Below are 71,600 nucleotides of genomic sequence, written 5' to 3' on the forward strand. Positions count from 1 at the left end.
TGACCAGCTTCATGTGTTGACCTAGACCATTTCAGAGACAYGGTTGAGTTTTCCTTCAAAATTAAGAACTGAATGGATGTGGCAGTTGATCTAGGACCAGTTCCATTCTGTCTTCTGTTAAAATCTAGAYATTTTGTTCACAGTATTACTTGACATCTGATAAAGTTTGCCTTGGTGGAAACCTTTGCACTGTAGAAGTCCTTCGGAACAGAAGCTTTGTGCTGGCTATCTAAATAGGGCTGAACTGGCTAAATAAATCTGGGACTGCTATTTACTTATTTCATTTCTCAGACCAGGCTTTCTTGTGTTAAACTGTCTCCCTGTACCGCTTTTGACTTTATTGCTCAGTATGCTAGGCTTCTCTATGTGTCCTCAAAGACAGATATCTTCTCTCAGTTTATCACTCTCACCAACTGGAATGAGAGGCAAGCATGCATAACTATGGGTAGAGCATGGCCCCTGAACTTTACATAACAGTAGAGTATATATGTTATATATACCTCAGAAAAGCATTTGGATATTCTTGTCCCTCAYCATCAAATTCTCTTCTTGGCTGTGTCTCTCTTGCTGCATCTTGGTCCAGGCTGTGACCTAGTTCATTCTGTAATCTGACAGGAAACCAAAAATGATGAATGTCTGTGAAAATTAGCCTCTGGGAGTCAAAATCCCATCATCACTCGTTAGCTCCACTCTTCATTGGTACTGTCTATCAACTGGTAAAATACATTGTTCTTTTATGCCTGGTGCCAGGGCAACACCTTTCTGACCATTTCTCCCGCTCTATCTATCCCCCTAACAGTATGTACACTGTTTATGATTAAATTTGTCTTATTTATTAGCTGTGTCCTGGTCTGTTTTTCCTGTCTCCAAGAATAGCAAAGAAAGTCCTAATTTTTTTTTGCTGCTGTTGTAGGGGTTCTCAGTTGAGAGCTCTGACAGGAAGTTCTGGAGTATTTTATGTCTTCTAGAACCCAGAGTCTTGACATTGGCCTTGCTGGGACAGAAATATATCTATATATTTATCTACATCTGTATCAACATATATATATCTCTCTCCATATATTATATGTTATATATGTGTGTGTATGTATATATGTGTATATGTATGTTTATATATACACACACATGTTATATATATACATCAACATATGTATGCAGATATTCTCCCAAGCAGAAACATAAAGCTCCTCCTCCCAAGCTGCATCTGGCACAAGGGCACAACTCTTTCTTCYCACACAGGGCCATTGCATGCATTCCTGCTAGGATTTAATGCAGTCTCTGTAGAGACATCACCATTGCTGTCATCAGTCTTTCAATCTCACCTTCTGTGTCTCTCAGCTGTGTGAATCTTGGTTGCACAAAGCATTTGAAAGGTATTTACCTGGCCTTTGCTTTTCAATGAGTTGGGAGCTGGAAGACAGATTACCTTGTTCAAGCTAAAATGGAACAGAAGTGCTGACAGAAGACACAGCGCAGATGACAAGGCACTTTTGCAGCAATAGACATAGCATGAGACTAACGTGGCTAGTAATCACAGAACAGTTGAAGTTGAAAGGGACCTCTGGAGACCATCTGATCCAAATACTGTGCTGAAGCAGGCTCACCTACAGTAGGTTGTCCATAACCATGCTGTGGGTTGGCATGGCGTTTGAATATCTCCAAGACTAAATGTTCCCACATCCCCTCCGGGCAAACTCTTCCAGTACTYAACAAGCATCACAGAAAATGTGTCATGTTCAGACAGAGTTTTTGGTGTTTCAGTATGTGCCCAGTGCTTCTCATTTTGTCGCTGGACAGCCAGGAGGGTAATTTGCTGTACTTCTTTTATTATGGTTATTTTGTCCATTTCTGTTAAACTTGGCTACCCTTTCCAAAAAGTCTGTCTCTTGTTGCTCACCTTCCCGGCTTTGGATCATGCAGCAGCTTAACAATGCACTTCTTGCCTTTTCTCTGTGTCCTCTGTGTCCAAAAGAGAAAGAATGAATCTTCCTGAGGTAGTTCATAAGAAGAAGACCTGAGTCTTGGCCCTGGTGAAGAATCTTTGGAGGAGGCAGGAATACCACACCCACATTTATTAGGAGAGCAGAGGTGAAAGAGAGTAGCATCAGGGATCAATTCAGTATGCACAGTCAGTGCAAAGTAGTGCATCTTGACACSGATGCCTTGCAGTCTACTGTTCATTTATCTACCAAGTAATTCCCTCTCCAGCCAGCTTGCCAAGTAGGAGAAATAAAATTTTTAAACAGGTATAAAAATCTAAATCCAATTGTGTAGATCAAACAGCATTCCAAGAAAACAAGCACAAGATGCTGATGTAACATTCTGCATCCCTACCATTCCCCTGAGCACATGTCCTCCTCCCTACTTACTTTCCACCCAAGGATATGACTACTGAATGTACCTGTGGTTGAGCAGAGACTTATGTGCCACAGAAACCCAGACCAGAGGCTGTGAAAAGGGAGAGAGAAGGGCATGAGCACTGGCCACCACTTGGGTTAATGGGCTACTGGAAGTTAGAGGACAATTCCTTGTATTACTCCTAATGCGCTGTATTACTGAGCCTAGATCTGGATAAACCTAAGTTTCCCAAGTGCTTACATAATCACTAAAATTCTGCCCTGATTTTACAACACTGACCTTACAATTACTTTCCCCCTTGTCTTTTGATCTCCATAAASACATGAGCTTTCCTCGCACCTCCACGTCCTCTTGTTCTTGTCTTTTCCATGTGTCACACTGAGCACAAAACACACTAAGCACTCCATGAGGGGAGGGAGAGGGAGGCAAGGGTTGGATTGTTCAAAAGGCAAGATTAGACTCTAATGGTGAGGTACCTGATCTGCGGGAAGGGCTGTGAGGCCTACGCTCAGCRTCCTTCCCAGGCCCTGCATTGGCCTGTCACATATTCAGAGGGAGAAGCACCTGAGAAACTGGTTGTGAGTGAGATGAAGCAGCATTACTGTCACTCACAGGAAAAAAAAAATTAAAAGCAGCAAGTAATCTTATTAAAGTAATACTGCCTTTTGTCTGCATTTTGTTACTGATGATAATTGCTTTTTAAGTTAGATTATCATTCTCCTGAGGACAAAAACTCTCGCATTTATTGTTTTCCTTTTATTATATAATTACAGTTATTTTATTAATATTCATATATTATTGGGGTCTAGAAGTTCTTACAGCCCCTGTAATAGATATTATGTGACTTTGTTGCTTATTCACAGCTAGTGACCATTAAAACCTATTAGCCAGTGAAAAAGGCTAGGTCTAGAAAACAAAGAGGGCTACCAGTATGTTTGTATGCTTGTACAARGTAGAGCAGCAGAGAAAAAGGAGAAGTGTTTCTTCCCTGCTAAACACTGARCATATCTGTTTGTACGATTGAGTAGAGAAAAGCTTTATATACATTCTATAGTATGTGCCAAGTTTGGGAGACCTTGAAAGGAGCAAAAAGCAGACACATAGCCAGGCCAAAGAAGCAATGGGAAAAGAGAGAGATCTTACCTTACCGAGGTAAGATCTTGGTGAAAGATGGAGCAGTGAAGTCTGGCAATCAGCTGGAGATATAAAACAATAGGTGCCTTTCGTCTCCTTAAGCATTTTGGGATGTCATAGGCACTCTGCATGGTTCAGAGACCTTCCAGTGGTACCCACATRTGCAGCATGTGCCAGACGACATTCTGTGGTGGGATTCCTGCAGCATGGCAGTCTTAACTGAGCTGTATGCTATGGAATGTGCCCTTCTCACTTATTTCATTATTCTCTGCTCATAAATCAAATCTGATGACATTTTATTTAGCTGGTTTTGTCCTTCTTCAAGTATTAACCTCCATTTATCCCTGTGTAGGACTCATTCCCTCCCTCCAGTTAACTAGCTTAGTTTTATCACCCTTTTACACTCACAACGCCTTAGCCAGAGTAGAAGGTTATAGGCAGCAATGCTTTAGAAGTGATGATTATTTCATTTAATATCACTGTTACTGTTGTTTTTTTAATTGGCATTATTGTTTCGGTAAAAGTACATGGAGGTAGGCCCAGCTTAAAGAGTCTCCTTAGAAAAAGATATAAAACATGAAAGAAGGTGCATTTCCCCACTAGTCTCTATAGCAACAGTCTTTTCCTTGCAATCACAAAGAACAGAGAATTTGCGGGGGAAGGGAGAAACAGTGGATCTGCCCTAGATCTTTCACTATTGMGTCCTCTTGGAAAGTTCTCCACCTTCAGTCTCTGTCGCATGAACAGCCAGATGCATGTTGTAGACCACTCTCTCTGTCTGATAAAGCCATGGGATGGAAATGCTACCATAGATAAGAAAACAATTTCCATAGTTTGTAAACTGGGTCATTGCTTCTGGCATAGTAACTGATGAGGGGARTATACATCTTGACCTGCTACAATCCCAACTTTAGTACTCAGGTTTGACAAGAGCTGTAAGCTTTGCCTGATTTTTCTCTTTCCTTTGTCTTTACAGACCACCATTTGATTGCGTCAGAGCATAAAACATCCCAGAAAAACACTTCCTGTTGCTCTCGTGCAAATATTAGGCTAAGACCTTTCCTTGCCCCTATCATCATCAGCCATCCACAGTAAGCAGAACTGCCATAATTCCCAGGCATCACATTCCTCGAAAGTTATTGACATTTTGGAGAGAAGCCGAAGACCAGAGGGGGAAAAAAAATGATAAAGAGCCTTGAGTAACCTTTAAGAGAAGTCTAAAAAGGATAATTCTCAGCCATGTAAGTAAACAAAGCCTGAGAGAGGCTGTGGCCTGAAAACCCCTAGATATTTTCAAAAGATGGTGATGACAATGGAGACAACACAATGTTTAAAGATGGATAGTGAGAGTATCTCAGTAGGAACAAGAGTACTGAGAGGGAAACTGTAGGCAAAAGAACGGGGCAAACTTCAGAACAGCCCAATATATTAGCAAATTTTCTAAGAGTTGTCATGAAAGAGACATTTTCATTAGGAAAACACATTGCTGAGTCAATAGGCCATTTTGATGTCCGCACTTGTTTCTGTCATGCAGTTTGAACCAAAGTGTGTTTCAAAGAAATCTCTCCAGCTTGCCCTGTCCTCAGGGGTTGGTAGTTCTCTAATCCCCTCCAACCAGACCAGTAAAAATACAGAAAGAACTATATTATAAATACTAGGTCCTGCTTTTTAGGGAGCCATTCCATTTCCACAAAGATYCTCTGATTATTTTCAGCAAACAACTCCTTCAATGAATTATCCATCAATAGTTTCTTACATGTTTGTTTATTGTTCAGAAGTATTTGATGAATGATTCATGCAAACGTATCCCACGCTGTTGATTGGAATGGTTAGGTGAGACTAGTTCAGATTAAACATGAAGACAAGCAGGGATGATGTCACTGTGTTTAATGACATGTTTGTAGCAAAATAAAAGAATATGAATGAAACAAATTTGCAATTTGACTGTGTGTCTTCCCATTGCTCTGACCTGCAGCAGAGCAAGAGGCTACTCCCTCTCCCCAGCCCATTCTTCTTCCCCTCCAAGATCTTAGCGTTAGAGGATGGCATTGGGAAGATCAGTGGCTTTGCTTATGGCTGGACCAGGACAGAATATCTCATCCTTCCTGTCACAAGACAGCTTGTTCCTTGCTGGATGGCTTGCTGCCAAGCTAATAAATAAAGGTTTCTCAAAAGAAATAAAATAAAAAGGAAAAACAAACATAGAACAATGACATGTTCGGCAAATTGACAGGAGACTTGCCTGAGGCAATGGATAAGGGGTGAAAGGGATGAACAGCTCTCTTGAGGAGCCTTATTAGAGAGAAGACCAGAGCTCTTCACAGATACTCTTTATGAGATGCTGCCATCTGGGAGAAATCCAGATAGATTGGCAATTACCAGAGAGAACAATCCCAGCTGGTCACAACACTGCCAAAACAGAAATTATCCCCTTACACAATGGCACTGACTCAGACTGCATGCAACTTTTGTCGAGTTTAGGGCAGTTACACAAGGTCTGTCATTAGCCATGGTGGTATTTATTTGTATTTTGGAGCTCTACCCACAAAACAAGACCCAATTATACTAGACAATATACAAATGCACAACAAACAGACAGCTCCAATGTACACAAAGGCGAGGGCAGAATCTTCRTCATTAACTACAGCGGTCATATCCATCCTGTGCTTCACATCATTTGTGTTATCCTATAATGGCCATCTACCTGTTTCCTAACAGTGTCTTACCTTTAAGCTAAAGTGAAAAGGAGCTTTGGTTTGCAAAATTAATCAGTCACTTTCCTAATTGCATCTGAAAGATAAGTGTTTCTGTAAAGAACTTGTTACAACTACATTGTGACAATAGCAATGCCAAGACCTAGCATAATTTAGGAGTGTTYTTCTATTAGCTGGACTTGTTGAAACAAAAAGTGAATGTAACAGGTATGCAGAATCACAGAATCACAGAATGATTAAGGTGGGGAGGAAAGTCTAGAGCTCATCTAGTTCAACCCCCTGCTCCAGCAGGGACACCCAGAGCACAGGGCTCAGGGCGGCATCCAGGTGGGTTTGGAAGATCTCCAGAGAAGGAGACTCCACAACTTCCCTGGGCAGCCTGTTCCAGAGCTCTGTCACCCTCACAGGAAAGAAGTTCTTCCTCACATGCAGATGGAACTTCCTATRTTTCAACTTATACCCATTGCCCCTTGTTCCATCACTGGCCACCACTGAGAAGAGTTTGACCTCTTCCTCCCTACATCCACCCTTCAGTTATTTATACATATTGATCAGATCCCCTCTCAACTTTCTCTTCTCCAGGCTAATCAGGCCAAGCATACTTATATAAGAGATGCTCCAGTCCCTTATTCATCTTGGTTGCCCTCCACTGGACCCTCTCTAGAAGCTCCACATCCCTCTTATACTGGGGAGCCCAGGACTGCACACAATATTCCAGGTGCATCCTCACCAGAGCTGAGCAGAGGGATAGGATCCCCTCCATCGCCTTGCTGGCAACAYGCCTCCTGATGCAGCCTGGATCCCACTGGCCTTCTTGGCCATGAGGGCACAGTGTTGACTCATGGTTATCTTCTTGTCCACCRAGACTCCCAGATCATTCTCCACAGAGCTGCTTTCCAGCAGGTCAGCTCCTAATCTGTACTGGTGCCTGGGATTATTCCTCCCAACCCCTAATCTGTCCTGGTGCYGGGGGTTATTCTTTCCCAGGTGCAGGACCCTGCACTTGTCCTTGTTGAACCTCAGGAGGTTCCTCTCTGCCCAACTCCCCAGCCTGTCCAGGTCCCTTTGAATGGCAGYACAGCACTCTAGAGTGTTGGCCACTCCACTCAGTTTGGTATCATCTGCAAAATTGCTCAGGGTGCACTCCAAAGTGTWCACAGGATGTGTTCACAAACTCTTTCCAGTTTGTGCCCTAAGAAGTGACCTCTTTCATTTCTGTCAAGAAGAGGCGTCTTAGGCCAAGGTGTTTTCTTCATATCTACAAGGGTAGATGATTCCTGCAGTTATGTAAACCCTACACTGGCTGTGGCTCAGAGGCACCTCAGACCTGCTTCCCATCATTGGAACAAAATCTGGGCATGACAAGGAAGTGAGACAGTTGTACTGATATTGCCTAGTTATGGCAAATTGTGGAGTGCCCTGATCTTTAGGGACCAGCTAATGCTCCAGGACACCTTTACRCTTCTCCTGCCTGTGAGCTACTTCAGGACCTTCCAAAACTTTCATATAAGATAAATGCATATACTCCTAGGGCAGAATGTCTATCTACTTCTGAAATTCATACTGATCTACAGCCTGGGGAACAGGAGAGAATTCTCACAGAAACTAAAGTTGAAAACAGTGAAAAAAAAACATGGAGAGGATGGGGGATCTCCTCAGTTGCCCTTTTATAGTTCTATAGCCCATGCAAAAGCTCTTGTTTGCTCTTGACCTATCCAGAGAAACTCTCTGCTATAGGATTTGGCAAAACAGGTCACAGTATCTTAAAAAAACTTTTCATCCATTCATAGCATGATATGCCCTCAGGTCAGATCTCAGGTCAGGTAGAACCACTGCAGATGATAAAGGGAAGATGTTGGCAGCCAGCATCAGACTTTYCATTCACTGTGCAATGCAGGACCATTCAGTATGTTGGACAGTGAGCACATGCACGACAAGTGAACACTTCTGGTGGAGAGGTGGAGCCTTAGGGATGTTTTCCATCCCTTCTGCTTGGGACTTCAGACATCTTTCCCACTACATTTTTTCCTTTCAGAAAAGAATTCTGAAAAAGAAAAATTCTGAAAACACCTCATTGATTTAGTACCCTTTAGTTCTGCTGATACTGCATGAGTCTTTGGATTCTGAATAGGCTTTTGAGAATGAGATGAACTTAGGCTCACTYTAAGAACTTTCCCCAATTTATCCAAATTGCCTGCCTGAAGAGGAAGCATTTCATGGCTGATATTTATCAAGAAGAAATGTTGTTTTGAAGCAAATCTCCATTGAAAAAGAAAACTGAAAAGATTAGAGATTTTGCTTGAACAGAGAAGGTTTCCTCAAGAAAATAAGGACTGTCTGAAATAGTTCCTCCTGCTTTCCCACTTGTTTTCATTAGAAAATATAGAATCTTGAAGTTTCTTTGAGGAATGGGGAGGAAAAAAAAAAAAAAAAAAGGAATGTATTTCAGTGTGATATACTGGCACACAGTGATCTTTTTTTTTCTTACATGGTAACTTTTCATTAACCAGGCAAACATTAAAGAGGAAGTGACACTGGAGGCACAGCCATAATCTCTATTCTGCTCCCCAGCCTGGGTTTGGCAGGTTCCATGTCCCCTATCTCTATCTTTTCCTTCTTTAGCTAAAGAATAATCTGAAGCAAAAACAGAGAAAAGAGCTGGTTTGGTTTTGACTAGAGATATTTTGTAGGGGTCCAGACTTTTCAAGCAGTAGGAAGAACAGCATTAACAGTTAAGTGGGGAAAATTATCCAAGCTCTGAGTCCCATCTCAGCCTCTGGTCTTTTCTAGGGAGGTTTGTCCTCTGTTGCTTCCCTCTAGTCTTCTACAGGAAGTGTAGAGAGAAAAAGTAGAGAGCCTATTTCTATCTTTTCCACACTCAAGGGGAAAACTTGCTGTTTCTTGTCCTTAGGCAGAATCGAGAGGAAATCAAATGGCTCTGTTGAGATACGCCTGTACTGTCAGGTATTCCTCACTTCAACCTTAGYGCTCTGATTATCCTCACCACCTGCATATTAGTATATGCTGCAGTGACACATTAATACTTGCCTGCTGATCATCACAAAAACCTGAGCATGCTCTCAAGGACTTCCACCAGAAACCACACAGAGTAGTTTCCAGAGCTTACTCCTTTCAGCTCTTCTAAGGAGCTGGCTGGAGAGAAACTTTTCCCCTACACAGCAGATGCCACAATAATTGTTATTCTTCTACAGTCTGTTGTGACCTATCTCACAAAGCCRTCAAATATAATTTCATTCCATGACATTAGTGTGTATGGTGATAAATGTCTGCTAAAACTAAGGATCTTCCCTTAAGAATCTGTTTCTTCTTTACCGATATAAGTACTGGAGCCAGGAAAAGCATTAGGAATTGAACTGAAAAGATTAGGTCTAGTTTACAGAATTCTTTCTGAATTCCCATGTCAAGGTGCTCACATTTCCTGTTCTTCACACCACACATGTGCTAGTCACACACACTGAGAGTGCGGGCTACTGCAACAGATCATCCCYGGAATAAGTGCAGAGGCAGCCAAAATGGCTTAAACAGCAGAAACAAGGAGTCAAGAGGAGCCTGTGGAAGCTTCCACAGAAGAACAAGATCAGTTATGCAGGAATCACTGAATAAACTGTCACTTTCAAACAGCTTGACCCCAGGTGCTTACTAAAGAGAACAGCTGAGCCCCTAGCTTAGGGTCAGCAGTAGGGTCTGAAAGACCACAGTAGGTTGACATCAAATTAATAACCCTTAGTAACTTTAGGGACACACCTCTGGCTGTGTTGGCCCACTCAAGGAAGAGGTCCAGTGACCTTACACAGGCCTGGTCTTTAACTTCATGCCAGCTGGGCAGCAACCTTGCAAAGGCCTGATCAACTGGTCCAACAGTTGTCTGCTGTGACAGGAAGAGTCCTATGCCTTGATATGACCTCAGTTGAATATGGGCATTTATCCAGGAACTGCTCTTTGGTAAGCAGTGCCTGTCAGAGAGGGAGCAGCTGAGCACATAGAATAAAGTCAAGTCAAAAGGTGACAAGAGTGAATCTTCAGGTCCCACAAAATTCAGGTCCCTTTCTCAAGTCTTCTCAAGAGCAGAGAAGAGAAGGCACAGCCAGCTTGCAGAAGCCAGAAAAAGCAAAGTAGACAAAGCCACTGCAGGGTAGCTCTGTCCTGTGAACAGAAAATGTTTTTCTGAGATTGTTTTAAAAGCAGTATTTTCTGCTTCTGCTCCAGAGGCCTGAGACAAGGAGCTTGACTATTTTTAAAGATGTTGTTTTATGCATTGGGAAAGAGCTTTTGTGACATGATAGCATGCTACAGTTGTCAGGCACCCTGAACCAGGAAAAGCATTTCAGCGCTGTGCTCCTGAGCTTTGGTTTAGGCCACCTGCAAAGGTTCACTCTCTTTCTTGCGAGGAAGTAGGAAAATAAAAGAAAGGCTTTAATTTCAGCCTGGGCAGAGGTAATCCTGAAGGAGCAAGGAAGACTTTGGGAAGGAAACACAGATTGACACCTCCAGGTCTAGACTGGAATTAAATATGAGAAAGAAAGGTTATGAGGCATAGGCACTTAGGAAGAAGTAGAGACTCACAGCAAGCCACTTCTATGCTCATATTCAGCAAAGTCAAAGGACTCCCAAAATTCTGAACCTTATCTTTGGACAAGCAAGACAAAGTTATTTAGCCAGTGACAGCACATCCTCCCTCTCATCATTAAATCTGTTTAAGTGCCTTTATGTTTAACTGTACTGGGGTTCAAATTTCCTCAAAAAGTCCAAGGAGATAGCTATGTCAGATATCTATAACTAACTAACTAGTGATGATATTCTTCTATTCATTCCATTAGTATGTGGGCTCTAATGGCCATAACTTGCTGGGTTAATGAGAAAGTACTAATCCTTCAAACGATGCAAGATATCACAGCGGCTGACACCCCCAAATTAACTGTGAGAACGTGTTACAGGATAAGCTCATATTAGCTTGCAATGTGATGCAAGCCCAAAAAGCAGGAGGCACTGAACAAATGTCAGTGAACCTGCTTGGGTCTTTGAGAGTTAACCAAAGATACCAGAAACATATATTTCAAATACTTGTTCTTTTATATTTGAGGAGAAAAGTAGAGAAATAGAACAGTGGTAAAAGTGCCAAATTATTTACTAGAAGGACAAATCTTGTCATTGGCTGGAGCTTTAACTCAGCTTCTTCACAGAAAGAGTAAATGAATTCAGGCAGGAGACTAAGAAATTGAAGCAACTGAAAAAGTGTGTGTGTGTTGTTGGGAAAAGATGGGGAGGGGTCTCATTCTGGTAATTCTAGGCTCTGGGTGTTCTCCAGCTAGGAGGTAGAGCAATATGACCCTCTGCCTAGCAGAGATGAAGAGATTGTATGGGAAATTCATACCTGCCATAGGTTTCTCCTGCCTTCCAACAAGGCTGTGAGGTGGGATCAGCATACACTGTTTTATCTTTCCTTCTTTCTCCTATCTATCATTATCTTTCTTCTATCTATCATTACCTCTCACTCTGACACCAAAGACAGACGTTGGAGGTGAAAGTTGTGATAAAGGGTTCAAAAAATCAATTGTTCACAGACAAGAGACTGTCTTGACCTTGCCCACATTCATAAATTAAATAGTCCCAGAGTATGTTCCTGGGCTCTGGAATTGAATCATCCATAACGTTAAGTTGATTTCATGTTCCCAGACACAGTTTTGACCCAGAACAAGACAGTTTTGATCCAGAACAAGTTGTCCTAGATAACTCCTGCAAGTGGTTTCCCTTCTTAATAAATAGCTTAAAAGCAGACAACCACTTCTGGAGGATGAAGAGTTGTAACAGTGTGGATGTAGACTTCTCCACTCCAGTTGGTTTCAGCACCAGAGAAAGATACGTTTATTTTCTAGTATAGCTGTAGTTTATAGTAGCATGCAGGGGGGAGGAAAGCTTACAGGTTATATAAGTATCTCTGATGTAACCTGCTCATAGCATGAAACATTCACCCACTGGAAAATAATCTAGAACAGTCCATGGAACTCACCATTTCTCATAGAGACTTCAGAGAAACAGCCATGTATTTCTATACCTAGGTTTCCGGAGGAGCAAAACTCCAAAAAAAAACCATGGGGAGAAGGAAGGGAAAGATGGTCAGAAGGAATAGAAAATGGGTAGCAAGAGTAGGTCTTGCAAGACAACAACAAGGTATGAGACCTTCAAGGGTCTCATACCAATTTATAATGCCTTGCTGATGCTATGCAAAGCACCTAAATGGTTGAACAAGTCAAGTTTCAAGGCTTCAATTCCATTCATCTTTGGTATCAGAAATGGAGCAAAACACCAGTAAATTAGTGCCAGCTGTCCTGTTGGGATAATTCAACATATCTTTCCCTGCCCAGCAGGGTCTGATTTTTTTATGTCAGTTACATAGTGTGATTAATAGGGAGGCATTTGCTCATTTAACAGAAATGGAAATTTAAAAAAAAAAAAAAAAAAAAAAANAAAAAAAAAAAAAGGAAACCTCACCAAATGGGGCTTTTGGAGGGGGAAGCTTGCCTTAATTATTCCTCTCCACCCAGTGAACCACAAGTTTTAATACAGAGCAATGCATTAAATGCTACAGCCAGCAACAGGTAATTATACAAATAGATTGATAGATCTGCTGTATTTCACCCTCACATATCTATTGCGGTACATCTAAACTCTGAATGAGGCTTGTCAATCTCCTTGGTGTTTGACATTGTCCCTACCTCCCACACCTCTGATTAGTGTCACTCACTGAATGAGCAGGAAGGGCGCGGAGGCAGATTCTTCTAGCAATAAGAAACTTGCTTCAAACCAAGTCTGTGAAATACAGCCTAAGATTCATTCCCTGTAGGTGRAGGGAGGAGGACAGGAAAACATCTTTCATTTGAAGAACTCATGGCTGCTTTTGTTGCTAGTAAAAAAAATAAATGGAGCTGAGAAGGAAGGTTGGCTTTAGGAGCACTCTGTGATCTTATGGCAAGCAGTTGCTTCAAAGTCAGGGATTGAAGGAATACACTGGGAAGTTATGCTCCTTTGGTGGAAGGGAAGAGGAGAAAGGGTCCCTGTGAAGGCAGATGATCAAGAACCTTTTGTCAGCAATAGCTTGATTGTTTTTATGGAATTAGATCCACATGGCAGGAGTTCAAGAGACTTTTCAGTAAGATATAGAGGTAAGGAGGGAAATGGGATGGAGGTGGGAGGCTAATTTCCATGTCTGCATGTTGACAGCATCTTGGGAACTTAATGCAGAAGGCCTTTGCCAAAGACTGGTCTACAGAGCTCTGACATCCAGTAGCTAGAAATTATGTTGAGGTGCAATGATCCAGACTGGAATCTCTCCAAAACATGAGTATGATGGGGAATTGGAGCTGTGGTCCCTATTCTGTAAAATGAATTATTTAGGTGCTGTAGAGTTTGGAGGGGGTTAGGAGTGGTTCCTAGATGGAATTCAGTTGAAGATGAACATCAGGAATTCATGACTCAGATTGGGGTGGTTATTCAGTACACTTGGATACAGGACTTTGGGGGCATGAAGAGATAATTGTGTGTGAAATAGGTTAGAGATTTAATCAGTTAGTAGCACTTCCATCTTTTGCAAAACTAGGGTATTAATATTGCTGAGATAGACATTGTGGCGCTTAAAAATGATTGAAAAGGGGAATAAGGGGACATAATTTCCGAAAGACATCTGGAGGTCAAACAATCGTCATCATGTTACTGATTGATGCTGAGCACTCACTGCTTCCACCACATTGAGTGGGATCAGGGCTGGGGGAGGCTTGATAACTGATTGGACTGAGCTTTTAAAAGAGTCATATCATCTGAGTTGGCAATCTTTCAGAAGAGGGGTCTGGACAAGGTTGATTTTGCTATGGGAAGGGAAGAGTTAAGGAGAGAGGATGTCAAAGAAATGGACAGCGGAGGGAAAGTTCTTCAGGGCTAGAGTAGATACTCCAGCAGTTGGTCAGGGTAAAGAAAGTAGTGGGTGCAGGAGCTACTTTTCCCAGCATTAGTCATCACGCCCCCACACCAATACTGTCAGCAGCCCCAGTCAGCCTGGGCTTCCAGGGTCCTGATGGAAACAAGTCAGCAGCCAGATCACAGTTGATGTCTTTCTAGCAATCTGCTGCTGTAGACAGCTGCCTATCTTGCCTATACCAGATCCACCTCAACTTGTTTTTGCTGTAGGGCGTGTAAAAGTAACAGTTCCTGTGCTATACTCGTCCTCTTCTTCCGGTCTATATTTCCTCAGACTTTTCTAGAAGTAGTCTATTGCTCCTCCGTCTTATACTCCCAGGCTGCTCTTGGAGGCAGACACTAGCCCATAAGAGTCCACTCCTCCCCAAGGTTCTAAACAGAACACAAAAACACTGCTACCACCAAAAAGACATTGTCAGATGACATAGGGCATAAGAATTATTGAAGAGCTTGATTTCACACCCTCCAAAATCACTGACAATGCTCTGTCAGGGCAGGAGTCCTTTTTAAATTAGTGCTGGGGTTCTCTCATGTGATGCCCTCCCTTGGAGGAACTGATTATTTCTGTCAAACAAAAGCCATAAAACTGGATTCCATACACAAATGACTCAATTCAGAAATAGATGTCCAATTAAGGGAAAATATGTTTCCAAACTCATTTTGTCTCCTACGGTTTATAAACCTTCTTAAAAAAAAAAAAAAAGTCTCTTCATGTCAGACAATTTTGGGTTGTTCTATTTTTAACAGTCAATAAGCTCCTATACAGCAAAGCTCCTGCTTAGGACAGTCTCTGCTGTTTAGTGCTTTTTTTTTTAATAACAGTACAGTTTTTTTTTCTTAATTAGCAGAACAGCTATCACTTTTTCCATCTGTGTCCCAAATTTTTTGTTCCATTGTGAGTCAATGGAGCAATGCTCTCTTATTAAGGGAAGCTGAAGAAGTTCCACTCATCACAAGAGCAGACCCTGTGAGTCTCCCAACACTGTTAAAGATGCTAAATAAGCCAAAAGTTTTACAATGAGTTTTACAATGGGATCATTGCAATGATCTAATTTACACTCATCAAAAGTACATCCAGCAATCCCATCATCTATTTGAATTACCTAGACTGAGAGTTCACAACACTAGATAGCATTGGGTAGGCAATGAACAATAAATTATTCCTGGGAGGTATTGAAGACAACAGGACACATAGCATGAGGAAGGCAAAGCTGCTTGGAGCAGGATGCATGCTGGGAGTGGTTGCATTACTTGAGTTGTTCCAAAACGTGCTGGAAAAAATTAAAAAAAAAAGGATCTTGCTACTCCAGAGAAGCAAGGTTTCTTTGGACCTTACAAGATGTTACTGAACAGTTCACAGGGCAATGACAAAATGAGGACAGAGCCTTGGAGGCATAAGCAGGGGACCACAACAACGGCAAAAGGGAGAGGGAAAAGTCACCTTTGCACCATATAATGTGGATTTGTGCCACTGTCAAGCACATCCAAGCCACTCAGGTTTTCTGTGTGAGATCTGGCGGATGGCCTACTGACCCTCCGTGTGAACACAGTACTACAGTTGCTTTCAGCCTSAGGACACCCAGTGATCAGTAGACTACCATGAAAGCGCTGAGAAAAAAAAGCTCATTGTCCCTGAATTCAGCACCGCTGCCATTTCAGAAATGCTTCAGAGTCAACAAGCAGGCTGAGAACATTGGCCGAAAGCCAGGCAGCCTTCTAAAATCCTTGCTAGGCTTCTGTTTCAGTGCAGAGCCACTCAGCATTAGCCCATATATGCAGGAGAAAAGCAGCAGGTCGTCTGGATGGGATGGACACGAGGAAGGGGATGGGAAGGGGAGGAAAGGGGCAGTGCTTTTCCTCATGACACTGCTGCTGAGAGTGAGTTTCTCCTGTGCAGCTGGGAGCAGGGCTGGCACAGCAGAGCTTTGTGGCTGCTCAGACAGCATGTCACATTTCAGAGGTGCCACTCAGCGGGGACTGCCTCTGAAGGAGATTAAAAATAAAGAGGCTAAATAAATAAATAAATGAAGTGGTGACAGGTCATCAGCCCCAGAAGCTAGCGCCATTTAAGTGCCGGCGCACACAGGGAAAGAGACAGACTGCTGCTGTGGTGTGGTCGTGCCACCGCTGACATGAAAAGGGCAGTGGGCTAGAGAGGGGCTCGGTGGCATGGCCTGGCAGCGAGGCCCTGTCAGGGGCAGCCATACTCCTTCCTTGAGGCCCACAGATGCCACCTCACAGCACCGCCCCAGAGGGAGGAGGTCACTGGCAGACCCATTGAGGTGGTTACAAGGCCTGCAGCCTGGGTCCCCACACCATGTCCCCTCCAGGGCAGCCGCTGTTCCCCTCCAGATCAGGGACAGGAGGGAAGGACCAGGCTCTGTGCAGCAAGGGGAGACAAATAAAAAGTAATTTTCTACACCAAGAGATTAGATTATTCTGAGTAGGAAGGAGAGAAACTTTTTGGAAGGACTTTTCCTCTTTCGAAGCCCAGGAGAAAAAGTCATTGTTACCTCCCCACCGCTCAGTTAAAAGCAATTCCCTAAAATAAAGAGTCTCAATGCAGGCAGAAGCACATACACTCCGKGTGCAAAGGTCCATCATCCCCTTCGTGCATGCGGACCCATGGGAGCACAGCTGTGCAAATACAGCAGCTCCTGGGGCAGCCTTCCCAATGGTCTTGCAGCTCCTCAGGACTGCGCTTCTCTTCCTGAGGCTGCACTTGGCTCATATTTCTCAGGGGCCTCTCTTTCCCAGTAGACTAGGGAGGAATTTTTCCAACAGAAAAACGGTTCATCTCAGCAAATGTCAATTTGTCAAACTCTATACTTTTCGAGGAAAGTTGCTTTACCACTTTCATAAGGAAAGTTCATTGATGTAGCTGAAAAGCTGAGTAAACACTGATTTGCTGTGCCTGCCAGGTGGGTCGTTTCTCAGTCACAAAATTAGGCAGGGGCAAGGTCTGTGTCTACATGCAGTTTGCCTTGGCCACTTTATGGGAATGTTTCTACAATCCATCATGAGATTTCTGATCAAAACAAGAGGGAAGGCAAAACTAAAGTCACTGTTTGCGGAGGACAGTCAGGCAGACATTGCTTTCTCTCTCACATCAGGGTGCTTGGCTGACACTCAGAGGAATGATCAGGTTCCCAAAGACCAGGAAAACAATAATCAGTTGTTAAACTTTATTCTAAATGTAATTCTGAGGTATGAATGCATTGCAATTGAAAAAAAAAAAAAAGTTAAGTCACTTTATTTTCAAAGAAGACTTCTTGACTTCTTAGTCCCTCGTCTCAATGCAGTGAGTCAAGACTGAGAGAAGAAGAACACCTGCATTTGAAACTGTCTCTTCCTAAAGAGTATCTTAATGCAGTTTGTCTTGACAGTGAATGTGGTTATTCTGTTCATGATGTCTACTCAATGAAAAGTCTACTGTGAAAGAATCAACCATCTGGTGTATGACTAAGCAACTGTTCCAAGACATTTATGTATGTCTCAGTGTGACTGCTGTGCCTCACAAGTGTAGGCATCTCTTTTAGACTTTTTCCTAGTCCTGTGTTCACAGATGACAATATAGATAAGCCAGATTTGACAAAGGGATTTCTTGTGTATAAACAGAAGACAGGTAAAGACCTATGTAAAATAAACTCTTGGATGCAGTTTTCCTTGATCTCTTCATAAGTTTATTTTTAATTCTTTAGCAAGGTAAATTCCCTCCTACCAATATATTCTACAAATGATACTGCTTTGATTGCTTTGGACCAGAGAGCAACATCCTGTCAACACAAGGTCCAGTTCTGAGGTTCCAGTAATAGGAACCTCACCTGAAGTCCAGTAATAGGCTACAATTCTCTTAGCCCATGCTGGGATATGGGCTGCCATATGGCATGTCATCAGGTGTACTGTCCTGTAGGGAAAATACATGCCATTCTGCTGATGCTTCTTTCATATTACAAATCCAAATATAACCTTTTCCTTAGAACATGAGAGAATGAATCGCAACATTTACTTCAAAAAATGACCAAAATCTTTGAATTTTCTATTTTTGGTCTATGTGGAATCAATGTAAATGTGTCCAGACAAATCTTAGTAAAAATATTTATAGGAAACCTTCTGTTTGGTGTGCTGCATAGTGACAAATATTCACATCCTGGTATGACTAGGTGTCCTCATGTCTTGCTACATCATATCTCTTCAGATGATACATTTCTTTTCCTCACTCTTTATATACTCACATCCCATAGTGATATGTTTTGATAATAAAAGCATATTTTCCAGRTCAGCTTTGTTCACATCCAGTGGTGTGTCCTCACTGTGTTAACATAAATGACAGCCACTAAAAGTGCTATGGTGGCCCTTCCAATYTTAAACTAGACTAAAAGTTTCTTTTTTTTCTTTTTTTTTTTTTCTTTAGAAAGTAGTAGAGGTTTTCTTAACATCTGAGGTCATCTTGTCTGTCCTCCTGTACTGCATGGCTGAAGAATTTTCCTTCATAAACTTTGAGTTAACCTCATAGAAACTAGCATTCAGTACAGCCTCTTACAGTATAACTTCTTTCAACAGCATCTGAATTCACTGTTGTTACAGTCTTCATCTCCTTTTCCCTCCAAGCTCTCTCTTCTTYCGGCCCCCCTCTAGCTGAATCAGTCTTTCAAGCTGWTTATGCCACAGTGCCTATCCCTGCRGAGATGGTGCTCTGTKTTTCACTAACACTCAAGGAATTGCATGAAGACAGGTAGATACCATTTCTGTGTATTTTGCTTCTGAACAATGTTGCTTCTCTACAGTTTAAAGTGCATGTGGTTGTGTAGTGAAATAATGTCATGTTACCTTGTGGAACAGGACATGGTAGTTGCAAGCAAATGACTRTCTTCCATCAAAGCCTTAAATGGTTTTTCCTGGAGCAGGTTACACTCAGAAGAGAAATGGCTGGAGTCAGCAAAGCATTTTGCTTGCACCCAAGTTTTCTTGAGGTACACAAGAAATTGCTCTGCAAAACTGGATATATTTTTTTATGGCAGTAGTTTCAAGGCAAAGGTGAACCTTCAGCAGCCAGCAGGCAGATAGCTTAAGGAACGATAGCCTTACTCTTCTCATTTAATTTTAACCTTATTTCACACTCATGTGCTGTGAAGCCCTTGCAATGTAACTATCAGATTGCTTCTACCTTATTGGGAAATGGTCATGGTGCAGCCTTCTCTGCCAGGAACAAGCTGCCTTGGCAAGGTTGTCTAGCTCTCTAGTGCAGAGACTGTTCATTTTGATGTCTTGTACTTTGTCCAAACATACTCTCAGCCCTCCACCAATTATAATAAAGGCAATACCTGAATAAAACTGAAGGGGCTTCACTGAGAAAGCATGGGTTTCCTTTTCTGTATGAACAAATGGTGTCTTGAGGAGGCTAGGAATTATGCCATATAATGAAATTATGAAGTCAGTCATATGTAGGCGGAAATGTGCACAGACCATGGCCATCTGTGGTCAAGGAACAGCTGGAACCCAAAGATCAAAAAAAAAAAAAAAAACACTCCCTCCACTTCTTATTCCAGTGTAAGGTCTATTTAGATGTAGCAATGTGAGCAGCTGTCTCACACTTGGGATGTTGGCAGATCATCCCAATAGATGTCTGAGTGGGAGAAAGAGTCTGGACAGCAGGTGTATCTTGGTTTAAAGACTTCAGGATTACTGGAGGGTAAGGAATAAGACATTGCTTGTGCTTGAATCAGACAATGTTTCCTCCAATAATTCAGGTGACAATATCCCAAGAAAACAAAGAGAAAGATGAGCTCATGGCTTATTGAATCTCTCTCTCTCTTTTTTTTTTTTTTTTTTTCCTCAAAAACAGTTTGTTTTCATTGCTCTGTTCCCCAAAGGACTAGTTCCTGAATCAGTTGTTCTGTGGTACCAGGTGTGACTCAAACTGCTATCTGGCTAATGTTTGGTTTTCCTAGACTTTCTCTGCAGCCTGTGTGGGCAAGTATGTTCCTCATTCCTATCCCTCTCAAGGGCCAAAATTAAATTATTCAGAATTGTTTCATGAAAATAAATAAATAAACAAACAAACAAGTGAAGTCATGACAACAACGGTCTGCAACTCAAGAAGTGGAGCTTGGTAACACATGATCTCAGTCTTCCTCTCTGTAGTTCCCTATGTTCAGCATTTCTTTGTGAAGTCCATGGTGCCCTCTACTAGCAACCAGCAAGATATCATACACATCGCCATTTGGCTATATCATAGTGGTAGGAATCCATATCTCCACCTTTGGATCAGCAAAGACTTATATAGCTACGTTAGGAGAAAAATGATTATTCACTTCCTCTAGCTCACACTTCTACAACAAAAATACCCCACTAGTTCTGTATATAAACTAGGGGCTTAGGGAACTGATTCTCAGCCACACCTCTTTCCTTTGGAAATATAAATGGATCTTCATAATGTAGATATGGGATCTTCATGTATCTCTCCTGGCCTGGAGAGATTAAAAGAACAGTCATATTTCAGCTGCATCCTTCCTCTTGCACATATCCTATAGGTTATAGGATAGGATAGGATAGGATAGGATAGGATAGGATAGGACTACAGTCATGATGCTTCAATACTGTATACAGTAGTACAATGCTTTATTTCTTGCTTCTTGTTTGGAGGTGAGACAATTTCATTCAGTCAGTCACTAATATGGTGGGCAGAGTGGAATAACAGAGCAACAAGGTTGTGAGAAGTGGAGATATGTTCAGGAAACACCACAGAGGACACCAATTTTCTTTCACAGAGCCCATACCTAGTACTACTTTTGCTCTTTCCTCCACTTATCCTCTTCTGATCCCATTGGAAACAACCTAACAGAGGATGACTTTGATGGATACAAGCCTTGGTTTAATCAGAAATTTGTAGCCAAACCCTTAACTACCCAGAGTTCTAAAAAACCCTCCATTGCATACCACCAGGCAATTGTCCAGGCAGAAAAACCTTACACTTTGCCAGCACCGACACCAGTAAGTCTATGACAGAGAAGGAGAGTTAAATTCAAGGTTGATGAAGGAAAAAAATACAGTTCCTCCTATAAAAGGAGTTGTTTGAGCCCCTCTGCTTTGCAACAACTCTTAACCACTCAAGCAACTTTAAAGTTCATGTTTAAGGACCAACTGTGGAGTTGAAAATGAGTTTGCTGCTGTTAAGTTAGGACTGAGGCTGGCAGTCATGACAAATGGATTTAGCCCATGACGTGTTTGAAGATGCAGAGCTGAGCTACGAGATCAACAGTGTCTCCTTCTCCTCAAATGCCCTCTAAAGGGGAGAAATATAAAAGCAAAAATGAAACAGACAGTATAAATTGCAGCACAACTTCACCATGAAACTTAACTAAGCTCCAAATCCCAAACCACCAAAGAAGGAACTAAAGCTTATCTTCAAGTGGCAGCAATTGGGTAACTCATTTATTGGGATGGAGCCCATCCTTTGAGCTGCAACACAAATGCATTCTGCTTCACTTCCATGGATAGCTGCTTCCACTACATCTGCTACAGGGAATTGCAGTTTGAAGCTTTAGCACTTTAAATAGATCACAGTTATTACTGCAAAAGGCACTAATAAAAGGAGCTCATACTGCAGCTTATGTGTACACATGAATGTGGTTTTCAGGTTTGTACTGCATCATGAGCAGAATGAAATGAGTGATCTCATGAAATGTGTGGCTAAAATGATTGCTATATGAATCCAGGTCTTTGAAAAGCCTTGTACCCACTGAAATTAATGAATGTTGAGAGGCTAGGTACCTTTGGTGCTCTGGAACAAAACAAGTAGTTCAGTGTACTAACTATAGGATCTCTGGGCTTTGTGCTGTACGTACATACTTACACCCACATGCACACAATATCACCATAGAATTAATAGTAAGGTAAGCACTCCCAAGCGGGGTGGAATTAAATGTCTAGAGAAAGGTTATTCCTTAAATTTATTTCTAAGATGCCGTGCCCTTATGATGCAAGAGGTGTATGTTCTCTCTCTCTCTCTCAAAATATTCTCTCAAGTATATATTATCTCTTATCTCACCAATGCCAGTGCTTGAAAGGCTGATGCACTCTGCAGTACTTGCTTTTTATGCTTTGGTCTATTTCTAAATGTTGAGAGGCTGTAATACACTTTTCTTCACAAATCTAATGAACCCTTTTGCTGCTGAGATGGATGCAGTGCTCAGAGTCTGGAGATTTGTGGATCTCCAACTTGATTGTGGTTGGAAAAGAACAATCATTCTTTCCATTTTCACCATTTTTCCCCATGCATTCTGCTGGAATTGTTTGTACTGAAGCCTACTCAGTTGTAAGGCACTATGTGTATGAACATGAACACCACAAAATTAACAAAGGAAAGGTTTCTTGACTGTCATGCTTGCAGTGAATTCCTTCCAGCCAGGCACAGCTGCAAGGTATCTTTAAAACAAAACAAAAAAGAAATAAAACCCTCTTTCTCTTGTACTAGTTCTCTTCCATAGAGATTTGCAAGTGCTGGTACAGCCAGATGTTACTGTGCATGAGGCAGAAGGGAAGCTGCAACATAACTCACAGGAAAACCAAAAAAAAATCTCTGTACATCATACACCAGGTTGTCAGATCCTCTTGTTCCCTATTAAATTTTTCATAGATTCCAGTATATCACTTAATCCTAGATGCTGAAATGAATCATCTTGCTCTTGCTGAGATATTTTCTCTCTTCTATCTCCATTTTACCTTTCAAAGAGATTTCTTCTGGGGAGCAAATATGCTGAAGAAGACAGTAAAGACCTGAAAGCACTGTGAAAGCTGGGATAATAAAAATTATTGCTGATCACTTTTAGGTGCTCCTGGGTGCTGGAGTAGCTTCTGCAGGCTGGGTTAGTTGCCCAAGGACTCTAACATAGACTCTCTGTTAGAGAGCCTGGCAATTCAAAAAGCATTTGGCTGTGTGTTGTGTGGGGAGGGCTAGCTAAGTAYAGCCAGTACAAACACAGCTCTGCAGTGTTTCTTGGTCTACTCTCTTAACATGTAGGAACACAAATGAGGCAGAGATTCATCACTCAAACCTCTTCTGAAGTTAGGCAAACCATTACTGAAAAGGATCACAAGGCATATCTCTTTTTAAAAAAGACTGGAGGAAGCAGAGCTTACCTGCTGATGCATGTAGAAAAGTCAAGCACCTCGGCCTCTTTCACTAGCCACGTTGCGATATGGAAGTGGCTGTATGTAACTGCAGTTTTTGAGGTCAGATGTAGGCAAAGKACCATTGGAATCTGATGAATCAGATGGAGGAAGGTGACATCTGAGGATCATAAATGTATTAGAGAGATGAGCACTAGTTGGCTTGGACCACCCAAGCTGATAGAAGATGTGGGCATAGCAAAACAAGAGTCTTAGAAAATCAGGTGGTGTGGAGAGAGGGAGAGCAGTTAACAATGAAAATGTAAGCATGTGAAGAATTATGCAGGTGGATTTGAGGTTTATATATTTGGATTTAGGGATATCACTTCTGCCAGGAACCTGGTTTAGATATTTAAGTCCTTTATGATCTCAGTCCAGGGCCTTCTGCTTTGGAAGTGAGAAGATTACTAGTGACCCAAGTGATACCGTTGTGCATTAATCTCCAGAGCTTTTCATTCCAAGTTCAGCCCAAAGGCCTTTACACTGCTATGCTTTGTATGCAGCATCTGTAATCTATCTGGTTATTTAYACCACACCAGTGTTTTAGCTGAGCTTCTACATACAGGATGTCCTTTGTCTATTGCTGAAATGCAACCACATCAAAGCAAGAACTGCTTACTGGCACATGGCAAAGCTTCACATGTCTTCCTACTCAGGGAGCTCACAAACCTCCTACATCATGTAGTCTGCAGTCTGGCCTTGTAGACAGCTAAATGACCTAAACATGAAAAAAAAGGATGTGTTAGTGACTGGCCCCACCTCAATTTCCCTCTGTAAAACGAAGCTAATTGCACAGAAATGTGGATGGGAAGGAGAGTTAGGTCCCTAACTAAGGTCTAAGGTAAAAACACTATAGCAAATAACAGAGATATCGTATGAAGAGTGTTCATTGCCTTTTAGAAACTGATAGTTTAAGATGGATGAGACAGAATGTTTAATTGCAATTAAACATCAGAACTCAGTTTGTCCCCGAAGACACACAGTCAACAAGTTTATGATCTAAAACAGACAAGGAAGCTACAGCACAGATGAACTAGAAGAACTCTGTGAGGAAATATGTTAAACATTATTTTCCAGTCATCCTTGCTGTTACAAGCCAGCATTTTGTGGCTGTTACAAAGAACTCCATTTTGTGAGAGAGAATTTTGACTGAAGGGAGAAAAAATGATGACTTTATGTACTAAAGGATTATTTCTGCTGTCTCAAGCAAAAAGGGACCGCAGCTTAAACATGACTTGTTGAAATTAGTTGAAATAAGATTAGCAGGGTTAGCTACACATACTGTTATCAAGGCAAAACTGAACTTCACAGAAAGTTTATCATGATTTATGGGACAACTTTGTGAAAGCATTGCATCCACGGTGCTAGCACCGTGAGGAAACTCCCAGTCCATCTTTCTTTCCATATGAAAGCACACATTACCAGCTGGTAACAGGAAACTCCCTCCATCCTGATATAGCACAATAACTGTCAGAATAAAGTTATTATTCTTCCAAAGGCACTGAGAGCAGTAAACAGCCTTATTCATTTGGGGAGGGGTTAAAGCCTCCTCCATCTTCCCACCTGCATTTCATTTTTCATTCTTCCTCACAGACCCATCTACCCTCCGAGAAAAGTAATTGCAAGTGTGGCACATCCTGTGCCTGCCTGCTTTATTCTGGTGCTGCTGTCTTGTCTGAGCACGTCTGGTACGAGTCCTTCGCTGAGCACCGGCCCTCCCACAGACTCTGCAGAGAGCACTCTGGCCATGCTTGCAGGGACACAGTGCAGGCAAAGCACTGCTTTTTTGATTTCTTTTATTTTTTTTTTCCTCTCCAAACATCTCACAGTTAATCCATGATGTACTACATCCCTCAAAAGATTTTTTTTTTTAGGGTGCCAGGCTATTCCTATATATGTTCATCTGGCTGAGGAGGGACTGTAAAGATAAAGACCCACTTTGACACCTTATCAGCTAACTGCCCAGATAACCCAAACCAAAAKCTCACCAGGAGCCAAGAGGACAAACTGCTGCAAGCCCTGGGCAGAGCAATCCCAGATCTTAGCTAGAGTATCAGTTTGARGAATTTTCCACCCCTTTAGTGAGAGTTTGGATGCTGGAATTTAGCTTGAAGATGAAAATAGAGCTATTGGGAGTGAACTGGACAAGAAAGAGAGAATATAGAAAAACTTAAATGAATTAAATCACTCTTTACACTGAGTGACTGAGGCACTAAGAAGCCATAGAAGATACACCAGATAAGCACAGAGTTAGAGTTAAACATAAAAAAAAATCCAAAAGCYCTTCCAGCCAGAGCTGTTCTATATCTGAAACATTTTAATCTGCTTTAAGTAAGATCAAGCATCTAGAGGCTGCATTCATACAAAGCTTTCTTTGGAGGGGAATAGCCTTAAACTTGTTTACTTTGCAGTCCAGATACATGGCTGTAGCTGAGGTATAAATGGCCAGAAGGCTTTATAGTGGCCTTCTTGGATGCCAAACTCAGCACATTTATATGGATACAGCTCTACCTTCAGCCCTACACTCTGGGTAAATTCACCAGTTGCTAGATGGGGTTGTCTGTTTTGCATTCATTTTTAATACCTTAAATAGTTACTGTAAAACTGTTTTGGGGKTTACTGCTGTTTGCAGGGTAGCCATACCAGCAACAGTCTCTCCTTGCCAAATCTGGCCAAAATGAATAGCCCTTTCCCACAGGGCTATGGCATTTATCATTTTGTTTCGGGAGATGAAAGCCAAACCAGGAAAGGGCTTTAGTACAGTACAGCCAAGTGAATATAGCGTAATGCTTTAAAAAGCCACAAGGTCACCTTTAGTGGCATTTGGATAAGGATTTTATAGGAGTCACAGGACCAGGAGATGGGCTTGTAATGCCTAGGATCAGAAGTGAGGGAGGAACTTGTGTGCTGGCCAACAAGGATGTGTAGTTGTGCTTTTATTGTATTCATAAATGATCATTTATTAACTTCTTGGATAAAAGAGGATGATTTGCATTTCTTTTCTTCCTTGTTATAGTTTTAGGTGTCTTTCTTGATTCTGCCAGCATACCTCTGTGACATCTGACACTCCCTCTCTCCTTTCTAGTATGCTTAGGGTGCCATCATGTACTTGCATAATCTATCCTGGCACTTGTGACAGACCCTAGTGAAATTTGGTTTCACTGCAATACTTCATTTAAGGCACTATGTGAGAACAAATATATATCATCCTCTCCAATGGGAAAAAAAAAAAGTGCACAAGCATGCAGAAATCTGAAGGAAGTGAGCAAAGGGACTTTACTGATGATGTGTGTTGTGAATCCGGTGCATGTGTATAGATAAGTGTGTGCTCATTCTAAGAAACAGCACAGACTCTGAGTGATAAGGACTGTGCCGTCTGTGCAAAGGTGAGGGTAATAAGGTGATGAGATGATGATAGTGCTCTGATGCCATGCAACTTCAAAGAAAATGTTACAGCCAAGCAAGCTCATATTAGAGAAATATCTGATCCACCACTACTACTTCTTCCTCAGTGGCACAATCAATAGGACAAGTTTTGACTAGGTACTATTTTAGTAACAGTCATGAAAAAATACTTCTGAATACTTCTGAAAGCATGTAGTATTGCAGGAGCATTTGAGCCTCCTTGTTAAACTAAAGCATCATGCAGACCTTACATCCTCAGGACTCTAACCAAACCCCTAAAAGTGTCAGTATCTGTTCAATAACCATGACATGGACTGGAGGGACTTTTCTGCTTGCTCCTCACATAAGACCTGCAAGGAGATCCAAGTGTGAAGATGGGCACAAGCTTCATGTTGAAGTGCTATATATTTARCAGGATTAGTCACCAGTGCCCGGTCCCTTTCTCCTGCTGAGGTGACCCAGGAGACACACCACAGGATTAAGGGCATGGTCATCAACACACACTGCCTGGTGCTGCTTGACTTTGGTAGCATATTGGAGCGATTGGTCAGTAGGCAGGAGGAGGGATGGGGGAGAGACAGGTCAGCCTGCTGTATTGCTGCATCCTACTCAGGTCTGACTTGTATGCACAGTGCCTGGGAAGTGAGGTCCTGCATCCCATGTCTGAGATCCTCCTGCCCTGCCAGCATGTAACACCAAAGCCCAAGGGAACACAGACAGGTCGCTTGCTCGGTGCCTTGGGGAGCTGTACCATGCAGTGAAACTGTGGCAGTGACAGAAGAGTAGCATGTCAAGTGCAAAGCTACACAGATATTCTTTTCTGTCTAAGAAATGACTACAGAAATCTACAGAATCTATCTACAGAAATGACTGTAGATGCATAAGGCAATTTTCTACCAGAAAAGACATTACTGGGATAAAAGAAATCCTGGGAGTGTATGGAGAATATCAGATGGCCATATGTCTGACCTGACTGTAGGTCATGGGTGGATGTGTGCCAGAGTAAGGACACTGGCAGCAGTATAACCTATGACCCATTGTGTCACCAGGAATATGTACGTGACACCAGATTGTGCTGACAGGGAAAGAGGCTGGGCCAAGGACCCATCCTTCTCCTGAAAAGGTATTCTTGGAAAGAAGACAGGAAATGATCCGGGCTTACACTGATACAACTTATCTGCACAGAGGGACTTTGCCTCATACCTGAAACAGAAAAGCTACACGTACTAGTAGCCCCAAAGGGTCACTCCAGCACAGAGTTTTATTCAATGCAATGTGGAGCTGAAAGATCACTTCCCCACCATTCCTTTTCCTCTAGAAGCCTGTTCCTTCCCTAAAGCAGAGGCTGTCACCAGAGTTTTATAGACTCACTGTGTGAGAATTACAGATATTGCTACAGCAGTGCAGTCGAGGGCATATTCAGCACCCATTGCAGTAAAGGCGCAGACACATGATTTTCGGCACAAGCAACCCAACCTACTGAGCCCGCAGGAGCTAAGTTGGACTTGTTCATCCCACTTACAAGCTTGTACTCATTCACTTCACTGCTGTTGGCATCTGAACCTGCTGGTTCATCTGTGCTTGAACATCCTCACCATGCTGTACGCACAACCAGAAGCAATTACAGCAGCAACACTGCTTGCTCTCGTTAAATAATGGATCTTACTTAGCACCATGGGTTTAAGGATAGCGCTTACTACACTATCATAGGAGCAGGGCAGGCTGGGCAAAGAAGCTGTGTTCCCAATAGGACAAAGTTTATTCCAGGTACCTAATAACCAGTAGCTAGGCAGAACGTATCTGTAAGTTCTCCATCCTCCAACATGTGACCCAAAATAAAAATATCTAGAAATGACTGCAGTCCTGCTTAGACTGACAGAAGCAGCTGCCATAGCAGAGCTTTTTATCCAAACGTGGAGCTGTCGTCACTGACAGGAAATCTTATTGTCCAGGCAATCCTAGACTGTGACTAAATAGGCTGCCATTCTTGCAAAGCCAGGCACCTCCAGATAAAGTAGACAAGAGGGACAAGTAGCAAGTTGTTTCAGACAGGGATGAATCACCTGGCCGAAACTTCATCTAGGTGACAGCCCATGCTTTCTTACCCTATCCAAAAGGTTACAACCTCCAAGMAATCTCCCAGAGGTCAAGTATGGATTTGTAGAGACCATAAAATCAGACATAATCTGCCTGTGAAGGAATCCATTCCTTCTGCTCTCAGAGACTGAAAAGTTTGGGACTTGACACTGACGAAAAACACAGCAGACTCGCACTAGTTCAGGAGTGAAACATTTATGGGAACTGGTGGCTCCTCCCCATTTCCTTTGCAAAACATGTACCAGGGAATGCTTGGCACCTGCCTGACTAGTAATTCCTAAAATTGCTTAGCTATTTTTTCTTTCATGTGCTTGCCTTCACACTGAGATGAGCATTACCATCCCCATACTTGAAAACAGCAGCAGTGTTGACTCCACGCACTTCCCCTAGTAAAGGCCAACTGCTTTTCTCTGCAACATCCCACTCCTGCCCTGGGACTGCTACAAATGCTCCTGTCCCTGTGCAAATACCCAGAAAGACAGCAAGCCCCTCACCCACGTTATCTTCTGCAAGGAGGCAGCTATGTGTGTGTGCCAACAAAGACCATTGCAGCCAAAGAGCCCTGGGGTGCCCATGCTCAATATGGCCCTCAATCTTTCCTCATATCTCGATGAAATAGTTCACTTCTACCTCACCACAGTACTAGGGTGGGAAGAAGACAAGAAAAGGCAAGTGTCAKCTTGCTTTACTGTACCTACCACTTCAGCTCTCTGATGGGATATACATTAATACTTGTAAACTCAGTGCAGCACACACCTCAGCAATACCTCCCAACAAAACTAAGGGTGTAGAGTCCTAGGCTTGGTTCTTCGCACAGTATATGCTGGTGTTGCACGACTCCTGCTGGGCTAAGCAGACCTGTTTTTTTTGTGGTTTGGAGAGAGCACAGCACTCATTCGGCAACTGGACTGCTTCTGAGACCTGAGGTTGCTTGGATGTGCTACCTTGCAGTGTTGCCCTTTTGCTATGTTCGGCATTACTTGAGAAACTTGTTCCCACTGAAAAACAGAACACTATGATAGGCTCCCTTTTTTTTCCACTGAAAAAATGCAGAGCACAAAGAGGGAGTAAATGCTTTTTCTGCTGCACCCTCAGCTCAGCATGTCCCTTAGCTCAGCAGCAGCCATGACCTTCAATCGGCAAGTGCTTCCCACAGCCCAGAGGTCCTGGGTCTAGACTGCTGCTTAGCATTTCAGTCAAGTAACTAGGTCATGACCCCATGCCAACAACTGAGCTCCAAAGTTGGAGCACTGTTGTCCATATGCAAGCATAGCAGTATGTATGTGGTGTCCCAAGTCAGCTGGGTGAGAGAGGTTCCACGTGGTGTTCATGTCATGAACTGGTACGGCAGTATCAGCACTGGCAGGCACATCTGCATGCAAAATGCCATTTGGCCCTTTTCCTCTTTTGACAGCCAGCTGAACATGAGCCAGCAGGATGCCTAGGTGGCCAAGAGGGCCAGTGACATCCTGGTTTCYATCAGGAACAGTGTAGCCAGTGGGACTAGGGAAGCGATCATCCCTCTATATTTGGTGCTCCTGAAAGGTGGTTGTAGCAAGGCAGGGGTCAGTCTCTTCTCCAAAATATCTACCAAAAATAGGACAAGAGGAAATGGCCTTAAGTTGCACCAGGATAAGTTCAGGTTGGATATTAGAGAAAACTTCTACATGAAAAGAATAGTCAAGCACGGAAACAGGCTGCCCAAGAAAGAGGTGGAGTCATCATCCCTGGCAGTGTTTAAGAAACATGTAGATGAGGCACTTAAGGACATGGTTTAACAGGTATGGTGTTGAAGGGCTTACGGTTGGACTTGGTGATTAAAAGGTCTTTTGCAACCATAATGATTCTATGCATCTGTTATCTCCTTCACTTTCACTGAGGCACATCTGCAAAGCAAGGAGCAAACACTACACAGTGGTGCAGGAATTTTTATTTACTGAGAAACACATCATTCCTACCCAGTGCAACAGAAATTCAATGCATAGCAGTGGCTGCTGTAAACCTATAGATTGCAGGGAGTGCTACTTTTCGTAGTTTTACTAACATGACTTTTGTAGTTTTATTAATGTGACTTTAGCAATCAATGCAAGTTACCAAACTGGCAGACCCTGAAGACTGAGTGAGCTCAGTGTGAGTGACCCTGAAGACTGACTAGCTCCACTCACCCCCACTAAGCAAAATAACACCAGTGACTGTGCTGAAAGCAATCCACATTATCCTGCTAACAGTCTCAGCTAGGGGGAGCATGGAGATTTGGACACTGGGTCCCGACTTCCAACTCTAAAATGCCTTTCCCATCATTTGAGTCAGCCTTTCATCCTCTCTTTCCCCCGCAGTCCTTTGTGCTCCTCTCGCTCCTTCACATCCCTTCATATCTGGCCATGCCATTGCCCTCTGGAATGAGTCTGCATCTTGGGGAGGGGGAAAGGAAAAGGGATAGGCAGAAGCTCACAGATAACATCTTACATTATTTTTCCTAAGAAAACAGATATTTTTTTTCGTACACATAAAGCCAGGAAAGGACAAAGTTTTATCATGGACATTATTGAGTGCCTCTGCACTGCCTACAGTGATTCTTGGCCTCTCATCAAAGCATTCCCACATGTCTCGGATGGCCAATTGTGAGATGTACAAAACAGTGCTGGGGAAGCTACTCTAAGATGCAAGGCCAGTCCTGCAATGTGGTGTCCTGCTGTGCGTATGTGCTAACCCTGGAAACCGAACTCCTTGTACTTGCTGGCCATGTCATTTCGGAACAGCTCCAAAGCCTTCTTCATCGCAGCCTGGGAATCAGCCCCGAAGTCTGCAGAGTGCTTTTCCGCAATGACCTTGATGATGACTTCAGAAATGAACTGGGAGGGGAAAAAAAAAAAAAAAAAAAAACAGAAGGGACACTCAAGGTTTATTTTCAGAAAATTCATACTGAGAAATAGGTTGTAGAGCCTGGAAATATCCCTGAGCTAATTCAGTAGTGCTTTCCACAAGCTCTGGAGAGATGATGTGGTCTAGCATGCAAGATCCTGGCCTGGACTTGGGCCACTGGGCTCTGTTCCTTGCTCTGACACCAGTCTGCTTCATGATCTTGAGTAGACCATAGCACTCCCTGCTCTTTGTCTGCCTTGCCTCTTAAGTTTGTAGATTCATGCCCTGTGTATGTATAACAGTTTTGTAGCTCTTGGTTTCAAATGGATCCTCCAGGGCTTGCACTAAAATTGTATCTCCCTTGTGTTTAGCCACTGACTTTTCTTATATAATGTGATTTCCCAGGCACGCAGAGGCTGCTCGAGCTGGTTTATTATTGTCTAGGGTTGCTCAGAGTGCATATGGTATTTTGAATGGAAAATCTAATCTTGGAGATTCACATGCTGTGAGCTGAGCACTTTCTGTGCCTCCTCCTGCCTGTACACAGAAACCACTGACTTGATGGAGGACCCGCTGAAGTCCATTAGCTATCAATAAATAAAAGTGCAACTCTCATACAGCTGTCCTACATTGACTGGACATCAGACACCAAAATTCCCAGCTCTTTTCATACCTCCAGATATTTGACAGGTATTTTGTGCTTGGTGGCATGGGTTTGAGCCAAAGGTTTCAGCTCAGCCTCATGATTACCCTTCTGCTTCAGGATTTTGCCCAGCTGAGTAAGGACAGTAGCTCCATGTTTCTTTAGATCTTCAGAGGCCTTCATCTGATCAGGAGTTGTCAGACCTTTGAATTTTTCAAAGCGATCCAAGGTCTCAGGATGGTCATGAAAGAGTCTGCAGATAGAAGCAAGAGGACTTGTGAGACCTGAAAGGGCGATCATCTGAACCAGAGCTAAGGTCCAGGTGTTTCAGAGTATATGAATGGGCAGATGTGTGATAAACTGTTTCCATCCTTTAGGAAAACTCTTAGCTAGCCCCTGCTAGTAAAGATTACTTTGGTTTGGGAACCCTGAAGCTTCAGGACTTTTCCAAATAGTAATTATTCACATTCCTAGCATGTATATCAGCTAGGGAAGCATTTTTTCCCACTCTGAATGTTTTTTTATCCTTCCTTTGGTAGGTTGTTCCATAACCTGATGACACAGAGTGGGCAAAAGTTTCCTTTTTTAACCATTTTGTCCAAGACGTCTTTTTTCATTATCATCAAATGCCACTTGAGTTCCAGAGCAAAAACACTTGAGACACTTCCCTTTGACTACTATATCTGTACTGTTCAGCCCCATCCTCTTACACATGTCCTGTCTAATATAACTATCCCTATCTTTTTTCTTTACTGTTACAGAGACACTGTCTTACATATGTCTATCTGTTACAATAGGGCAAATGTCGTAGCAATTTGACACCAGTCATAGAAACATAGAATCTCTATAATTGGAAAAGACCTTCAAAATCATCAAGTCCAACTGTAAGCCCTTAAACACCATGCTTGCTAAACCATGTCCCTAAGCACCTCATCTACATGTTTCTTGAATGCTGCCATGGACAGTGATGCCACCACTTCCCTTGGCAACCTCTTCCAATGCTTGACTACTCTTTCCATGTAGAAATTCTTCCTAATGTCTAACCTGAACCTCCTCTGGTGCAACTTGAGGCCATCTCCTTCTGTTCTAGCTGTAGTTATTTTGGAGAAGAACCTGACCCCCACCTCACTACACCTCACTACAACCTCCTTTCAGGTAGTTGTAGAGAGTGACAAGGTCTTCCTAAGCCTCCTCTCCTCCAGACTAAATAATCCCAGCTCTCTCAGCCGCTCCTCATAAAATCTGTGTTCCAGCCCCTTCACCAGCTTTGTTGCCCTTCTTTGGACACTTTCTAGCAGCTCAATTTCCTTCTTGTAGTCAGGGGCCCAAAACTGTACAGAGTATTCAAAATGCGGCCTCACTAGCACTGAGTACAGGGCAATGATCACTTCCCTGCTCCTGCTGGCTACACTGTTCATGAYACAAGCCAGGAGGCCGTTGACCTTCTTGGCCACCTGGGCACACTGCTTGCTCATGTTCAGTCAGTTGTCAACCAACACCCTCTGCTCCTTTTTTGCTGCACAGCTCTCCAGTCACTCTGTCCCAAGACTGTAGCACTGCATGGCATTGTTGTGACCAAAGTGCTGCACCAAGCACTTGGCCTTGTTGAACCTCAACTTTGTTGAACCCAGTCCCCTGGGTTATGTCAAATGTACTGGGAGATAATCAAGAGCTAAGGCTGATTAGTGCAGCAAAAGATAAGTTTATGAAAGCATTTATCTGAAGGAAAAACAAAATCATTTTTCTTCTTTCATTCTATTGTTGAGAAACCAACTCGTTCCTCCTTCAGCCTGCCATTCTCCTGCAGTGAGGTATTGCATCCCCTTTGCTCTTACCAAGCAGCCCAGGAAGAGGAGAGTTTTGATGATTCTCAAATACACTCTAAAAGTCCCTCATGAACAGGACTCCAATGGGCTTGAACGTCAGCTCAGTGTGAGAGCTTACTATGCCCCCTTCCTTGCGAACGTGAATACAGAGGGTCTTGGTTCCTGCCCTTTTCTCCCATCTCCCAGCTAAACTCAGACAGTTCACCATGGTTCTGTTGTCAAGCACTACAGCACCTCAGAGAGTCCTTGGGAGCAAGTAACAGGAGCACAAGGCCTTCAGACATAGGCATTTTGTTCCCAAAATGGAAGTAAAGAAGGTGGAAGAGTGGCCCAAAGCCACATTAGTTTGTTCCCCATGCTTTTTCCCTGCTGCATTTYTCTGGGATGCAGACATCAGTGGCAACCAAATCAGTAGGAAATTTAACTCCTTTTCTTTGTCAGGCTCCTAAAATCCAGGTGGGAAGGGGGCATGATTATTCAGAGCAGTCAGTTATGTGTTGTGACATCAGCTGCCTCATGCAGGCTTATTTGCAAAGAGGTATTACACTCCCTGATGGGACTAATCTGACCACTTGAAGCATTGGCAAAAAAATGATGGCTATCCTTACCAAAGGGGCCTGGGGCTGTATCTGTGAAATGGCTCATTCACGCTTCTTGAGATGGTGTCTACAGCTCTTGAGCCCAAGACATTAGTTACAAAATCAACTTTCCCCTCACAGGGCAGTAGTCACTCACTTTCCCTGCCCTCAGAAGTCTACTGGTGCTGGGATTGTCTAAGAGRTTGTATATCACCTTGAACTAAACATTCCTTCTACATTGGTGGCCATTTGGATGATGGCCAGACTTTCCTTCTTATTATGTGATTATGTATTAGCCTGCGTTAATAAATACCTCAAGTACTTGGAAAATACAAGCTGTCATGTTCAGTCTTTGACAGCTTTTCATTTCAGCTGTCTCCTATAGTATCAAAACAAAGTATTTCTGCACTGCTTTTTGTCCTCTACCTACTGCTGAGAACACCTTTCCTATTTGCTATATCTTTCCATGGCACAGGTTGTCTCACACCTTGGGAGAAGAAAGAGATTTAGCAAAACCTTGCAGCATTAAGTAGGATGGATTTATAATAGATTCTGTATTTCTAACAAATCTCTCTCCATCGTGTCTGGCTAGGTCTGAACCATGTCTCCAGAAGATGATATACCCCTGAGACTCTTGAAAATTCTTTCAAGGAGTAGTTTTTGTTTCCTTTGGATCGCATCCAGTTGAATCAATATTTTCTAAACATGTTCCCAGGATCTGACATCTACCTAGCAGACTTTTAACAATTCACAAGTGGAGACATATTCAAACTAAGAGAAGTTTTTTGGTCTTCCCCTGCTTTTCTCCTCACTCAGAAATCCCATGAGGAAACAAAAATTTACATGGGTTGGCTGGAGGGCATAAGGGAGGCTGGTGTCATCTATTGATTTAATGCTGTGCTCTGCCTCGCAACACTTTCCTCTTCTTTTCTACTATATTACTAAAATGTGACGTTCCCATCACTGCAACCAGCTTTAGCAGAATGCCATGACAGACATTTTTCCTGTGAATGCCTCTGCCTGGGCTATGAGGTCTTTGGAGGAAAAACAGTATTACCTTTTTGGTCTGGAAAATGTTTTTACTGCCTTATGTCTCTTCTAGAGCCAACCAGTCACCTAATGGAGGTGGACTGGCAAGGAGGTCTCAGGGTCCTGCTACCYTCTTTAGTCAATGTAACATACCTGCTCTGGACTATGTGCAGAGAGTTGTCACATTGCCACGCTGCTACCCACCTCCCTTCCAGATTGCAGCAGAACTGGGCCATGATAAAGAACATAAATAAAACAGCTTCAGCTCTTCTTTGAAAAGGCTTTGAGTGGACTGTGGGTTTGCCAAGTGATGTAGATGTGCTTGAGACAGAAACCCACCAAGCCAGAGTGCAACATGCCACATCCCCACCACTCTCCACAGCACCATCTTCTAGCACATCGTACTGAGCACAGACTAAGGGAGGGATAATGGACAGTGTCCTTCATGTGTCAATGAGAGAATGCCCATGCACCRTTTACTGCGGTACCACAGATTTACAAAATGGAAACACCAAAGATGTATCTTTTTCTCAGCAGAAGAGTTTGTTTCATGCTGCATTGCACCCATATAGCCTGTCAGCACACAGATAAAGCAAAGGATCCCAGAGGCAAAAACTGGTGAAGATCCCACTTCAAGGAGGGCACATCCCAGTAGTGAAAATCCACCTTGGAGAGCTTCCATTGGACAAGACTTCAAGGACACTGAAATGCATGTCTGTAAAGGGCTATAGAAAAGAACAAGGCAATAAACTGCTCTCTGGGTTGAACGGGGCCAGAACAAAAAGCCAAGGACTAAACTCCAGCAAACACAGCTTAGGCAGAACATTAGGAAAAGCTTTTTGTCCGTAAGGAGAGCAAACCATTAAAATGACATGTCTTGTGAGGACACCATGAGTCTCCGCATAGGACAGGCAAGGATCCAGTGTCCATCTCATGCTGTTTCGTGCTCTAAGCTAATCTCTGTGACATTAAGATCCCTTCCAGACTGTATTCTTCTRTCTCGCAGCTGCTGCCCTCCTTGTTGCCCACACCAGACATCAGGAGTACAAAGACAGCRTGGAGGCAGGGGTCCTCTCAGATAGGGATCTCACCACAGATCCCACTCTGATGGCAGAATCACAGAGGAGAGGAAGAGGGAGAAGAATGTGCCTCACACCTAGACTTCAGCAGCTACTGCCCAAGTTTTGCCACACAGATTTCTAAGGAGTATGGCCAAAGGGTAGAAGAGGAAGAACAGGGCTCTGCCAGGAGACACTAAGAGGAGCAGAGAGAAACACTCAGATAATTTATAGTCAATTTACTGAAATCAGAGATTCCAATAAATCTGTCCAAGAGGTGATTTTTCCTGTCCTTTCCTTCTCTACCTGCCCAAAGCTTTGCTGCAGAGCATCTGGATGCCTGAGGCACACAGTCCACTTCAGTGTTTCTTGTTATTGTGCTTGGGCAATGAAATTACAAAGCAGCTTTAGCAGCAGGTTTCACAAAGGGAGCAACAAAGTCCTAAAATCTTTTGAAGGCAGCCTGATCCTATGCTCATGGACAGATGGAGAGACAGAAGCGCAGCCGCTTTAAACAGTAATTTTTAACCAAGAAACCATAGAAATGTRTATATCACTGCCCTAACACAAAGAAAAGAGGAAGCTGGAATGAACACAGAAGACACATGAACACAAGTTTCAGTAGATACTATCATTGGTCTCTCATCAAAAGCTCTCAGCTCTGCTTTTAGGACCTRAGTTTCTTGCCTACCTCATTAAAACTTCATGTCCGTGGCCTGCGATGTCGGCCTCCACCTTCCCCCAGATTGTGAGGACCTGCTGCCATTCCTGGTCGCTGAGACCCATGCTTCGCTGAAGGGAGGTGTAGACGTGGGGAGAGCGTTTCCCGGAGCGCTACCTGCAGCTTTTTCCCTGTTCCCAAAGGGTGACTGGTGAGCTCCCCCACAGGATTTATATCCCCTCCTCACAGGCCTACACCTGTCAATCACAAGCTCGACATCTTGCTCCCTTTCAGGCTTGTCTAACCTCATCAGCCTCTCCTTTTTTTTTCCTAGGAAGCTATTTCGGGCCAGGTGCTATTGTGGGTGCCACTGTTGGCAAAATTTCTGCTTTTCGCATTGGACTGGCACATGTCCCGCTTTAGACAGAAAGGGCACTGCCTAAGCACAGTGCCAGGAGCCTGTTCTGGTTCCTGTCCCAAGGACCCAAGAGACAGAGTCAGACTGTTCAGCAAGAGATTCCTGAACAGCACTGTCATCTGCAAGTCCTCCYCCGCCTCCCTTTGCCCCTGCACTCCCAAGGGCACACACTTCAAAGTCCTTTCCTTTTCCCTGTTGATCTTATTTTCCTTTTGTCCTGTGGTAGCACACACCATTAACTTTTAGAGAAAAAGCACAGTGTTAAAAGAGACATCCTCAAGAGCTAATCATATCCGAAGTGGACCAAGCATTTCCCCAGCCTCTGCAGGAGGAAGGAAGGGGACAAAAACTATATGGGAGCCAATTATCCTGCACCTTCCTGCTGAGGCCTTTCTGCCTGCCTCTCCAGGAAACATCCAGTATTAGCCACCAATTGAGATGAGATATTGAAGCTGATAGACTTGCATCTGAGCCAGGAGGGATCAGACAGRGAGCTGACCCATCCAGGCCCAGAGTCTGTAGAACATGATAAGTCTTAACTCATCAGGTGCCCCGTGAGGACAAAGAGCTCTAGCTATCTCTGTCAAGCCAAACACTGGTGTTGGGAATGTGTGTGTCAGTGGGACACCTCCCAGGCTCTCCTCCAGCCTCCCTCAGCACCAGTAATGGCCTGGCACACCAACAAATTGATTGACCCTTTCCAAGGTCACAGAGCAAAACAAAACCAAGTTAATTTTGCTGTCCAGAATTGTACATGTAATTCTGGACAGGAGTCACAGGCCACAAGCCTTGACAGGAGAGAAATGTCACTCAAGGGATAAAGATCTGGGACTCAGAAGAGCGGTATCCAAGCTCACAGTCTTTAGCACCGCACTGCACAACCTGGGGCAAATCACTGCCCCTGCTCCTCATCCATACTCTGCAAGATGGGAGCAATCTCTCTACTCAAGTGTTGCAAGGGAAGTTCCTGCGTACAATAGCATGAAGGTACCTATAAGGGTCTAGGAACAAAGACTAAGACCTCTCAGAAGCACATAAAGAGGCTAGCTTGGGTAGGAAGGTTGGGAAAAGCAAAATAAAGATGTTAGTTGGTGTCCAAGCATAGAGATAAAGAGAATTTTGGCCACTACATTTAGCAACTATTTGCCCGCCAAGTAAGCCTATAGGCCTCCTTTTCTCTCTCCTCCATACAGCAGTTTTCTGTTTGTTTGTTTCAGATCCAAAAAATCCACATCCTAAACACTTCAGAGCTAAGGATTCATTCTAATTTACTTTTGTAAACCCCATGGCACTTCCCATTATCCAAACTAAGCTAAACTAATGGAAAAGAGTTTGGGAATCCTCCAGCTAGTTCCTGTGTGTTGTTCTCCACAGCTGAGGGCCAAGACTAGAGGGATCACAGTCCAGCAGCCTCACTCCTCAAGCACTCATACTATTAACTAGTTTTTGGACCGTTCCAGCCTTGGGTAGGATCCTGAATACTGACCTTGCTGTTTTACACACATTTCAGACATAGCAGAAACAAACTCCTGGTACACCAGAGGGTGATGCTTTTTGCTGAATTTTGGCATACTACTCGAGTTGAAATTACTCAGTTGTCATAATAACTTATCTTAAATTTTATCAACTCTCCTTTCACTAYAGCTTTCCCAGGACTGTGCAGCCAACAGTTTCCTTATGGATATTAATGTTAAATGGTGAGAAGGAGTATGGAATTACATACTGTTTCTCCTTTTTTTTTTTTTTTTTAAAGTGAAATAGTAATGAAATGAAATCATAAGCTCTTCCCCCCCAGAGCTTAAATAAATACATTCTAAAGAAATGCTAAAAGCTTTATAGCACACCAGACTACATCTCAGTCCTGCAGCTGTAAAAAGGACATAACATTTTAGTATCCACCGCCCTCTCTTCTTCCCTTCCAGGCAAGATCTGTTCCTTGCAAAACACATAATTATCTAGATAAACTACTGCATATTGGCCATAATATTGGCCATAATATTGGCCATAATATTGGTCATCTCCTTTAAAAAGGCCTGGATGATTGAAATATAAAATAATAATAACATTCACAGCACATCCACATTGATATACTAAACATTACGGCAATGTTGCAAAATGAGCATCACTGCACTGTTAATATTTCCAGCTGCAGGGCTGTATCAGAATTCACCCCGTCCCCCACGKCAGCCCTAGGCAAGGGTCGGCAAAGCCCAGCTGCAGAGCCACCGAGCAGCCCAGCTGGCTCTGTTGGCCAGGGCTTGCTACCATCTAGTGGTCACGGGCGACAGAGCTGCGGGGAAGAGAGGCCACGTCCCAAGCTCCTTGTCTCCACAAAACTACAGCAGCAGTATTTCCAAGGGGAGCTGCAGGGGGAAGGCCTTTCCTCACAGCAGATGGAGGAGGAAAGGGATGCACTATCACAGGGGGCTTGCAGCTGATCTGGCATGGCTGGATCAGTTGTCATATTCCAGCAAGGCCAAATGGCATCCAGCTTTTTTCAGGTGGCAGCTGACAACCTGGGGCTCCTTCTGGCAAGCTCTAATCACACAGGGAGGCTCAAGTGCTTTGCAAGACCTGCAAGCAGACAAATTTCTCCCTTGCCCCAAAAATGCACACAGGATATTGCAAGTTCAAGTGGGCAGGTTTTGTTAAGTAGCCAACAGTTAGCCATGATCAATGTCCTCAGGGAACTGAGAGCATCGCAATACAATATAGAATTGTGACATCCACACGCCAGGAGCATCGCAGGACTCATCGCAGTTTGATGACAGATGGTAGAACTTCTTTAATGTACCATGTTTCAGTTCGCTGTATACAGGCAGTTTATTTTTCTTGAAAACTCCGCATTTTGGGGCAGAAGGGCCCTGAGCTGTTTGTTTAGTCTTGCCTGCAGCTTTGCGTCAAGTTGATAGAAGGAGGAAGARGCTGCCCCTTCCCCCCAGCTATTGAGCACTGGTGCTGATGGGGTTGCAAAGGACCCAGACAGTGGGATGAGAGCATAGGAAAAAACATGGAAAAGCATTAGAGCCACAGAGCAGGCTTTCCTAGGGATTGCATGGGACTGGTTTCAATGCAAGAAGTCTATAAAAGTTACTGTCCTTTGGGAAGGACAACCTCTCCCTCTTGTCCTGGAAGGGCRCAGTAGGCAAGGGAAGAATCATCCAAGGCAAAACAGTGGAAATGACTGYGCAGTACGTGACCTCTGATGACTTCTTCCTCAACAATTACAAAGACTGCTACAGGCATTAATGAATTTAGAACATACAACATCTTTGCAAATGCAAATGGTACTTGTTGTCCCCATTTATGAGGGATCAAAGAAATTATGAGACTTACTCAAGGCCACAAAAAGTGCCAGTGGAAAAGGGCAGGGTCTGGGGTATGGTTTTAGAAACACCATCTGTTTGTTGATCGTTAATATGGGGCCCAGGCACACAGGAGGAGATGGGAGGCATGGTAGGAATTTCAGACCAGCAACAGGGAGAGATCAGTTCCAAGTCATTTGAGCCGCATTCAATTTTTCTTAGAATATCACTATTATGAGGAGGGAAATTTAGCCTCACTCTGTAAAATGAGCGTATCAGAGCCCAACATCCCTCACATTTYCTTAAGAGTTAACATACCTACAATGATTTCTAGCCCTGCCTTCTTTGCCCTGCTGAATGCAGAGGAAGGTTTACGTAGAAAGAGACACTAGTAAAAATCATGGATATGTTTTCAGTTGAAGTATGTTCCTGAAAAATGCTGTTGGAGATAATGGGAAAGATCTTGCAAAAAGAAGTGCATTTTCCTCAAGAAGCAACGACCCAAACTATCATGTTTATTTAGACATCACAACTGATCAAAGGGTGAACAGATTTTTTTTGATTGAAAACTTTTTATTTTAATGAACCTTTTCCCCACCATACACTGAAAAGAATGGGAGCAGCTGACAGGTCTATGGCTCTGAGTGACAGCCGCAGCCCTAGCTCTGCTGTTGTGTAAAGTGCATAATTATGCTACACACTCGTCTGCCAGGGGAGCAGGCAGTGGGAAGACTACTTCTTAGAAAAATCCAGGCATATTACATAAGGCTGAATTGCATAATTATGCATTGCGTAATGCTGGGGGAAAGGCCCTCTGCAAGCTCCTGGGATTGGTCTCCACTAACTCAGCTTGGGTTTCTATGGCATTTTTGTGATTTACAGCTCCTTCTAAGGAATCCATGTGCACTTTGTTTCAGGAGCCTGCAGCTCAGTCCACGCACACAGTCAGTCAGGATGCCGGGGCTATTGGTTCTGGCTAGCCAGGGAGGCAACAGCAACTGCGTCTCACAGCCATAGCAAAGCAAGGGCACTGGGTTTGCTGTAGCTCTAACACGGCCTTCAGCACACACAGGAATTGGCCTTTGAAGACTATATCAGATGAGAAACTGTATGAAACCATACTACGTATCATCTGCCTCTTGTGGGAAACAAGGAGAACTGTAATCAGTGGTGGCAGTGACCCAAATCCCTTCTCTACTCTTTCTTCTCCTCCCCTGGCTCTTGAACCCTGCTGTAAGCAGGACAGGGCTCCTGGACACTGACAGATTTCAGCAGCTGGGAAGGGATGGGGGCCAGTTGCCAAAAAGGAAAAGGAAGGGTCAGGAGGGAGAGAATTCAGCATCTGGACAAGCTTTGGGCTGCGAATTTTTGCAGAATTGTGCTATACTCCTCACCTATCACTGGCACAGACTCTTTCAGGGACCAAGCCCCAAGTCAAAAGCAGCTTTTCCTTTCCTTCAGTGCTCAACAGATCTGGACTTTGGAGACTGTCAGGCAGACTCAGCTGTTTTCTTTCTTCAGAAGGTTCAGAGGTTAATGCTGAGCTGTTGCATAACAGATCCACAGCTCTCATGCAATAATTACATATTCTCCTGCATCATGGTGCACAACGTGTGTAACACTGAACTTCTGCTGGATGTAACATTTACCTGGGGTAAGCAGGAGGTTTATTGCATGCCAGCATTTGGATTCATTGGATGAACAAACAGGAAAGCAGCAGTGCAGTCCAGGACCAGAGTATTTAGGCTCCTACGCAGAAGCCAAAAGACTGAAGTGACACGATCTCTAAAGCCATCTGTGCACTCTCTGGGGACACGAGCCTTTCCTGTAGTGCTGGGAAACTAGAGCACAAAAAAAATAAATAAATAAAAGGTGAGGATTTCTATGGGAAACTGTGAGTTCAATTAAAGGAAGAAGCATGATCAAAAAACAGCAGGAAGCATTTAACACATTGCCCAGAATAAAAGGGARGAAATTGTTTTTCAGGTGCAGTGTGGAGACCTGGTGATCTCTAGTAATCTGTGGGAAGACACCTAAGAACTGAGTCCCTTCAGRTGAATGGGATTCCAAGGTAGTCATGAAATAATAAGACGAGCAGGGAATTCTTTCCTCATCCCTCATCACAAAAATGACACTGCAACTAGAATGAGACAGGGAACAACTGGAAAATGCAGGTAGCTATAGAAAAAGGAAAGTTATCACAGAAACCTGCATGGGTCAAAGAGTCAAGCAATCAACATTCATACGATACTGTGCATCTGCCTGGCATCCCAGAACTGCAGCTCAGAGCTGTGACTAGGGAGTCATGACAGAGACACCTGCAGAGGGATGGAGGCTGGAACTTAGCCACCAGGTTAGACTGAAATCTAGGCAGCTGAGGAAAGGTGGGTTGTTCTCACTCCATAACTTAGGCCAGGAAGGATCATTATCCATCTTTTCACAGGGCCTCGGGAATATGCGTGTTTGGGCAAGGGGGGATGTTGAGCATGTTTGGGCATGACTGATGCCACAGTCTCAGGGGGTCTCAGGCTCGCTTGCCTCAGGTTTGTGGAAAGGCAGCAACAGTCTCAGCAYAGCGGAGACCAGAGTGAGCCGAATTGGATGATAAAGCTGAGCCACCGTGCGAGCAAACATCTTTCTTCAGGCTCACAGACACATGTGCAGAGTCTGTACCAGGCTGGGAGATGGTTGATTAAACTCTCTCAATAATGAAAACTTCTTAGCAGCCCCTTGAGGAAGAGATATAAATGAGAGTACAATGCACAGCTCAGATGTGGCCCCCCAGGTCCCAAGAAGCAGTAGGAGAGATGATCTCTGCATTGTAAAGTAAAGAGGTAAGAGCCACAAAGTGCCTTGCCCAGTGCCAGTGGGACCATGGAGCAAGCAAGTGGTCCTCAAGTTACCAGTATGCGATCTGAGGCTGTGCTATGAGGTATTTCTATGTTGGATTTGGAGTCAAAGCCAGTATAGCCTCTCTCGCCTGGTGATGTTCATGTAGCTCTTCTTTATGAGGGCTTGAGATTATTTGGATCAAGCAACTTATCTGGGTTTAAAGTATCTGGTTTATCTTTTCATGAGTTTATTTTAAAGATAGGTCAGTTCTTTGATCATTTTTTTTCACACAGCTAAACMATTATGTCCTGCCAGGGAAAAGTGGGAGGCAGGCCTACTTGCATAGGCAGTCCCTGCCAAAAAATAAAAATAATAAAAAAAAAATCAAGCCATCTTCTGCAGCTAAAGGCAGCACTGTCTAACCAGTGACACGGCATTTGCAAATTAGGGTTTCCCTGCATCTGAATCCTGCCAGGATGAAGGGGAAGAAACAGATATATATGTTTCCCCCTTGCCTGCAAAACAGCCTCTAATCCACGGAGCACAGAGCTTCTGCAAGATGAGAGCCCCTGGGGAGGCGAAGATCTACCCCTAATTTGTACTGATGCTTACACATGCCTTTAATGAGCTCCAACAGTTTCTTGCTTCTAGCTGAAGTTGACCACTTTCAAAGTTCACGGTCTCATTTTGCATTATCATTCTAATATCTCCCTTAGGGAGGACAGCAAAAATCAGGTCTTTTTTTCCCTTTTAAGAAGCAGCACCAATTTAAACAGTTTCCAATCCAGCATTTTCTGTACTCTGTCACTCTTATGGGGAACACCTTCAGGAAAACTGACCCCACTAGGAAAAAATATTCAGCAAAATGTAAACATTTTCTTCAATCAGATCAATGCTGGGTGAACACTCTAAACACAGCGCTGTCGCTGGCCCATGRGTGGCCTGGATGCAGAATCAGAGTATTTACCTGTGAACTTGGGATAGAGTCTCTGTATTGTATCTTTTCCCCTCYATCTTCCTGCTCTAAAAATAGTTCTATTTCGTTTTCATTACTATGCTTGCTCTTCATACAGATTTTTTTTTCACTTGCCCAAATGCCCCACTTTTCAAGTGCCCCACTTGTCCTCAAGGCAAGACAGCCGCAGAGGTGGGTTTCAATGCTGGCTGCCTAAYAGGTTAAGCATTGGAAGAGGCCACCTTCACTAAGCGCCCTGGTGCTGCACAACCACTGTGTGAGTACAACACATCTTCCCCCTTAATCATTCAGCTTGGCTAGTCGTCTCTGAGGTCTGGGGTTGCAAATGTACAAGATCCATGCACAGATAAAAGATCTTATAAGAAGACCCAGATAATTTTTTATTAAGACCCAGATAAACCCAGATATCAAGCCTCTTCCTCCAACAGCATCCAAATGCAGATGCCAGGAAAGGAGTGTAACGAGCCAGAAGTGCTGCTTCATCACAGCTATTTGAGGCTAAGGGACTTCCCAAGGTTATTCTTGCATACTTGTGTTTAACAGGCTTAGGCAGTTCTCCATGAGCATATAATTTTTTTATCCTCTTATACTCATTCCCTTCCCTAAAACATATTTCAGACATGGTTGTTGTCTTGGCACAAGATGTTAAAAACAAACTATTAACTTTGTGACTCTGCACCAGATTAACCAACGAATGAAACCAAAAATCTGTTAATCACTTCCTAGCCCTTCATAAACTGCATTRAGGTATGCCCATTAAAAAAAAAAATAGAGATCCATTTCTCTGGAAGATCTCTGTTTGGTACGGGGACCCTCATCTCCAGTGCCTCTTTTAATTTTTCCCCAGACACTGTGGCTTTATGTTTTGATCTTCTTCTTTCATCTAAGATCTCCAGTATTGGTGGTTCAGCTGGTCGAATCCAGCCTGTCTGTGGCAGCATCTGCCTGGGAATCGCCTGCCTTAGCCTGAAGCCCTTTCATTTCCTTGCCTGTCCCCTGCTACAGAGACCTTGCCACACATGGCGGCTCTCTGCCCTGAGCAATTCCATGCTAAGTCTCTGGGGTTTGTTGTCAGCTTCTTCCAGGGTTTTCTGACTGTGAGTTTACAGCAAGGGCCGAATTACACAAGATTTATTGTCCTCCTGAGCAAAAGGCCACTGGTTCATTCTTTTTTCTTTTTCTTTTCTGTCTTTTTTTTTTTTTTCCTGGCACTTCTGCAGATTTGCAGTTTACAGACCTGTGAGCAGTGCATTAGACTCCTTTCCAGGAGAGATCCCGCTTACTCTGTTTGCTGGAGCAGAAAAAGTCCAAATCACACACACACACAAAACAACAACAACAACAACAACAACAACAACAACAACAACAACAACAACAACAACAAAAGAAGGAAGGAGCAATGTTAGGAGGAGAAGTCAAATAGTTAGGAGAAGTACAGTTGGACTCAATGATCTCGAAGGTCTTTTTTCTAACCATAATGATTTAATGATTCTATGAAATAAGTCTGCAGACAGACGTGAAAAAAAGCGAATAGATATTCTGTGAGGAAAAAAGAAAGAGTATTAAAAAAGCCTCACTGATCATAACCTGAGCTAAGCGGGAGTCTCTGAGGGCAGAAGGGAGCTGGATAGAAATTTAGGTGGAAAAACAAGAAATGGATTTTTCTAAAACTGACTTAAGAAACCTGAGAGAAGAGCACAAATTCGAGTGCAGCCAGTCAGGTGTGCAGGGAGTGTGTAGGAAGTCACTGAGTTATCTGTTTCCTACTCAGGCCTTGTTCTCAGGTTTTTATTCTGTTTTATTGACAGAAACATCCCCCTTGTCTGCTGAGCAATGAACCTAACGCCAGGGTAGTCCAGGGCCTGGCTTTGCCTATTAGCCTCATGTCTTGGTCTAATTTAGAGAGACATTTAAGACATGAGTTATTAAGGGCCATCTCACCCTACCAGCTCATTACAGTTTACAATAAAACCATCAGAGGTTTACGACTGTTAGCATCAGCAACTGCAAGGCACAGCACAAAATATAGGAGAATGTCCACAAGAGGGAGAGTTGGTGCCAGTCTCAACCGTGATTCTGGGAAAACTACACTTCCCTGCCTAGCCATTGCAGGAGATCCATTCGTCTCGCCTGACTTAGCCTGGCAGAAATATTTCCTTCTACTGATGATTCACCTTATTTCTGGCAACTCACTTTTTCACATTAATTTCTCTCCTCCTCWTTCTCTAGCCAAATAGTGTTATCTTCTTCTTTGCTTTAGACATGCTGAAAAACCACAACATACAGGCACTGAACAAGGTGTCATTGAAAAGATGCTGTAATTAGAGCAGTGCCTCTACTCTCCCTGCTGTTCTTTCCATCTTTTCTCCCATTTTCCTTCTGCCATACTGCTACCTCCTGCCTGCCCCAAACAGAATGATTCTCTGACCTCCCCCAGTGTCCCACCAAGCCAGTCAGCTGGAGGTGACACTCCTACCCCACATCCAGCTTGTTGGAGATCCCTGTTAGCTTTCCACATTGCTCCCTCAGCACACCCCTAAAATGCCAGCTACTCCTGCTAGGAGCTAGGCTCAGCCAGAACACCACAGGTTTAAAATAGTCTGTATTGTGACATGGGATTCTTAGTCCATTTTCCAAAAAAAGTTGATGAGTGCTCCTAAGCTTCTGCAGGACGAAGCAGACCAAATTCCAGAAAACTCCAGTGTCAGGAAATGTTGCATGGTGGATGGAGGGGGAGGTGAAACCAAAGGACTCAAAGGGACTCTTGGACAAGAAGGCTTTGTAGATGTACCTAAGCCTTGGGAGGGCCYCCACATTTCTGGAGGGAAGCAAGAGGTTTCTGTGTTTGCTTCATTATCAGTGAGCATATTTGCTCAGAACAGTTAGGTACTGTGAAGTACAAAAAAAAGAAGTTATCTTCTCCATTCTCCCCAGTGCTGACAGCAATACAGAGAAGAACAGGAGGATACAGTCTATTAACACATGGCTCCAAGGCGGATGTCATCACCAAACCTTTGGTTCTTTGGCAACAGGAAGCCTTACATGGCACAAGGCATGCTGGCATTAGACAGGATTCATCTTTCCTAAAGGCATGAGAGGGTCCTTGGTCATGAATTAGTGGRGTTCATTGATAAGGCTTTAAACTAGATTTGATGGAGGAGAGGGATATCATCAGGGATGCTGGTGATAAGGTACAGGACAACATACCATGCCATTCATGCCAGCTTAACACCAGAGCCAGCAAAGGATGTCCGGAGCGTGGAGAGGGAATACAGCAAAACAGGAGAGCTACAGAAGGCCTATGCAGAAGAATAACAGCCATCCCAGCTAGAAAGACAGGCAGATTGGGAGCCCAACTCAAATGTCTGTATGTAAACACATGCGGCATGAGGAATAAACAAGGGGAATTGRAGATGCGTGTGCAGTTGGARGGCCATGATCTCATTGCAATTACTGAGACATGGTGGGACAGCTCTCATGACTGGAATGTGGCCATGGAGGGCTGCCGGCTTTTCAGGAGGGACAGGCCAAGAAGGCGAGGTGGCGAAGTGGCTCTGTACGTGAGAGAGCAACTGGAATGTATGGAGCTCAGCACAGGGGAGGATGAAGCGCATGTCGAGAGCCTGTGGGTGAGGATTAAAGGGCAGCCCAACAGGGGCGACACTGCTGTGGTAGTTTACTACAGGCCTCCTGATCTGGATGAGGCCTTCTACAGGCAGCTGCAAGAAGCCTCCCGATCACAGGCCAAGACAGTCCAGGAGGTTCCCGCAGAACAGTGCAGATAACTTCTTGATGCAGGTGGTGGACGAGCCAATGATGTTGGTCTGAACATCTTATAGACCATAACCCAGTCATATAGTGTAAGCTGAGCATATATAATAAGACAACAGTGTATATAGCAGTGTATATAACTATTGTAGGCAGGATATTTTAACTTGGCTTTAGATATGCTGTCCGGAAATAACGTAACTAGAAGCCAGCAAGGGTCAAAAGATGAAGAAGAAAGAGGAGGGCCAAGGCACTCCTTGGCAAGGGTGAAAAAGCAAACTTATTTACAAAACAGGCAGTGAATATGTTTCTTTCTTATTCAAGATAAGAAAAAACAAAACATCTACTGTTAATACAAAGTTATCTTATGTTAACTGTGATATTTTAATAATATACAATTATTTCATATAGATTAAAACAGATATAATAAAAAGAAGGGTTGTGCTCTGGGCAGACTTCCCTTGGCAGTGAATTCAGGTTTGTGTGGATGCTCTTATTTGAAAATGCTTCCCAAACCGCCTTTTGACATTTAATCCTCAAAGTTAAGATCCTTTTCCCTGGCAATTTAGCTGCTATTGTGCCCATCGAAATAATATTTTAGGTTTATATTTAGATATTTGTTCTCCTGGCTTACCATTATTTCCTTTCATTCATTATCCACATAACCACATATTTCAAACATTCCCTGTCCTTGTGAGCACACAACCGTCTCCTTCTCTGTTTGCATGGAATGTTCTTCATYGGACAGCTTACCTGAAACACGGGGTACAAACCTTTGCACGCACTGTTGAGAACCCCGGTTCCCTGGGGCAGGTTCCCACACTCCCTTATGGGCAAGGGAGGCCTCAACTCAACCAGCAAGAGCCAACTTATTCACACAGCGTGCCGGGACGGCAGAGAGGAGTCGGAGTGGCAGAGATGCTGCTGCAGTGTTGAGTTCTTCAGCAAGACACCGGTGCCTATAGCAGAATACTGCCCCCATATAAGGCCTGAAGCTCCACGTGTAAGAGAATGTTCAGGTTTAGATGAAGACTTAGAGAGTGARCGGAGAGCAAGGTCTTTTTTATGAAACATTTTAATCTAACAGCAAAATAAAACAGAATAGACCTCTGATGCAGTATATTCCCAGGAAACATTTTGGCACAAATCATCCTCTTCTGGCTGGTGCTAACCTGGGAGGAAGGAAAGTGAGGAGTCTGCTCCAGGGCAAACCAAGAGGTTGGCAGTCCCACAGCAGCAAGCTCTGCCCTGCAGCCAGACCAGGGAGCTGCTCCAGGGAGCAGCTTGCAGCTGCTCCATGAAATGGGTTGCTTTTGACTAGCTATTAGCAGCAAAAACAGGAAAAAAAAATTTCTGAGGGAGCAATCGAAAGGTCGGYGGGGGTCTGGCTTGCTGGAAACCTAGAAGAAATATTTTCAGCCTGAGTGAGGTTGACACCAACATTTTCTTCTTTTTTTTTTTTCACCAGTGAACCAGAAGCCTTGTTTTTTAGCCGTCTCTACTCAGGAGTGAAATTACAACAGCAGCAAATGCTTTTCAAGTGCCTCAATGAAGTATTAAACTTGTTCCTTCCTTTCTATTTTTGTCCACGTGTGCATGAATTGTCAGCTTCTCTTCTCTGGCACTGCAAGGTTTTAAGTAATCCTGAAGCAGAAAGACAYAGAACGTGTTTGTTCTGGACCTCCATCACCTTTGTATCAGAGTAGAAAGCAGAGGTCATGCTGTGGACCAGATCCTTGTGCTACAAAGATGCACCCAACCAGCAGGGCAAGGGGCTGTATAACAGCCCAGGCAGGGAGATACATCCCTGGAGAGCTGTAGTCTTCTTACCCCTTTGGGTGTTGATGCAGACATCATGCCCTAGCCAGGAGCTGATGTTTCTGCAGGTGTGGACACTGCCAATGGCCTGCAGGACAAGGGCCCAGCTGTAACCAAGAGCTCTGCCAAGTGAGGGCTGAAGGCCTTCTCCTCACCTCCACACACATACAGCTGCAATACCCCCGCCATGTCCTGGCTTGGTAACAAACAGAACAGATTTCCAGAGCAATAGAMCCCAAAGGAAAAACGGAGGGCTCTTTTGTGAAGGCTGAGCACACACACACCAGTTTTGCAGGATCGTTTTGCTCTCTAGCTGTGCATTCCCATCACGCTCACGCTGCCTGATACTGACTTCTTATTTGTAAATAAAAGAAGGATTTGAAACAAAACAATCTAATTACAGAATAAATATTTAGCTTGAAATGAGCAGACAGACATTCAAAACCATTTTCTGACATGACAGATGATCTGAAAGGAGCTGTGCTGCGGGCATTGTACGCTGTTCAAACCCAATTTAAAAATACATGGCGTAGTAGCAAAAATAGACATGACCCTAAGCACAAACATCGCCTCTCAGACAAACATCTCTTGTAAAATGCCACTGGTGATTTACATGGCAGCTGAAGCCGGAGGCACTGGGATCGGGTCGCCCACCTCCGTGTGCGCTACCGTGATGAACCTAGGGGAACTTCGCTGCAGCAACGCGCTCGTGCCCAAGCAGAGCAGGGCGCCTGGCTGCTGCAGTGCTGGGATGACAAACCAAGCCTGAGCCTTTCCCGAAAATGTAAAGGAAAATATTGTCTCCTTTTATGCGTGACCTGACCTTCAACTCCTGGCATGCAGGAGAAGGACCCGAAAATGACTCTTCCTGCCTGTACCGCAGCTAAATTATTGTGACACTCAAAAGACAGGTGAGAGCCAGGTGGTGATGGAAGAATAACCTTTTCACCTTTAAAACATTGCAGAGGACACCCCTAGGCGTTCACACCCTGGAGATGCTGGAGAGGGGAGAGATGCAGGAGCAGCAGCCTCTCCAAGCCCAGCAGAGCACACRTGGAGATGGGCTTGCCCTGAAAAGCTTTGGCTCTTGAAGCCATCTCAAGATTGCACGGGATGGGGATGGAGGTAGTGAGCCCAGTGTTGGCAAGCGGGGATGGGAAGAAGCCACTCAGGAGGTGCATGTGCCCTGCACRGGGGAAACTGTCTCCAGCTCCCAAGTGCTTCTGAGCATCCAGAGCCTGGGAGGAGTGGGAGACAAGGGGTAAGACAGCATGGGCACATGGCCCCGCATGGGAAATGGGGAGCAACCACAGTCACAGGGCATGATCTGGCACTGTCTAGTGATAAATCTGCGAGAGGCCACATCACTGTAGGGTGCCTTTGCAGCTCCATCGTGCTCCCTGCACAGAAAACCAGTGGGGCATTTACTGGGTTAGATACAGAAGCAAAATCTTAAAAGGCAGTAGCTCTGGGACATGAATACATGAATAAGCAAATCAAACAGTACTAGCAAGTTGCTGTGYCCGTGTCCTAGGAAAGGCAGTAAGTGAGCAATGCAGTATCTCTGCAAGGTCATCCTGTCATCTAACAACCCACATGTTTTTGATATCAGACATACATAAAATTTCAGAGATGTCAATGCAAACTTGTACATTAATGGCCCCTTGCAGAAAGGCTCTTTAGACTATAAATATTAATAATGTCTACTTGAAGCATGAGGCACTAGCTCCATTTTCCAGGTGGAAATGGAGAGCGAGGTGCGCCGAGCTTCCTTCCTTTGGGAAGGAGGAGGCTCCTCACGATCAGGGGACACAACCCCAGCTCCAGGAGGATGGTGAGGGGTACTGATGACCCTCTCGGAGTTCTCTTCAGTACTTCAGCCCTGATCCACTGAGACTTCCAGCCATCTCACCRATCACTGAGGCAAACAGGGCCCTCCCGGATCTCCCATCCCTCARCATTAGGATGAAGCTTCTGATAGGTCCACAGAGTCTCTTCCTCCCACTTCCTTTCTGGGGCCTTCCCAAGGCCCCAGAGACACTAGGAGGGGAAAAGAGATGTGAAAATGAAGGGGAAAAATACCTTCTCCAGGTACATGAATCCCAGAAACATGGACGTCGTGACTGTCCCTTTAGATAACACATTTCCACAGCCAGGCAACCTGCATGCAGCCAAGTAAAAAGCAAGAAATAAAGGTTTGTGTTCTGAGAGCCAGGCTAGGCCTGGCTTTGCTCGTCCTATTTTCTCATTTTAATTTTACCCACACRAACAGACTATTAAACTACCAAAAAACATCTCCTGCTCTTCTGCCTTTTCTACCTTGGATCATCCTCTTTGCTCCTGCCTCATCATTCCCTTTGATCATTCCTCCGGACGCACTCATGGAATGCAGCTTCCCTGACTTCGACTATGGAAAACACACTTTAAAAGCACTCCTGTTTTCCCCAAAGCCAGCGGTGAAATCAGGGCTGTAATGAGGCTGATAGAAATGCTGCTGCAGGCCTAGGGCACGTGAGCACTTTGCCCCGTGGGGACTGCCTGGCTGCCAGGGTGTGGATGTGAAGCGTTTGGAAAGAAGAGCTCTCGCTCTGCAGCACTCCCCGAGCATCCACAAACCACAGAGTTAGGGCAGCGTCAAAGCCAYGGATCTGATTATACACAGTGCAGAAGAGAGGCAAACCCAGAGCCTGTTCTATCTCCTCTGGCGGCTTTCATTGCGTTTTGGGCACAGATGCTTAGGCTCAGCGCTGATAAGTGATCTAGAAATGCAGGGCCCCAGGAAATCTGCATGAAGGCAGTTGAGGGGAGGGAAGGAAGTGGATGCACATGAATGTAAATCTGAGATTAGCAAAAACTCCWCGGGTCACGCTAGGGAGGCAGTTTACCAGCAACTGGCTGTGTTTCAGGATGTGCTGGCTGCAAGTCCGTGTGCGCTGTTGGTACCTGCTCCCTCAGCCAGGTAGCCCCAGCTTCCATGGTGCCTATGGGGATGCTGCTGTCCTGCTTGATCCACCTGCCAGAGACTAGACTAGAGGAGTGGAGGCACAACCGTCCATCGCTCTCAGCCTTGACTATCCCTGCAAAAAGCACAGGGGCCCACAAAGCAACACAAGGGCACCAGAGAACTAAGCACCTTGTGTCCTGGAAGCCTGTTCTTCCCACAGAGACACACGTCTAACCCAGCGTGCACCCACCTCACCTGCAAGCACAGCTGGATGGACCTCACCTGGATGGAGGCAGCAACACGGTGGCCCACGGCACCGCTCTGCTGCTGCTCAGGCCTTGCCCCAGCCACCCACAGCATTTGTACCATCCGCTGCAGGCCCGTGGCAGAGCCAGCAGCGTAGAAGGGATTTGCTGAAAGCTTCTCTTACAGCTGCTTTGCATGTTGAGAGAYAGCAGAGCATGCAGATGGGTGCACAGCTAAGGTGTTTTTTGCAGGACTTCATCATTTTTGCCAACAGATTTCTCTTCTCATGGTAAAGCTCTATGAAAACGTCACCATTGGCCTGCAAGCAGAATGTGGACACACTCACATCCTACTCACCAGCAATGGGGCATGCTCCACATTTCTCCCTTTTTTCTTTTTTTTTTCCCCCTTTTTTCCCTTTTTTTTTTTCCTCTAAAATGATGAATTTTTCACCACTTGATGGAAAAGTCTTGATCTTATTGGTCTTCTTCCAGTAATAGAAACTGAAGGAGGATTGCTGCTTCAGACACAATTAAAACATTTTTAATACTTCCTCCCCAACTCAGAGAGAAAGAGCATTTAAACATGTGGAAAAGAATGAATAATTATGAACAAAAATATGCAGTTTGAAATTCAGATGATTCATGCTTAGCTCCTTGCTGACTAACCCAACTGCAATCTTCTTCATGACCATCCTACAGGCTTCTCACCTGTGGCTTTCCTGACTTTCAGCTATTTCTCAGTAGTCCCTAGTGAGGTTCCTACTCCAGTCTTGAAGGGTGGGWGTTGGTGCTTAATTTTAGGCATCCAGATTAGGAATCATTGGAGGATGCTGTCCTCCAAAGGTCAAAGCCCATTAATAGCTCAAGCTTTTGTCAAGGGACAAAAGTCTACATTTAGCCTGAGATGTGGGGCAAAGCCCATAGCAGATGTATAGTTAGGTTGTGCCCCAGAGACAAGGAGCAAAGCTAGGAACAAATGGCTCAAATTCATGGAGCAGGAGAAGGATTCCTCATTTTTCTCCTTCCACCAGCAATTGCTATCTCTTCTTCTCTTCCTACCTATCAAAAATGTTGCACTTCTGATTATTTCAATTAAACAAATAAACAAATAGGTGAAAGTAGTGATTTTCTGTTTTTACCCTGGTGTTTTATGGTATATTTCTATTTAGGTATAGGTTGTATTTAGGGTATTAGGTAACATGCAGGAATTTCATGTGACAACACTCATCACTGAACCACTCCTGGAGGAAGATAAGGTCACACTGTTGGTAGGACACAGTGTGACCCAAAAAGGCAGTGGGAGGGATCCCTCTCCTCCGGACCAGAGACATGGTGGAAAAGCAGACTTTCTTCCTCCCTGGTTTCTKCCTTGAAAATTGGGTCCTGCAAAGATGTAGTTAGAAGTGTCCTTCCTTTTATGTGTTGGTTCAAACCAGTCCCTTCCATTACCCAGTTTGTGCCTTCCTGTTAACTGACTTTCAGGAAAGGGGAGGAAAAATATGCAAAGCAAGGCTTTTTTGTTAAATGATGAGTCATCTCTCAAGGGAAAATTTTCTCCAGAGAAAATCTCCACTGCTTACTTAGTGGCAGTATAATATGTTACTTACAAGTTATAGCAGGTTTTCTGCAGGTACTGGGATGCTCAGGAGTTTTACATGATGCTGCCGAACGCACTGGGCTGCAATTGGGAACTCTCCAGATGGTCACAGCTCCTAGGACCTGAGTAGATCTGTCCAGGCACAAACAAGAAACATCCCGCCATACACAGCCTTCCCCAGGAGCAACATTTGGCCCCACACACCTTATTTATGATGCCATCATTTCTCAGGAAAATAGCATGCAAAGAGGTCGAGCCTGCCAACCTTTGAGCTCAACCCTGAAAGGCCATAAAAGCTCCAGGCTCAGCTGGGAAAAGCAGAAGACCTGAAATCCTGTTGCCAATGTAATTTTAAATCTTCGCTGCTGTAAACATTTCCTTCCAACCACCTGGTCCACGCAGCTCCCTGACAGCAGGTGTCTGCAGGTTCCTGCTCCCGGAGACGTCTCTTACTGTGCAGTCTGAGAAGTGCTGGTGAACCAGTCCTCGATCAGGGAGGCAGGCTGGAATGGGCAAAACAGCCCAGAAACTGGAGCTTACAAGGGACCACRGGAGAAAACTTTCCTGGTTTAAATGCTCTTTTCCTGTCTGAGGACTTGGTGCAAAGATGTTGTTTGCATGCCACAGCAAGGAAGTATTTCACCTTTTCAATTCTCAGAAAATATCAAGAAACAAGTTCTTGCTCTCACCAATGAAGATTTACAGAAAAAAAACTCCTGCTACTTACTCATGTAGGCATTAACAGGTCCCGACTCCTTATGCAAGAGCTATTTTATGTGATTAACAAGACTGGAGAAGTGGCATGTTTACTAATAACCCCGAAGTTAGCCCAGGCATTTGCTCCTTTCACATCAAACCTATTTAAAAGCTGAACAGATATTTTGCACACCCATCAAGTGCCTCACTCCAGCCTCCACCTTCGTAGCCAATAATTCTCTCAACAGTAACAGGACCTGGATCTTAATCAGAAATGAGTCGGTGCCGCCGGGCTAACAAGGGGAACCTTTGTCACTGGGCTCAGCGGCTGTCATCGCCATCGCTTCAGGGGTGACTTTCACCCAGGTTGACCCCGGTGAGTATTTTAGACTCTTCTCCACAGAGCTCTGTGACTGCACCAGCCCTCAGCCGGTTTCACTGCCAGACGTGCTGTGATGCTAAGACGGGTGAGGATGGATCAGATTCCCACATCACTAACAGAACACCCACACACACAAATAAGAGTATTAACCTGGGCCACAGCCCTGATCCAGCCCTCGTCCCCTAGGGCAAGTTAGTAAGTTGGGCAGCTACCTGCTTTTCCTCTAACTCCTTTTATCAATCTAAACAGAACTCTTCATTCAGCCCCACTGAGACAGAGGCAAGGAACTTCCTACCATCACCAGAAAGCTGTGGGTGGGAGTTTTGGGGTGGGAGTTTTTCCTTTTCTCATGAACCCAGTGAAATATGGTTTATGGGAATATGGAAATATCCATAAAGCATGTGGAGCTTTTTCATATTGCTCCAGGGTGAGCAGAAATCACTCCCCAACCCCAAATGCTCAGGACACATGCTCTCTCCAGCAGCTTTTCACTGGGGAAGGGTCTATCTCTGTGTTTAGAGAAAGTCCTTGAGGACAGCCAGCACTCATATTGTCTTACTCATATGAGCTGCACTTGGCCATTTCCAAGAGATATTCGTGGAGAGCAAGTTCTGTTTGCACATAGGAAGCAGAATCAGAGGGCAGTGGGGAAAATAAAGTTTAAATTTAAAAATTAAAAAAAAAAAAAAAACCCATATGTTTCTAACACAAAGCCAGGGTTCTCAGCCTCTTGGGCTATGAGGACAGTAGACATTTTGGTAATGCAAAGGAGGACTGGAGTGCCCTGCAACATGAGGGCTCCAGATGAGTACGAAGGCTATTTCAATAAAAATGTAAACACGCAAGATCTGTTGTTGTTGAAGAGTTCCAAGAAATCAGTGATTTCTGAGTGGAGTTTGGCTGAAGAGTGTGGGTGCTATAAAAAGCAAAGTGACTTTGTGCTTTGATGCTTCCTCCTGACACACAAAAAGGTGATTTGTGATTCAAAAGATGAGGAATTTATCATCAAAAAGAGCTGGGACAGAGCTCAGTGTTTACACATGGAAGAACAAGACAGGCTCTGAGAGCAGATATATTTATACTCATCCATTAATAAAAGAAGCCAAGTCAACCATACCTTTATGCTAAAGTTAGAGCACAGCACTCAGCATGTCCTTAAAAAGGCAAGAAAGTTTCCGCAAACTGGGACAGCTGCTCTCTGTGCTGCTCTGCACATCTCTCCCACACGTGCACGGGCTCCTAGCACAAGGGTTTTGCACTAGAAAAGGAGCAAAACATGGCAGGAGTTCTGCAAGCAAAAAGGCCGACTCCTGGCTTTTGGTCATAGGATAATAGGCCATTGAGTCTGCACGTTCCTGGAAGTGAAATGGCATTTCCTGGAAGTAAAGCAACTGCTCAGCCCAGTGCTTCAAATTCAGCATCTTGCTTGGCACCATGGACCTTAGGGCTCACATAGACCAGAAATCTTCACCTCAGATAGAAGATAAGAGATAAGGACACACTATTCCTAGCATATTTGGACTAGTTACACACATCAGATTCATGGGTTTGTGAGACCTCTGTATCAGCCACCAGAAGGAAGACTACAAGCACCCAAATGTCACGTTGCTGCTGCAGGATTTCTGCAGCTCCAGGGTGAACTGAGAACATGCAGTAGATGATTAATTCCCATAAAGCCAGCAATAGGACTGCTCAGCATGAGTCACTGAAAGCTCCTGGGTTAGGATTCAGCGTTTAGAAGTACTTCAGTAATAACTTGCAGGAAGCTACGCAGCCCACAGGTTGAGCTGTCTGGCTTCAACTCTTAGACACTGGGGCTTGTTACAAGCACTGCTGGAGAGTAAGACTCTAGAAAAACTTCTTTGCTTCTAGATAGGTCTTTCTAGAAAGCAATTACTTAACTCTTTTTGATGAATCAAGCCGAAAAGCTCCTGTAAGTCATTTCCTCTTCCCCTCTCTCCTGCCTCACCGACACATGTGCATGGATCCAATGTGCTCCAATCCTTGAGCCCTTCTTGAAGCCCTTGGCTGAACTCACTCCCACTTCATCTTCAGCTGCAGAAACCAGTACTGGACCTGCTCCACCCAGACTGATCACACCAACGGACCTTCAGGCAAGCTGGTAACAGTAAGAAATACATCTTGCTTGAATCAAAGTTAAGCATATAATGGGTTTCCTTCTCCATCTCCTTGTGAAACCAAGACAAATGGCAAGCAGCAGTCACTGACGACAAGGAAACAGAGGGCTGTGGGAAAGCCTGAGATGCCAAGAACTATCTGTCACCTTCTAGTGAGTGACTAAACTCAAGAGCACAATTCCTTTCCAATCTGGTGCTGAAAATGATATTTTTCTATTAACTTAGGTGATCTTTGAGCAGGACATGGGAGTCGGTAAATCCCATGGGTACCTTCCAAATTATTCTAGGCAGAAAGACAGAAAGCAAGCCAGGAACCCACCTTTGTTAACCAGCTGCTAAGCACTCCCATCAGGACAGGATGCTCATCTCAGTCCTTGAACCAGTTGCAGTCATGATGGGCCAACAGCARCAATCCAACAAATTAGTCTCTTGATGAAGAGCGGCTCCCGGAAGGATCAGGGCTCCTCCCTCAGCGTTCAGGGGATCAGGCTCACATCCCCTCGTTTAGCTGTCACTGCCAGACTGAGACGCAGCATTAGCAGTCACATTAGCCCTGCCCTTAAGCTCTTCTGCAAATTCAACTTGAATTCATAAATAATTTCAATACAATTCAAATGATGTTTTCCAGCAAATGCATCATTTATTGATAAAACCCCATCGTGCCGCTTGCCTACCACAGTTGCAGAGCGCAGGGATTTTTGCTCAGCCATCACACTGGTAAACCTAGTGCTTGCACCAAGTCCCATTCCCTAAAATACAGGTCCGGTTGGTTGCCCAATCCTTTTGAGAGCTACTTCCTGGCATAACACAGCTGTGTGGCTCATTGGGAACAGTCTTTGCGGAGGTTGCCTACACACACTGAAATCTAAACTGTGGCTTGCAAGCTGGCTCCAATTACTTATATTTATTAGCTGTTTACTTACTTTATTATTATTTACAGCCTAAAGAAGGGGGATGCATTTGACAAGGTCTGCTTTTGATAGGCCCATGTTGAGCAACGTGATCATTTTACAAAGCTTTTAAGGACTTACCAGCCATTTCCAGGATCAGCCAACCCCAAGGCTTTGCCTTGAAATGGAGGTAGGCTGTCAGACCCTTCGCCTTATTTTCAAGTAAGCCACCAYGTTACCTTTCCCCTGGTGTAGCAAACGTCGCTTCAAGACCTCTCCCCGCTTTACCCATCCAGAGATTAACCAGCTCTTCCACAGCAATTATTCAGCCCCGCTCTGCAGACATCTAATTTTAGCAGTTACTGTTGAACATCCTCTCGAGTTATTGTTAGAATGAAATGAGGATCATCTGACAGGAACGCAGTGCAGCTCTTCTGCAAACACAGGGAAGAAATGCGTGTGCCTTGCTGCATCACTATGGAGCAAGCAAGGAAGCAGCCACTGTTGCTTTACCACATTCTCAGATCCCTTTCATTCCCAGTGTCTTGCATTTTCAAAAAAACAATACCAAGAAAAGCTGTGCTGGCCTTAACAGTATTAGGCCCATTTCGCTGTCTGATTTTGCTCAGTTATCAGTTTCCATGATTACTTGCAAATCGGCCCCGGGGACTTATCTCTGTTATTTTTAGGATCATTTCCATAGAAAAGGCATCTGATTATATATATACATAGATAAATTTGCATGACATTTTTCACTGAGGATATCAAAGAACATCATAGAATATGAATGAGCTTTTGCTCATCTTCAGAGATATTCCTCTTTTAAASAAGACAACAGGAGCAGTGATTAAAAGACGTGTCCAAATTCCCAGAGGAAAAATAGGCAGGACATGGAAACATCGATTTCCCAGTTGTATGTGTTAACTATTAAACCTGTGCTAACAGGGATGGCAGGAGGTTAGTTACAAGGGCATTTCAGAAAAGACTGATGATAATATAGCTTGTAATGGTTGTCTCTCTATAGGAACAGGTTCAGAYAGATTAGGCTTGGAGAAATACAGATTTCATATTAAACACAACAAAAGGGCTCTCTTCTGCTCATAAACAGCAGTGGGAAAGGACAGCAAAGGAGTAAAAGGTCTGGAAAGTTCAGTGTATGAGCAGGCAAGGCTGAGACTGTGCCAGCCTGATGAACCAGGGCTTCACCTTTGGTAACTTCTTGGAAAATCCTATCTCTGGGCTCAATCTTTTTGGAAGATCCTGTCTCTGGGCTCAGTCTTCTTGGAAGACCCTATCTGTGGGCTCAATCTTCAAACCAGCTTCCCTTCTTTGCATTTTAACTGGCAGGCAGAGGCACCAGGGCAATTCAGGCGGAGCACGGAAAAACAGACGACACACAGAGGAGCCAGCAGACTGGTGTTTCTCTCTTTTATTTAAAAACAGTGCTTCATTACCATTTGCAAAGGGTTAGGAAGGGTTTCCCCCCTTGCTTAGAGTTTATAAAAGCCAGCAACATGATCAATAATTTATACACATGGATAGTAATACAAAAAAAAGAAAAAAAAARRAAAAAAAAAGAATAAAAGCTAAAGATCTAACTACTCCGACCTTCACAATTCCAGCTACTTGATAATAATAGGAATAACCCAATGAATACTGTATGGTCTGAAAGCTACTATACAATATGATACTTAACAAGGGAGGGCAGGAAGTTAGAGGCTCTCACAAAGCCCTGGGATGCAGATRCTGCTTCTCCAGAGTCTGCGAGGAACCGGGACCCTGGGCAAGCAGCTCGGGTGTCCTAGGAAATGATCCAGGGGGAAGGGAAGGCGACCCGGGAGGGCGGCACCCCCTTCCCCGACGGTACCTGGCCACGGGAGGTGCTGGGGAGAGCGCGTGAAGGGGCAAGTCCGACGCGGCGCCGCCTTTGGAGGTTCCGTGGCGTTTTCGCCTTGCACTGAAAAATCTCCAAGTCTCAAGTAGATCAGCCTGTGAGGTCAGTAAATACTCCACCAGCTCCGTATCGCTCTACAGCCCTGGTTCTCATTYGCTATCAGCCCCAGGTTTTAGCTCCAGCTATTTACAAGCGGGATTTATCATATTTWAAAAAAAAAGGAAAAAAGGAAAAAAAAAAATCAGAACAACCAAAACCAAATCATATCCCCTGGGGTAAAAAGAGGATTATTTCGTCACTTGGTAATGCAGCCAAACCAAGCTGCCAAAACTACAACACGCTTGCACACACAAAATACTGTGAACAAAAAAAAAGAAGAAAAAAGAAAAAACATGACCAAAACGGAGGCTACCGATGTGGGAGGCCTGATTTCTGTAAGGAATTCACTCCTGAGGAAAGCAGCAAATCCCTCCACCAAGGGGGAGCGGGGAATCTGGCCAGAGCTTTATCGAGCACGTTAGGGGTGTGAGGGGGAAAGGGCTCCTAAACCTGCCCCTATTTCKCCGGCGGGGCGGCCGGTTCTGCAGCCTCCGGCAGGGCCCTGGCCGGGGCGGCCGCCTCGGCCCCGCTGCCCTCGGCCGCCTCCGCCGAGAGGCCGATCGCCGCAAGCCGCTTCCAACGCGAGCAGGAGAGCTGCCTTGCAGGGTGGCAACGGGGACAGCGACTAAGACACCTTAAGCCCAGTTTAGTCTACGCACGCACTGCACAGGGACGGCGGCTACGCTGTGAACTCCTGGCTAGAGGGAAGCGCAGCGCGGAGCGAGCCCAGAGCCTGCTTGGAAAGTGCCCCCRTTTCGCCCTCTGGCCGGCAGGTTCCCGCTTGCCCTGTTGACTGGAGTTTTCATTGCAGAAGGGAAGTTTGCAGGGGGCTGCGGGGAGGGAAGGGCCATCAGGAAGGTGGGGGTGGCGGGAAGGGGCTTTTCAGACATTAACATCACCAAAAAATAGTGTTTTATGCAACAAAGAATCAAGTCTCACTGGTGTATACTACAAAATGTTTGACATTTTCCAAGAGCATGACAAAATAAAAACACAAAGAAGTTTACATTGGATGTTCACTTGTTCACTAGGTTTTTTTTTTTTCCCCTCCTATTTTAAAACAGTGCAAACAGGTAACACACTTTAAAAATCACCCCTCTGCACCAAGGACAGCACTGCCCTGACCCTGCCAGGCTGCAGGGCCTCAAAGAGCCRCCCCTCGCCCGGCTGCCTGCACGACTTCCCTTCGGAGCTGGACTCAGCAAAAGCGCTCCCCGGAGCTCTTGTGGCTTCTTTCACTTTTCCCTTTATTGAATTTCCAAGTGCTCCCCAAACCTTCCTCCATTGGCTTAGGGGGTGGGATGGGGAACATACGGATAGGGAGGGGATGGGGAAAATGCGGATAGGAACCGTGAGGCTTTGCTCTGTGTTCCCCGCTTTTGAAGCTGGAATTTGAACCGGGAGAGCCAGCATCTCTTTTCAGAATGAAAAAGATGGGCCCTGAGACAGCGTTATTAACCATCTCACAACTACCACTTGAGACACTATTCACAGAACCATCCTTAACTCCTGTGGGGCACTTCATATTAGAAGACCTCAGGAGTGGGAGATAAGGGGAGATAAATTATCTTCACTCTCTGGACAGGGAAGTGAGGTCTAGAGAAGCCAAATGATGGCTTCAAGCTCATCCTTGAGCGTCACTGACAGAGTCCAGAACAACACACGTGTACCCAGCTCCTCCTCACGGGGCAGCTCTGCTGTCTCTCAGGCATCAACACAGCCAAGCCACCGATGTTTTAAAGCGTGGCTTTGCCTACCTAAACTCTTCCTTACACAGGCTCCACACAGCTGCTTTCCCTGGAAACAGCTGCCCAAGGGAGGCTGATGCTAAGCTCCCTGTTGTCTCCAGGGCCACTCAAAGCTTTTCTTAGGAAAGCTATCCCTAGTACAGCAGTGCAGCCTCYCTAATCTGGGGACAGCAGTACATGAATGTGCTGGGTACCGACAGAACCTATTCCTAGGGGAGGACGTCATTCCAGGAGAAGTCATCTTTACACCAGCACAACTGCACTCACAAGGAAAGATGGATCGGCATATTAAAAAAAAATAATTAGGTGTTCGATCCAAAATTATATTAGCAAAATATTGTGTGCTGGCCAGGCCTATTATAAGACAGTGCAAACAGCAACACTTAAAGAAGTATCTTTTCCTCTATATAAAGAGGAATTCCTGGATACTATGAGACTAGACGGTCACAAACAGCAACTATTTGCCAAATTGCCTGCACAGTTTCCCTTTGAAAACCAAGCCCTGGTTTGTGAGCGACTCTTGACCAATGACCCATCTCAGGGACAAGCACTAGCTGCTGTCAGTCACATAAACCAGGGCCCACTTCAATTCATTAAGTGTAATTCATTTTGCATAGGGAGATATAGGCTTTGTCCTCACTTCAAAAGACATTTTGACCCAAGGCTTGGCTATTCTGAATGGATCTCAAGCCAGCTCATTAAAGGTCTGAGCGGAATCAGAGCTCTTGCTTGCCACGTGGGAAAAAAAGCTGCAGAGCTCCCCCAACCCGGCACAAAATTCCCTTGAGCAACCTTGCTGCAAAACTCCAGCTGGTGTAAAAGCTTTTGGGAGGCCGTGCATTCCGGAACCCTGGAATCAGCTACCTCTGGCACCCGGCAGTGCAAACAGCCCGGCTTTCCCTACGTGCATCGCTGGCAGGAGCAGGAAGGGATGTGGGAGAGGCGGGTGGGCAGGGCCCTCGCAGCGTTAGCCGCGGAGCGGAGATGCCAGCCCTTGGTGCCCTGGAGAGGCCTGGCAGGGAGCGGGATGAGAGCAGGCCCGGCCCCGAGGCGGGAGGAATCCAGCTGGACGGTCTGGAGCAGCTGGTACTCAGAGACCCAAGAGCAGGGCACGAGGAGCCCACGAAGACCCAGTGCTCCTCAGACTCCGGTACTCGGGTGCACTGAGTCTGCCATGCACAGACACTGCTCCGGAGCAGGAACGGGGCTGCCCTCTCCGCTCCCAGAGGCTGAAGCGGGGGGAGCTGCAGGCTGCACTGCCGGGGCACGGGGGGCGSCCGGGGGGGCAGCCCAGCTTTGGGGGAGCTGCAGTCAGAACCAGCTGAACTGAAAGRCAGGGAAGCGGCAGAGGGGCAGGCGGCTGCCGCCGCCGCCGGGCTCCGCAAAGCGCCCCGGGCACCCCCAGCCTGCGGACGCCCCACGCAAAGCCCTCTCCTCCCTGAGGACAAGGCAAGGGATGGGCTCCCTTTCGGCCCCTCCACCCCAGCTGCGGGGAGCACAAGTCCAGTAGAGGCTTTTGCTGCTTCCCAGCTCCAGAAATCTCCTGGCTGCCCTGCAGTGGAAATGGCTCTCCTTGAGTATGACTATCTCTACCACAAATCCTGACCCCCTCCCCTAGCCCAACAGTAAAAGCCCCCAGTTCCCCTCGTTTCCTAGATTTTGYGAAAGCCCCAACACCCTGCTCCCCCTCCCAGTTTTCAATCTAACTAAAATATTTATATACAAACAACAACAAAAAAAAATTGTCATAAAAGCAACAAACCAAACTTTGGCTTGGAAAAGAAAAATAAAACCAACAATAAAACCAGAAAAAAAAAAAAACAGTGGCCAACAGGCTGGCAGTTTGGTGTCCCCTTGTTCTAGCTACTCCTCCAGAGAATCACTAGCTTGGGGGTCTCTAGCTTAACTAATGGCTTCCCCATCCTTCCCATCTGAGGTGCCTCTTCTCGGCTGTGTCACTGGGGAAGAGCAAAAAACCCACGTGGTTGCRCGTGGCCAGGCCAGGGCACCTTCCCAAGAGCTCTCCCCTCCGACACGGATTAGTGTTAAATGCAGGAAGTTTCCTATTCTGGTACCAGCCCTGGCTGACAGCGCGAGCACACGGGCAGGAGTTGGAAAGGCTCCGGCGCCCCGCTCCAAGCAGGCTTCTGGGGGTGGAAAGCTCACCTCAGGACCCACCGAGAGATCAGAATGGCTCAAGAGCACTTGCCTCTGAGCACCAGGCTGGCCAGGAGCACTGCAGCAGCCCCCAGCTGAAAGGGAGCTCTGCAGAGCTGCAACTCTCTACCACAGGGCTAATCACACAGCAATGTGAAAAGGCCAACCTTGCAGAACAGCCAAGTCACTCTTCATGAGAGCAGAAGGGAGATGGTCTTGGGAGGTGTGGAGCCCTCTTTGTCTCTCTGCTTCTGAATCTTGCAATATGTAGTGTCAAGTACGGACCCAGCAGTCCAGGTGCTTGTCTATTCTGGATACTGAAAGGTTAGGCAGAACGGACCCAGGGGCTCCAAGATGACTATGTAAAGTCTTAAATAGCTTGTGGTGGGAAATTCCTATGAATTCATAGCTTGTACAAATTGCTTCTGCCTCCTCCCAAGCTCCTGAGCTCAACAAAACCACTTCAGGATCAYGTTTGGATACACAGGATCCTCTTCGCCCACACAAACCAACACGTTTGCCCCTCAGCAGCTTATATATGACTTTTCTCTCACTCATAGTGTGTGAAAAAGATTTTTGGTGGGAGTGCCAAAGCAGCTCAGGATGAACAGGAGGAGAGACCCTGCATGCTGGACCTCAGTGTGCCCGAGCACGGCACGGATGTGTGGCTCCTCAGCTGGCTTTCTTCCTCATCAAGGCTGCACATGCTTCACCTCTGCAGTTTGAACCACTTGCTGTCCATAATGCAAGTACTCTGTGGCGTGGCATTACTTATCATTACATATGTCACTCCTCTAGGAAAGAAGGAAARGGGCAGCAAGGGAGAAAGATCTTGAGAAGGAGGAAGTAAAACTAAGATAATTACAACCAGCAGCAATGGACAATAATCAGCTAGAATAAGTTGTGGGTGGGTGGGGAGAAATCATCAAAAAGTAATTTCAAAATYCATTGTCCCCCACAGAGCAGCTAAGAGCCACAGTCTTTGAGGAGGTTCAGGGAATCTTCTCTTGCCTGACATTGTCCCAAACCTGTGCACATCAGATGTTGATAAAATACAWGGAAAGTCTCTGCATTCCCCTTTTCCAAATGCACGTGACTATTCTGAACTATTTCCCACTAGGATTTCGGTCCCAGCCACAGCCAGAGAGTGCTTCCTTCTGCAGACCAGAAACACAGCAGGTGGAGATTTCTCACTCGCATCCTCCTGTCCCACAGGCACCAAGCACCAGACCCAGGGAAGTAACTCTGTCTGCGTGTTCCTGATTAATTGCATGATACTGGTTTCTAACAGCATTCCTTATCACTAATCGCCTTTTCCGTGATTGGTAGGATAAGCTATGCACCAACATACAGACACGGAAATGCATTATTTTTACCACAGTTAAAAAAAAAACAAAAACAAAAACAAACAAACAAAAAAAAAGAAAACCAAAAAAAGCACAATCTTTGGAACAAAAGAATTAAAGGCAGAAATTTAAAGGAAAAAAATACATATTCAAAGAACATAGTGAGGTATAAAAAAGTATTTTCTCTTTTGTTTTTTTTTTTGTTTTTCCTCCTCGTCTTGCTATAGAGTTCCTCTACTAGTAAATATTGCAATAGCCAGGCCTCATGAACTGGGGGGGCTGTCCCACTTGCAGGGGGCTCACGTCACTTCAGTAGGGGGCAAATCGGCTGTAGCCACCTCGGTATAAACTCGCCTGTAGAAATTAAACAAAYAAGAAGTAGTTGTTAGGAGGTGAACCACGAAGAAACATTCAGGACGGTGCCTCAATGCTTGCCCAAGGACTGGGAGCTGTGCCCTGGCACTGACCAATACCATCAGCAGCCCTAAGAAGCAACAGAGAGATCTTTTCCTGCACARCCAAGGACATGGCTTGGGACATGCTCAAAGCCTACCAACTAGGAGTGAAGTTTGGCAAATCCCAGTCAAAAGGATACCCAAGATGGYATTCATCAATCCAAACATCTGAGTCTCTTGTCTAGGCTGCATTTATTAGACAGTAGAGATTGGCAAGTCTAGGATGGTCTTCATCTCACCTTAAGGTAGAGAGGAGTCTAAAATTGATATGAAGATCTAGTATCTTAGAGATACTTGGTTGATGAGCAGAGACTCAAAGATTCTGCACTGCAGACACCTGTACATAGATGTCTCTCTGACTGAACACCTTTGCACTCCAGTCTTTGTTAACAACAGAAGTAGTGCATCAGCTAGGAGTGGATGGGCAAGCTACTCCAGCCACCCTTGATTCCAACACACTTCAGTCCTGTCCTGTGTAACTTCTACTRGCAGGCAGTACACCACATCCTTCCACTATCAGGAGGAATGTTAAGATGCCATGAGAACATCTTTCTCCTTTACATCCAGGAACTGTTTTCTCAAACATGCAACAGAGTCTTTAAAGTTAATAAAACCACTGCTGATTCTTGCTCTATCTATCTCCTTGATACAGCTAAACTGATGCGCCACAACAAACTGGCTCCTGACACTTCCTGTCATCCCTCTCCCATCTCCTTTGTACCAGGATGCACCAAGGCCAAGTGGTAACTGGTCTCTTACAGCCTGGCTCCTTTCCTAGTGGATACAGACACATGAAYGCAGAGCAACTGGGAACCCAGTATTAGAGCAAAGGACCTCCTCCCCAAAACGAAGTATTTGTGGATGAAGTTTCAGCATCAGATACACAGTAAGGAGCTGTTCCCTGTGCTGMGAATAATAGAAATGAAAAAAAAAATCCCACTTACCACAGCGCCAACTCCGTAGCTAGCGGCAGGGGCAAGGGCATGGTAAGGATCTGCTGTGTACACCCTGCCATAACTGAAGAGAGGGAGAAAAAATAAAGGAAAAAAAGAAAAAAAGGAAAGTCACTTCAGAGGAGCACAGAAACAGCTGTTTGACCACAGGAAATGGGAGAAGCAGCATGCCCTTCTACACACATGTATGCATAYGTACACACACATGCATGCGGAGAGCCCCTCTCCAAGGATGGTCTCTGGGCATCCTGCCATGCACGTGTGAGACAGGCAGGAAAGGACCTGCAAGCAGCAACGTGGCAGAAGCCGTGACCTCAACCTGCAGGAAAGAGGCTGGYGCTTCGGACCTGAGGCTTAGTGCATCCCTTACCTCGCGTGATGCAATTTGGGAGCGAGTGCTGGTACCATCACCACGGGCATGGTAACGGCTGCTAAAGGGAAAGTGGTGAGGGATTCTCCAGAATGAGAAGGGCCTACAAAGTGTAAGGCTCTCGCATGCGCTAGGATTAAAACGCAGGCTCACTGCACAGGAGATGGAAAACCTTGAGGCAAGCACTCTGATGATGACCATCCTTTGCATTCATACGGAACTAAAGCACTCGGAAGTACTACACGAGCTGAGGAACTTTCACTTCATAGATGGGAAGAAAAATGTACCCAGTCATTAAATGGCCTGTCCAGAGTTGTAGAGCAAGGAGCTGGCAACGCAGATCACGTCTCTTGGCTCTGTGGCCATAACCACATCACCTCCTTCAGGTAAAGAATCACAAGGATAAGGAAGAGACCGAGATCTGTGCCAGCTCACACATACCCAAGGCTACTACTGCCCAAGAGCAAAGAGACAAATCGTGCATTCAAAGTCTTTCCACGTTGGGTCGTGCATGCATGTGTGCACATGCGAGTGCAAGTGGAAGAAATGGGGAAGGAAGCAGAAGTGTCGTACAGGAGCGATGCTCCTGGGCTCCCTGGGCACAGCGAGGCAGTGCCCTGGGCACCCTCCCCCTTACATACCCATCGCTGTAAGCTGCTGCAGCGGCCGCAGCGGCCGTGGCTGCTGTTGCAGTAGCAGGCTGTGCATATCTGTAGGCTGCGTATCCACCCTGCAGGAGACAAGAGAACTGACTTTACAGATACCTGCCCACCCACCCAGAGAAGAAGAATAAAACAAATAAAATCACACACATCGCAAGGAGAGGAAATGTTTTCAAACTGCATCAGCTCCCATGTCACAGCTGTCACAAGCGCTACCCATTGACCCGTGGATCTTCTGTTGCTCAGAAGGGATAGGAAACCCTCTCTCATTATCTCATTTAGCAGAAGTAATGAATTGAAGCAAGTCTCAGCACGGTTATACCCCTGTAGGAAATTAAATTTGGTGTGGAGGTAAGACAAAAAAGAAGAAAGCTGAAATCTTGCATCTAACAATCTCTAGGTCCCCTTCCTCTTACACTGCAGAAACGAGAGGTAGGCATTTTTCTGACAAGTGTGTATTTAGAAATGAGATCATTCAGAGAAATTGTGTTATTCTTCATCTCTCTCTTCTTCTTTTATTTTCTCTTTTTCCTTTTTTTCTTTTTTCTTTCCTTATCCTGGAAGACCTAAAAGACTGGGATTTCATTTGGCCCAGATACATAAATGTATCAATAGCCAGGGAAGCCCAAAAGCAATACGGAAAAGGTGGTCAGGGAAGCTGGTGATCCCAGAGCTGCCAACAAGCAAAGCACCAGCACTGCCAACGAAAACGTCCTCCCTTTCTTCCAGGTAAGAAGGAAACAGGTTGGGGGAAATTAAGCCGCAGCAGTCTGTACCACTGCTGCATATTTACCCATGCTACACGGGTCTGAATGAAGGAACCACCTTTCAAATATATTCAGGCTGATAGGAGGCAGTTACTGAAAACGCAGTTGGGAAAAYGTGACTCCTGAGCCAAAGGCTCAGGACTGGGCTGGCAGAGTGGCCACCAGGGTGACCGGGACAGATGACTGGCTGTTCCAAACACCCAGCTTTGCATTCCTAGCAGTCCTGGAAGGCAGAGCCCGGCCTCCCTCCAAAGAGGGGCAAAGGCTACCTGGCAGTCAGGAAAGAGAGCTCTGAAGCGGAGGTTGGATCTTCCTTTCACTCAATGACTCTAAATATTTTCTGGTAAGTCTATAGAGGGTGGGGGAATGGTAAATGAACCACAGCTTTAATCTGCCAGAAACACACACGGCTGTAAACAACACCAGAAAACTCCATATTGCTTCTGGCTTTGCTCTTTCTCTCTCTCTTTTTTTTTAATTGACATCATAGAGCTTGAAAGACTAGAGGGCAGACTTGGACTCTTCACCTCAAGAATGTGCTCAGAGTAACTCTACAGCTTTCTGTTTAGCAGTGCTCAGCTTTGGGCTGGCTAGGTTTTAAAATGAAAGGGATGGCTTTAACTTCATGTTGATTGTCATGATGATGGAACCCATCATCATGAAGGAAGGGTAGCAAAGCTACCAAAAATGTGCCCAATGATGATGTCCTACTCTGAGATAGAGGAACTTAGTAGAACTTTTGGTCTTCTAGTTATGGAAAGAGTAACACAAATCTCAGGAAGTATCACTCTCTCTGCCTGAAAGAGGCATGTTGCATGTGGCATGTTGCATGAGAGACATGTATTGATTGTCCCTCCTTTCCTTGTTGTCCCTCCCTGTTCCTAATTGTTTCAATCCTTGTACTTCAGATCAATGGTTGGGGGCAATTTAGTTTATTTTTAGCATGACATCATTCTGCCACAGTTACCATTAACCTCAAAGAGAAGATGAACAAGATGCAACCTCAATTCAAATCAAACTCTTTGGCAACAAATTCAAACAAAACTTCACTCCAATGTCGTTGTGGTTCTTCCTTATGTTTTAAGGAAGCTTCCTGACATGTTGATACGGTCTGTCATTGGGCATGGAATAAGATACGTTTTGTACCTGGCACTATGCAGGGCCAGGCTGCTCTACCAGGCTATGCAGGGTAGGCTGCTCTACCACGTGCCCAGATTCCCACTCTGCCTCATGCTTAACCAGCCACATTTGAGATCAAATTAAATTAATTAATTATTAAATGTGACTGGCACATACTCTAAACATGACAGCAAGATGCAGTTTGAAACCAGAAAGGGTTATCATGTAATTTTCTTTTAACTTATACTTCTTGTAAAGGAAAAGAAAAAAAAAAAGAAAAAAAAAAGAAAAAAAAGAAAAGAAGGGTTGGAATCAGGTGTGGGAAGGGGAATGGCGTAACATTTATTAATCAAAATTAAAAAACTAAGCATGCTGACATCTGGAGCTAGAACAACCAGCAAAGTCACCACGTTCAGACTCATATTGGCTAGTTCTACCCATCCCAGCATTCTCTTGGGACAGCGGTTGGCCCTAGGCTCTACCACAAGCTCAG

At 44.7% G+C, this 71,600-nt stretch overlaps 3 protein-coding genes across 8 annotated transcripts in view; 1 reads left to right on the forward strand and 2 right to left on the reverse strand.

Moving 5' to 3' along the window:
* The window catches only part of RASD2 (RASD family member 2), an 8,020-nt gene extending 7,915 nt beyond the window's left edge, over positions 1-105 (forward strand). The window contains exon 3 of the mRNA XM_026052299.1: positions 1-105. This exon is cut by the window's left edge and continues 1,514 nt beyond it. The gene's annotated coding sequence lies outside the window, so the exon portion shown is untranslated.
* A 31,190-nt stretch (positions 106-31,295) lies between these two features.
* On the reverse strand, positions 31,296-37,662 carry MB (myoglobin). The gene is made up of 3 exons (XM_026052229.1): positions 37,556-37,662; positions 32,404-32,626; positions 31,296-31,720 (listed from the first exon to the last, which is right to left on the reverse strand). Exons 1-3 carry the CDS (start codon positions 37,648-37,650, stop codon positions 31,574-31,576), a joined length of 465 nt encoding a protein of 154 aa, XP_025908014.1. The 5' UTR covers positions 37,651-37,662; the 3' UTR covers positions 31,296-31,573.
* Positions 37,663-65,546: 27,884 nt separating this feature from the next.
* Positions 65,547-71,600, reverse strand: part of RBFOX2 (RNA binding fox-1 homolog 2) — a 122,583-nt gene continuing 116,529 nt past the window's right edge. For 5 of the 6 annotated variants that reach the window (XM_026052289.1, XM_026052291.1, XM_026052286.1 and 2 more), the window contains 3 exons: positions 69,201-69,289; positions 68,181-68,253; positions 65,547-67,135 (listed from right to left, as the gene is read on the reverse strand). In XM_026052289.1, coding sequence (XP_025908074.1) covers positions 67,091-67,135; positions 68,181-68,253; positions 69,201-69,289 — 207 coding nt within the window. In that variant the 3' untranslated portion in view covers positions 65,547-67,090. The remainder of the gene's footprint in view (positions 67,136-68,180; positions 68,254-69,200; positions 69,290-71,600) is intronic. The other variant, XM_026052287.1, reaches the window with a different exon arrangement.

Source organism: Nothoprocta perdicaria, unplaced genomic scaffold, assembly GCF_003342845.1.
Source record: "Nothoprocta perdicaria isolate Ctin4 unplaced genomic scaffold, notPer1 scaffold_86, whole genome shotgun sequence".
NCBI lineage: Eukaryota > Metazoa > Chordata > Aves > Tinamiformes > Tinamidae > Nothoprocta > Nothoprocta perdicaria.

What these genes read in the sequence shown, in the direction of transcription:
- MB (XM_026052229.1), bottom strand. Translation starts at nt 37,650, where the DNA reads ATGGGTCTCAGCGACCAGGAATGGCAGCAGGTCCTCACAATCTGGGGG. An exon ending in GGACATGAAGTTTTAATGAG is followed by an intron (nt 32,627 to 37,555) that starts GTAGGCAAGAAA and finishes TTCTATCTGCAG; the next exon opens with ACTCTTTCATGACCATCCTG. An exon ending in TACCTGTCAAATATCTGGAG is followed by an intron (nt 31,721 to 32,403) that starts GTATGAAAAGAG and finishes TTCCCCTCCCAG; the next exon opens with TTCATTTCTGAAGTCATCAT.